We start from the raw sequence: 72,089 nt of genomic DNA, 5'->3' as shown, positions 1-72,089 counted from the left end.
CCAAGGGCCATAACTTAGTGAAAAATCAACGGACCGAGACGAAATTCAAACTTGATCTGTAACTTTTGCTATGGCAAAGCGATGTACCAAATATCAAATGAATAAAAAAAGGTCCGGAAAACTGATTTGCAGGACTGACGGACAGACAGACAGACGGACGGAGCGCAAACTTCGTCGGTAGCGGACTAACAAGCGAACCAGCTGAAATTATGGAATTTTGAAATGCTGTTGGAATTAGATTTAGAAAGAGAAATGGGAATAGAGAATATGCAAGATAATAGAGCGGAAAAATAACGAGAGACAGGGAGATTTAAGTATGAGCAAGAAAAATGAAATCAGAAAATAAAAGAGCAGAGAAAGAGAGGGAGAGAGAAAGAAAATTGCAGCGGGGATATGAACATTTACTTGTCAGGACTTAATTCGATGCCGCTGAAAATATCAGATTAGTTCCAAATTTAAAGAAAAATCAGTACATATAAACTGACCTTAACTTAAGAAAAATCGCGGAAATTTCTAAATGGCCACGACATGTTTGGTCAACTTTGCTAAACAGTGTATTGGTTGACAGAGCGGTCGGTGTATACCCGGCGCTGGCCATAGCTGAGAGTTCAGACTATGACAAGGTCAAGGCCGTGATATTAAAAGCTTACAGATAAAAGTACAGAAAGTTTGACAATCAAACGTATGTTGAATTCGCAATTTAAGAGAAAAATATTTATTTAATCATTGGTTGAGATCTAATATAATTAATGAAAATTTCGTCAACAAATCCTAGTAGAAGGGTTTAAGGAGTGTATTTATCAATATTTAGAAGATAAAAATGTGAGAACTATTGAGGAAGCCGCAGTTATTTCAGATACTTACACTCTTTCTTTCTCATAAGAAGAACTTTGTGGCAAAATCTCAAACTAGTAGTTTATCGAAGATTTCAGACTCGGATGAAAAGAGTGCTTCAATCTTCCCTCTCTACAAGTCCCCAGTCTCCAACTCAGTGGTTCTACGTCCGGTCCAAGGTCAGGACGTTCTCAAGATTCCTCTGGTGTATGATCGCTTCCTAATTGTACTTATTTCAAGAAAAAATGTCATCTGATTAGTGAATGTTTTAATAATGATAATAATAATGCTTTATTTAGAGAAGGTAGCCCGATTAGTACATGGTAGTATTCTCCCCCGGGGCCTTCTGAAATGCAAACAATATACTCATAATGATACGTACAATCAAAGATAAGAATAAAATGATAGGTTCCGTGATCATATACAATGTATAACAAAGTGATATTTAAAACAATTAGGAGGGGGGGGGGGTCAATATTCATGGTGTGGAAGAGGTACATGTAGTACAAGAGGGAAAAGGAGTAGGTATATATATTCACATACATACCAGTGGCGGATCCAGGAATTTCATAACGGGGGGGGGGGGGGGGCGCAGTAGAAGGCTGGGGTTGCCTTGAAGCTTTGCACTGATGGGGTGCAGGGGGCGAGAAGCTAACGAAATTGTGTCAATAACAGAGTGGGTTCTTTTTCATTTAGATAATGAACATATAACGTCTACATACGTATATTTTGCTCTTTTGTGGGCGTTTGTAATTTTTTTTGGTAATGAAAAAAATCCAAACGGGGGGGGGGGGGGGGGGGGCGCCCGGCGCTGGATCCGCCTTTGCATACACATGTATATATAAGAACAGGTATTTAAAATTAACGACGGTTAATTATGATTTTTTCGACATTTCTTCTAAAAACAGGTTGGGACGGTGATAAGTCTATGTTTAATAGTAGCTCATTCCATACATGTACGCCTGAGTATTGAAGGGCGTTTTCGAATAAGATTGTTCGATGATTTGGTAAACGAAGATTGTGATTTAATTCGGAACGCAGGGAATAAGAATCATGACTTTGAAAAACAAAAAGATCCCCTAGATATCCGGGGCTCATACCATAAAAAGTTTTGAACAATAAAATTCACTTATGTAATGTAATTATTCCAATACATTTAACCATCCTAATTTTTCAAACAAGGGTTTTGGTGGTTCATCAGTGCTGTGTCAAGAATAATTCTAGCAGCCCGTTTCTGGAGTTTAAGGATTCTTTCAGTGTTGGATTTAGATGCATTACCCCAAATCGTGAGACAATAGTTAATTGAGGGCAAAATGTATGCATTATAGAAGATTTTTCTTGTACTTAATGGAAGAAATTTCCTAATTTTACACAGCGTAGATAACTTATATGTTAAGGATTTCAAACATAATCTATATGACAACCATACTGAAGAAATTGATCTATTTGAACACATAAGAGTTTTTCCAACTTCAACATATTCTAATTTTTCGCCACAAATTTTTGTATTAAACACTGGGTTTTCTACCCTAGACCTCTTTTGTTGAGTACACATAAGCATGCACTTTGATTTGTCTGTGTTCAGAATCATTTTGTTCTGTAAACACCAGTTTTCTATTTCGCATAAATCGGAATTTAGAGTTCTTTCGATATTACATACATTATTGTCAGATACATGCAGAGTTGAATCGTCTGCAAACATATCAATATTTGAAAAAATTACACATAAGGGGAGGTCATTCATATACAATAAAAATAGGAGTGGTCCTAAAATAGATCCTTGTGGTACCCCTGTTGTGATGGGCAAGATATCAGAAGAACATGCGCCAATTTTTACACTTTGGGACCTGTCATTTAAATGAGACTGAAACCATTTTATTGTGTGTAAATCTAAGTTGTAGTACCTTAATTTTTTTTAGTAGGACATCATGACTAACTAAATCAAATGCCTTATTGAAATCTAGAAACGTTATGCCAATGAGATTTCCTTGGTCCATTGCATGTAACCAGCTGTCAGTAAGTTTGGTTAGTGCTGTTTAACAAGAATGGAATTCCCTAAACCCAGACTGTGAGCTCATCATAAGATCAAAGGTTCGAGTGAATTCACGTACTTGATTAGTTATGTACTTTTCAATGATTTTGGATAAAGTTGGTAAGATTGATATTGGCCGGTGGTTACTTGGATCGCTTTTATCGCCCTTTTTATATATAGGGGTGACTTCAGCTTGTTTCAGATGTGAAGGAAATATGCCATTAATGATGCTAGTATCGATAAGATGGGCAATGGGTTTAGAAATTACATTTGCGGAAAGTTTTAAGAGACGGGGACCAATGAAGTCTATACCTGCTGATTTATGTATGTCAAGTGCTAAGCTTAGGAGAAAAAAGACCTAAATTTGACAAACCACAGCCACATGCTTATACAGCAATAAGAAATGATAGGAAAGCCTTTGTTCTGACATTTTGATGTTCAGATTTAAGAGTCCAGTTTTGTTAATTCTATGGAGGATTATAAGCCCTTTTTGTCTCAGGGATTTGTTTCACTAAGTGGCTCTAGTGAAGTTAAACCTGTTCAGATTTTGAGAGATACTGGTGCTACCCAGACTTTGTTGTTAGAGAATGGTTTGCCCTTGTCTGAGTAGACTTCTACTGGTGGGTCAGTTTTATTACAGGGTGTTGAGCTAGGCGCCATTGATGTTCCCTTACATAGAATTTATCTGAAATTTATTTACTGGACCAGGTCTCGTTGCTCTTCGACCTACTCTTCAAGTTCAAGGCATTTCCTGGTTCAAAGGCAAAGTTGTACCAGATTTCATAATTTGTGAGAAAATCACTTCTGATGATGCAGACGATGATATACATGTATATCCAGCCTGTGGTGTTACCAGATTGATGACCAGAGGAAAAGAAATCGAGAAAGAACATGCTCAACCCCTCAACACGGCTGGTTCATCTCATGAAAGTGACCTCTGTGACACTTTCTTGTTTGACCTTGATGGCAGTTCACATGAAAACAGACAGCTATATAACAGTGAGTTTCCACTGAAAACCAGTGACAGTGATGGTCCTAATATACAGTTAGACCAGGAGAAGGACACCCTCAGTAGAGAGCAGCTACTGTTCGGGCAAAATAAGGACTGAAAACAGTGATGATGATTGTCTCAATCTGTAGTTGGACTAGGGCAAAGACTCCCTCAGTCAAGAGCAGTTACTGTCTGAGAAAAAGAAGGACCCTGATCTTGTCGAGTTTAGCAAGAGGGCACTTCCTCCGGAAGTCTCCGACTTTAGGCCTCTAAAGTCGGAGAGTACTTCTACATCAAAGACGGGATCGTTATGCGAAAACGGCGACCACCTGACGCACCCCAGCATGACGTATGACGTGTTGTTCACCAGATAGTGGTCCTAGTGATATATTGTAGGGATATCATGAGATTGGTACACCACACATCCATGGCAGGTAATTTAGGTGTCAATAAGGCTTGAAACAGAATTTTGAGCCATTTTTATTGGCCAAAGTTGAAAAAACATGTTTCTGAATTTTGCAAGTCGCATCATGTTTGCCAGATGATGGGTAAATCTAATTAGAAAATTCCATCTGCCCCTCTACAACCCATTCCAGCTTTTGAAGAACCTTTTAGTTGAGTATTGGTGGATTGTGTAGGCCAGGAAACCACTCTTTACTTACTATCATGTGTTTGTCCACTCCATTCCCTGGAGCTATACTTCTTAAGAATATTAAGGCAAAGACCATAGTCAAGGCCCTTGCCAAGTTTTTCAGTTTTGTGGGAGTGCTTAGAGCTATTCAGTAAGATCAAGATTCGAATTCAACAGGCCATGCATAAGTGAGGTGTTAGACAGCTTATCCCGAGTCTTTGGTGGGGTGGGGTGGGGGACTTGAACGTTTTCATCATCCTTTGAAGACATATTGCTATCAGTATGATGAAGACTGGGATGAAGGGCTTCAGGAGTCTCTTGCATTCAGTCCCTTTGAATTAGTATTTGGCCATACAGCCAGAGGTCCTATGAATTAATTACATGTAGTATTTGGCCATACAGCCAGAGGTACATTGAATTAATTACATGTAGTATTTGGCCATACAGCCAGAAGTCCTTTGAATTAATTACATGTAGTATTATCACCTGCATATGCTGTTTAAATATCTCAACTGATTCGATATGCAAGAGCTTGTTCTGGGTATAGTCAGTTTTTAAATCGAGGTAAGCTACTGACAAACAAGTTGATGGTACAGGGATTTCAACAGTCTCGATTGAAGTCAGCATTTCGCAAATTCTATGGTCGTTATAACGATCTAGTTCGTCAATACAACCTCGCATTGGGTCAAATGCTGTCTGACGTGTTTCATACCGATTGTTAAGCCGTTCTTGGCACACTGATTTTGACTGCGGATAACTCCGTTTACCTGATCAGGATATGGGGCTCACGGCGGGGGTCAACAGGGGATGCTTACTCCTCCTAGGCACCTGATCCCACCTCTGGTGTGTCCAGGGTTCCGTGTTTGCCCAACTATCTATTTTGTATTGCTTGTAGGAGTTATGAGATTGATCGCTGTTCGTTATCTTCACCTTGCATGTAGTGTTTGGCCATACAGCCAGAGGTCCTTTGAATTGATTACATGTAGTATTTGGCCATACAGCCAGAAGTCCTTTGAATTAATTACATGTAGTATTTGGCCATACAGCCAGTGGTCCTTTGAATTGATTACAGTGGAGCCTCGGTAATCCGGACGCCATTAATCCGGACGCTTCACCTTCCGGACGATTTTTCGAGGGAACGGAATTTTTATACGTTATTTTGCATCATTAATCCGGAAATTCGCGTTCCGGATCCGGACGGTCACTTTTTACTACAAAACGTTATAATGCATTGAAAATTGTACCGTTAATCCGGATGGTAATTTTGTTTAGGGAAGGTCTGTGTCGGACAATTTTAGCAAGGCGTAAATTATAAAGAAAACAAGCCAAACTGTCTAATTGAAGCGATCACCTGTACCCTGTCAACACCTCCCTCCAATTAGGTGGTGTGTGATGATAAGTCCGTTAGATAGCACGTGCCGATCGAGACATTGTATTGCCAATTTTCGCACATAAAATCTTTATTGCGTGTAGTGTTGAATTTTGTAAATAAATCTGTAGCATATTAATTTATAGTCTTGATCAATACCCTAATAGTATTAATAAATTAAACATCATGCCGTAATGATAATTTTTTAAACTGCTACACATATCAGTTGTACCGATTCGTAAATTGATATCGGCTTATTCAAATCTAAAGAGTGTAGATTATACTTCTAGATTCTGGATTTTATACTGTTAATTGGCGTGAAATATACATGTATGTTCATGCACAAGTAGTATAAATTTTTAACGTTTAGAATGTCACGCATGTAGAATGTACCTGTGTACGATTGATTCTTGTTACGATGTTATTGCTTTCGAATTTTTAAACTCTGGGTAGAAGTGAGAAAATTACCATTTTAAGGAAAATGACAATTAAATTCTGTATGTACCTATAATGTTAGTTTCAACCGAGTTTTGTTCCGTTATTATCGCATCATGAAAATAATAGGTGCGCGTGACTAGATCAAAGCAGTAGTAGGTCTTAATATTACGAGCTTAAATGATTTTGTTCTCCCGATATTGTCTTGGATAATTATAGAATAAGAAATATAAACTCTGGCAGATTGAATTTTGGTTAAAGAATGTTGTCAACTGACATGATAATCACGAAATTCTTATATCAACTTTGGACGATGAAGATTGTTTTAACAGACCGCCGAACCCGTGAATCGTGACAGATGGAAATTACCGGCCTCTTTAAGAAGTAAAAGTGTGATGAAATGTTTGAAGTGTGAATGATTATGTTAGTTACTAATGATTTATTTACTTATAGTTACATAAAGTGCTTCATTATTTGTTTTAGTGCATACGGTACACAGTTTTGTATATTTATTTGTAGGGATCATATGTATGTACAATGTAAGCACAGGCAAATACACTGAACATGCACATTAAATTTTAGTGCTTTGAAATACATGTAAGTGTTAATTTATTTATTTACTAATGCAAATCGTTAAATCCAATGATAGAATATGTTTATTTCAATATGCATCAATAAAGTAGGCACATATTGGTTACTTATGCAAAGCTAGAAAATATGCGATTCAATTATTCGGACGCTTCATTTATCCGGACGATTTTGCTGGGAACCAAAGTGTCCGGATTAACGAGGCTTCACTGTATAGCCAAAAACAGCGTGCCAAACAAGTGGAGCCAAATTCGTCCAAGGATAAGAGCTATGCATGAGGGAGATAATCCTTAATTTTGAAATGAATTTCTAAATTTTATAACAGCAATTAAATATACATCCGTATTTTCAAGCTAGTAACGAAGTACTTAGCTACTGGGCTGTAGAGACCCTCGGGGACTAACAGTCCACCAGCAGAGGCCTCAACCCAAGGTTCATAATGTAAAACTTATACGGTACCAATTTTGATGCACCAGATGCGCATTTCGACAAATAATGTCTCTTCAGTGATGCTCAACCGAAATGTTTGAAATCCGAAATAACTATGAAGTTTTAGATCTAAATATAGCCAAAAACAGCGTGCCAAACAAGTGGAGCCAAATTCGTCCAAGGATAAGAGCTATGCATGAGGGAGATAATCCTTAATTTTGAAATGAATTTCTAAATTTTATAACAGCAATTGCGGTCTGACGAGTGATTTATATACTTTCTCTTTGATGCTCCTTGATGAGATATGTATGTTTCGTCTGAGGAATCCTAGTGTTCTGTAGGCTGTATTACAGATGTCGTTGATGTGGGTTCCCCAATTAAGATCTGCAGTTAGCGTACAGCCTAGATACTTAGTCGATGTTTCGTGTGCGAGGACATGGTTATGTAAGCGGTATTTGTAGGATGTAGGTTGTTTCTTTTTCGAAATTGTAAGTACTGTGCATTTATCTGGGTGAAATTCCATTTTCCAGTTTTGTTCCCACAATGATAATTTATCAATATCATTTTGAAGAATTTTGCAGTCGTTTTCCGAATTTATAGTTAGATAGGCAATGGTATCATCAGCGAATAGTCGTACAGTAGAGTTGAGGGTTGATGCTATGTCGTTTATGTAGAAAAGGAAAAGACTAGGTCCAAGTACTGAGCCTTGTGGGACGCCAGATAAAACTTCGGCCTCATCTGATAGTTCCCCATCCACCACGACTACCTGCTTTCTGTTGTTGAGAAATCCCTCTATCCAGTGCAGAGTGTTGCCTCTGATGCCATAATGATGAAGTTTGTGGAGCAAAAGGCTATGGGAAACTTTATCAAAAGCTTTGGAGAAGTCAAGAATCAAAAGGTCCGTTTGTTTTCCGTTGTCCAGGTTTTTGGTGATGTCATCGATGCATTCTAGGAGCTGTGTTTCGCATGATCGTTCGCTTCTGAAGCCATGTTGTAATGGGTATAGGATGTTGTGCTCCTCTGCATATCGCATTATGTGACTGGTGACAATGTGCTCCATAAGTTTACAACATACACATGTTAATGATATTGGTCAATAGTTTGATGGTAGGTAACGTTGGCCTTTCTTGAATGCAGGTGTTATACGTGCATATCTCCAGTCTGTTGGTACATCTCCACTTTTTAGTGATTTTCTGAAGATAATTGTGAGTATTGGTGACAACTCTGTTGCAAGTTCTTTTAAGATCACAGGTTTAATATCATCAGGTCCTCCGGCTTTGTGAATATTGAGGTTCTGTAGAAGTTTAAGTATTCCTGTTGAAGTGATGTTGATTTCAGGTGCAGTTGGATAATTGTCAGGTGTATTTGACATGAGGTTTAATTTTCTGAATTCTTCCTTGGAAATCTTATCTGAATTTGAAAATACTGATTTGAACTGATTATTCAGGATGTTGGCCTTGATTTTCGAGTCTGTTTCGATTTTTCCGTTCCTTTTTAAAGGTGTTACTCCGCTTTTGTCATTTTTCTTATGTTTGATAAATGTCCAAAATCGTTTGCTGATTCCCGGCCCGAAGTTCTTCTCACACAGGTCTGGTGGCGAAAGGATACCTTCGATATATTGCCAGTATGCTCTGCGCGATAGTCGTTGCACTTGATGTTTTAGATCTTTGAAGTTCTTGATGTCATTTTTGTTGTTGGTTTTCTTTTTTCGTTTAAATGCTCTGTCGCGTCTCCGTATTTATTGTTTTGATGTCTCTAGTTATCCATGGTAGTTTTTTTTTTTTGGTTTTACATATCTTTGTTGGGACATGTTTGTTGACAATCTCTAACAAGCTGGTTTTTAGAGTTGTCCATAGTTGTTCAACAGTGGCTCCATTCTTCTCATCTTCCTCTATTTTGCTGCTAAGCTTGTTAGTTTCCTCTTTCATGCTATTCCAATTTGCTCTCTTATATAATGGGATTGTGCGTAGCTTTTGCTTTCGTTGGTCAACATTAATGTCCAGTTCCATGTATACAATATTATGGTCTGATATTCCTGGGGGTGGTGTTTACATTTAGTACCTTGGTTGGAATGTTTGTAATAAAAAGGTCTAAGATGGAATCGTTTCTAGTTGGTATTTCTACTAATTGTGTTAATCCAATTTCGTCTAATATATCTGATAGGTGGTAGTGATGTTTCGTATGGTGAGTTCCAGGTCTGAGAGACTTATTCTTCCAGTCCCATCCGGGTAGGTTGAAATCTCCTCCAATCAGGATCTGCGCGTTGCTTGTGCAAGCCCTTTGGACTGATGTTTGAAACTCTGTGATGTATTCTGTGGTCTTTGGATTGTAAAATGCACAAATGCGAATGTCCTTACTTCCTGTTTGTTGTATTTGGGCCCAGGCAATTTCCGCATTTACATCCAGTTCTGGTATTTCGGAGCTCAGGTATCTTTCATGTATTGCAATCAGGACCCCACCTCCTATTTTGTCTTTTCTGTCCTTCCTATACACATTAAAGTTTTGTGGTAAGACTTGGCTGTTGCTGATGGTAGGGTCTAGCCAGGTTTCTGTGGCGATGATTACACCAGGCTTTAAACTATCTATCATGTTTTCTATTTGATGTTGTTTGTTTCGTATAGATTGACAGTTCACATTTATCACTCTCAGCGAAACAAATTTTTTCTTGTTTGTCCTTGGGTTTTTTTCCGGTGTTGAAGCATGGATTGGCTTTGGTGGTTTTTGTATGGAGTCATTTGTCCCGTCAAGGTCAGTAAGACAGGAAAAACGGTTTGTTGTCTCAAATGATGTAGACCCGTAGCAAACCTCACTAATTGGCGTTTCCACAAACGATGCAGTCCCATCGTACATCCTCACCTTCCTCGATCAATAAGCTATATGTTACAGAGTGTATGTCTTGACATCCCATGTGGTACCATTGGTCACACGTATCACAAACAACAGCTCTATTGTCAAATGTAACTGGGTTTTCACATGTCCCGCACAAATAGACTGTACTCTGCTCTTTATTTGTTGGACCAGGATTTGGATTAATGTCGTTTGAAGTTAATAATAGTGTAAAAATACAAGGTATGACAGGTTCTTTGTTTTGGGCACTTTGATTTTTCTACCGTGCACTACATTTGCAGAATAGTTCATGACACTTGGTATTGGTGGTAGTTTCTTATGTAGCAAGCAATAATCAATGTAAACAGGATCGTTGTGAATTTCATATTTAGAGGAAATTCAGATTAATGTTCATTTTCATCCTCGATGTTAATCGAGACCGGTTTTCGATTGAAGGGGCAGTCACATTACCTTACCACCCTTTATTCACCCTCTTGGTTCTGTTTTTAATCCTCAGAACTGCTTGAAAATTGATCAACAGAACAAAAATTTTCCCTGCTCAAGGAACTGGCTGTTAAACCTCGCACATATACGTAATTATTTTGATTGCAAGTTATTTACTTTATTGTAATTTTGCTTTCAAAGTCGTAATGATTATAATAGTCTGTAATATCTTAATCTAAATTATTTACAGAACACATATATGTAATAGTGTTTATTAATTGATTTAAATTAATAAATCTACACAAATTTGTATATAGATTTCAAATTAAACATTATCTGAATAACCACTACATTGAGATGTGTTTTATGCTCATCCAAGTAGAACAGGCAGTACCTGTTCTGATTTATTGAATTTTGCCTTAGGTCATTATAATTAAACTTTTGTAAATAGGTTTGAAAGTGTTCGAAGTTCCTATTGGTTTTAGTGTTGTTAGCTGGTGTTTTATTGGTCAGTTCTTTTTCCCTCCAAAAGTTCTTGGTGGTGTTCAGTCATTCTTTGTCTAGTTGGTTTATAGAGAAGTTGGTGAAAATATATGACAGATATTTGACTGTTGACTGATCATTTCTTTAACAAGGTAAGCTTATTTTCTAACTTTAATATTATATCTAATTTGCAGTAAACGTAATAATTTGGTAGATTTAATTCCATAGCACTTGCACAGTGAGAAAGATATTTTGTGAGGCATAAATCAGTTAGCTTGAAATAAGTTAAATTTATGTGTTTCACAGATTTGGTATACTGTATTTTTAAATACATGCTTGATATTTTTATGATGCAAGTTTATTTATGTAAACTTCATAATTTACAGTCAATTTCCATGGACATTTTTGTTAAATGAGGGATTATTGCCACATCACTTATTCCCATAGAATGGTATGATGGTGTTCATGATATATTCTATGATTATAATGAATAATGTCTGTATAGTCATTATAGAAAATCATAAATATATAGTATCAGTGTTTTTAAGCTTTTATAATATCATATGGTAACATATATTTCAAAGAAGTAATTTGTGTAAATAAGTAATACTTTGATGTATATGATTGTAAATATAATTATTTGTTTGATATGTTTCAGAGTGTCATACACATACATATACATGTATATCTAAAGCTTAGATTCTGGCAATAAAATGGAGGTGATCGACATCTAAGAACCCATACAGGACTTTGTTGTTTAATTCGACAGAAACCCTGTTACAAAATGGCGCCCGCGTAGGTACTCCTCCACCTGTAAAATCCCTAGAGGACTTTTCTGGAAAAACAACAGTCTGCGGAGGTGACGAGTGTTCGAATAGTAAGACCGGTCCTTGGCTTTGGTGCAGTGTGCTACGTTCAGGAGACGACCTACATAACTGTCACGCGTGAATGGACACAACTGTACATTGTTTTGGAACATCGTCCTAGACTTACTTCGTCAATATTCATTTTGGATATTATATTTGTGACGCATGTTGTAAGCATTGTGTGTTATATGTGCTGTGTGATGTGTGTTTTCATTCTTTGTGTTTGTGCAATTTTGGTTTACGTCACGTGACATCTGAATCAGCTGATCGGTGAGTGTTTCAATTGTTACATTTTTCATTGTATCTTCTGTTTATACTAGTTTATTATTACAAAGTGTGTGCAAGCTAGTTTAGCTCTTATATAGACTTCGTATTTTTACTGCAGTATAGAACCATTTAATTGATCGATCAAATAAGCAAACTTATATAAGATTGTCAGGGTCAAGTTTGATAAGAATATATCTTTGTGGGTTTTTTTAAGGTAATATCGTAGAAAATTTAAGCAACTACAGGTACATTTTTTTAGTTTAAAAAGAAATAAGTATATAATTTTTTCTTCTGAATTCCGAGTGCCACAATCGAGAGAAAGATGGGTAAGTGAGGTATCATCATGGCACGTATTTGCACACTAATTATTACCTATATATCCTTATCAGTTACTAAACCGTAATATCATAGTGTAATATCTATATCTTTTGACCAAGACACCTTGACAATTTGACAGATTATATTGATTTGGTTGAAGTTGTTCAGAGCCGTAGTTTCGTTTGATTCACAGTACTTTATTTGTCTGGGTTGGAATGTAGTAGCAGTTGTTCAGTTATCTATATAACAAGTTAGATTTATTGGGAGTTGATCTGAGTGACAAATTGTTCATATAGTAATTGTCAGTTAGTATATTTATATTATTTTTCTCAACAGCTATTATTTAAGAATTTCGCGCTTCGCGTTTCGGATTCATAATTCCATCGAGATCGGTTTATTTTATACTGCGCAATTCCAGTCGAGCTCGATATTCGCTTTAATAGTTACACCGGAAAACGTAAGTTTGTATACGAGAAATCAAATTTGAGCTAAATATTGCTTAATAACGCTAGTGTTTGTTGTTTATTTTACATAAAAGTTAAGCCTCAGGTAAAAGGTCTATAGTTCAACACACTTGTAGTTCCTTTGTAGGAGAAACTCGGTACAATATCAGTTATTTACACTTCGAACTGTGTGTCAGCTGATGTGTTATTTTTCTGATCAACCATTTCCATTTCAGCAGTATGCATTGAATTATTATAAGTATTTGTATCTGCGTTTCAAAACCCGTATTCGTCGTTCAACTATGAACGCCCCACTGTAGATAACTTATACGTATTTGATATTATTGCTGTTACAAGTCTGTTTTCAATAGTTCAAAGTGAACTACCCTCCTATACATGCAATTTCCATTATTTTTTGTACATATTTGTTTCTTATTTCAATTGCACTGCATTACAATGTCAAATCCAAGTATAGACACGGAGGATACAACTAATACTACAACAGAAACTAAACCAGATGTCAAACTGCCAGTCACTGACAGTGAAATGTCAACGGAGGATATGAATCAATTTTGGAAAACATTGGAGAAAATGAAAATCAATCCACAGAAATTCATGCATTGGGCAGTTAATCATGATGAGCAAAAGCATTCTGTGAAAGAATCTATGACGACGTTTAAAGAACCAATGGCAGCAGCATCGCCGCTAGCATCTGGCTATTATAAAGCTCCTTTACGGATTTCCACTTTCTCAGGTGATGGGAAATCAGACTCTTCATATGACTTGTGGAAGTATGAGGTGACTTGTCTAATGAAGGAGTCTCAGTCAGAAGAAGCTCTACTTCAGGCAATTAGAAGGTCTGTGAAGGGGGAAGCAGCCAAAGTTATTATGCGACTAGGTGTTGGTGCTTCTGTTGAAGAAATTTTATTCAAATTAGACAGCATATATGGGAATGTTTTGGAAAAGGAGGATATATTAGCTGAATTTTATTGTGCTAAGCAAAGAGAGGATGAAACTTGTTCAGCTTGGAGCTGTCGTTTAGAAGAAATTCTTTGTACTGCTTTGAGGTTAGGCAAGGTTCAGAATTATTCTGTGAACGAGATGTTGCGCACAATGTTTTACAAAGGTTTGCGACAAGAATTGAAAGACGTTTGCGGACATCTGTATCACACAATTAGTGATTTCGATAGACTAAGAGTAGAAATCAGGAAAATAGAGTCTGAACGCACAGTGCAGATCAAGTCATCAAAGGGCAAACAAGGCACAGTAAAGGTAGCAATCTCTTCAAAGACAGACTCATCTGATGATGACAAGTTAAAGGATTTGCAGGCTCAGATTAATCAACTAAAGGCAATGCAGCAGCCATATTACATGCCTCCTGCACAGAAACCATATGGTAATAAGGGTAAACAATCTTTTCAAAAGGGAAAGAAAGGAAAGCATTCAAACAAAGGATATTCTTACCCAATGCCTGAAGCTAGATCTACTGCAGCATGTCCTGATGACCAGCAATCGAGTCATAGATCTGACCAAATCATATGTTATAGATGCGGTCAAGAAGGCCACATAGCTATTGGTTGCAGAGTCAGAGTTGACCACAAAAAGGATTTAAACTTCAGATTGCCAAATCCTGGGGACAAGGGTCTGGCAGAAGGAAGAACAGTCCCACCAACTTATCAGAGGAATTAGTTGGAACATCAAATGAGGTTCAAGTGGCTATTAATGGTGTTCCGTGCCTATCATTACTCGATACAGGAGCCACAGTCTCTACAATATCAGAATCCTTTTATATAACATATTTAAAGGATAAAACGGCGCTTAATTCAATAGATGAACAAATTGACATTGAATGTGCTGATGGTCAATTGATGCCATATTTAGGATATGTCGTGGTGAATTTAGCCACATATGGACTGTCATCAGTAGAAATTCTACAAGATTGCATCTTTTTAGTTGTTCCAAACAGTAATTACAACTCAAAAGTTCCTGTTTTGATTGGAACAAATATTTTACACAGACTGATTGACATTACAAGATCAGAGTATGGGTCAAGGTTTTTGCAGGATGCAGATTTACACGCTTCATGGCACTTGGCATTTAGATGTCTGACATTACGTGAAAGGCAGCTGGAAAGAAATGGGAATCGACTTGCTATATTGAAGTCCGCTGAGTCTTGCAGGATTTTAATTCCACCCAATGGGAAAGTTGTTATTAAAGCTTGCTCAGACAGGAAGATTCCTTATCAGAAAGTTTTAGCTATGCTGCATTCAACTCCAAAGTCTAGCATTCCACTTGACTTAGATATCACCCCAAGTTTACATTATTATGACTTTGAGGATTCTAACATAATACCAGTGGAAATAAGCAATGTCACGACGCGAACAGTATCAGTTTCACCAAGAGCAGTTATATGCGAGATGCAGCCTGTTACAATTGCAGATACATCTATTCCTTTGTCAACTTCAGAATTTGAACAAATTTTAGAGAAAGTTCATATATCTGACACATTAGCAGAGACGGAGAAAGAGCGATGTAGAGGACTTGTATCTGAATACCAGGATATATTTTCCACAAATTCTACAGATATTGGAACTACTGACAAGGTGTACCATCATATAGAACTGTCAGATACAACACCTTTTAAGCAGAAATACAGACGCATACCACCAGCGATGGTAGAAGAAGTAAGAAACCACATACAAGAGTTACTAGCCAGTGGAATCATCAGACCATCTCATTCACCATTTTGCTCTAATGTGGTATTAGTCAGGAAACATGATGGGTCCTTACGCATGTGTGTGGATTATAGACAGCTGAATTTACGGACTGTGAGGGATAACTACGCACTGCCAAGAATAGATGAAATATTAGATTCACTTGCTGGGAATTGTTACTTTTCTGTATTAGATATGAAATCTGGGTACCATCAAATCGAAATTTTAGAACAGCATAAGCAGCGAACAGCTTTTACAGTTGGGCCATTAGGATTCTTTGAATTCAATAAAATGCCATTTGGACTTGCGAATGCCCCGGCTACGTATCAAAGACTACAAGAACAATGTTTAGGAGATCTTCATTTAAAAGTGTGTTTTATTTATTTAGATGATGTAATTGTTTTCTCTAGGACATTTGACGAACATCTCGACCGCCTTAAGCAAGTTTTTGATAGGTTTAGGACATTTAGTCTGAAGCTCTCCCCTAAGAAGTGTTCTTTCTTCATGAAAAAGGTAAAGTATATAGGTCACATTGTTTCTGAAGATGGGGTACAGGCGGACCCAGACAAGGTAGACAAAGTCTTAAACTGGCCTACTCCTAAAACTCCTGAAGATGTACGACAGTTTTTAGGCTTCGCAGGATACTACAGGAAATTTATCCAGGATTTTTCAAAGATTGCACGACCATTGATAGATATCATGGCAACTGGAAAGAAACCCAGAGGAAAAAAGAAACTGCCTCCATTGACATGGCATTGGGGACCATCTCAAGACAAAGCATTCACTATATTGAAAGATAAATTAACCTCATCGCCAGTGCTTGCCTATCCTGATTTCAGCAGTCCATTTGAGTTACACACTGATGCATGTCAAAGTGGACTCGGAGCGATATTGTACCAAGAACAGGATGGGATTAAACGCGTTATTGCATATGCCAGCAGGGGACTTAGTAAATCTGAAAGAAATTATCCTACTCATAAACTGGAATTTTTAGCTTTAAAATGGGCAATTACGGAAAAGTTTTCAGATTACCTTACAGGACAGACATTTTCAGTGTTTACAGACAACAACCCCCTCACATATGTTTTAACTACAGCAAAATTAGATGCAACTGGCCACAGATGGATTGCCGCTCTGTCTTCATACAACTTCAGTATTACATATAAGCCAGGTAAATTGAACACCGATGCAGATATATTGTCTAGATTACCAGCGAAGACCGAGACCATGGATACTGAAGCTGTCAGAGCGATAGTCAATGCTGATGATAAGCCACCATATATCAAGACACTACCAGTTTTGCCTGCTGTGTGTCAGCAGTTACATCTACCTTCAAATATTGAGGACATTCGGCACATTGACATTCAGCAAATTCAGGCTGAGGATGCTACCATTTCGGCTATAATAGGTTATGTCAAAGCTGGAAAGAAACCTCCAAGGAACTCTGCAAGTTGCGAGGTTGAGGCAGTTCTTCATCAAAACTTTAAGAAGCTGAAGATGAAAGATGACATACTTATTAGAGAGACACAGAATGCAGATGGTACCTGTCATCAACAATATGTTGTGCCACATACATTTAGTCCTGTGATCCTACACTATTTGCACAACGATATGGGTCATCCAGGCAGAGACAAAACTATAGCTTTAGTCCGAAGTAGATTTTACTGGCCAAGGATGCACACAGATCTATTGAAGTGGGTTGACGAGTGTGAGAGATGCATCAAGTTCAAGACACCTAACAACCAGAAAGCATCATTAGTAAACATCACAACTACTCAACCTTTAGAGTTAGTTTGTATGGACTACATGACGTTAGAACCATCCAAAGGAAACATACAGAACATATTAGTCCTGACAGACCATTTTACCAAATATGCAGTAGCAGTACCAACGAAGAATCAAACAGCAAGGACTACAGCTGAGGCAATTTTTAACAACTTCATCGTCCATTATGGTCTGCCGCAGAAACTTCATTCAGATCAAGGAGCGAACTTCTGTAGTAATTTGATTAAAGAATTATGCCAAATTACTGGGATATCCAAATCCAGAACTACACCATATCATCCCATGGGCAACGGAATAACAGAACGCTTTAACAGAACCATTCTTTCTATGTTAGGCACTTTGGATCCAGAACAGAAACATAATTGGAAAAAACATGTCTCTCCATTAGTACATGCGTACAACTGTACTATACATTATTCGACAGGATTCTCTCCATATTATTTGATGTTTGGGCGAGAACCAAATCTTCCTGTAGATCTCATTTTTGGAATCGAGCGAAATTGCCAATTTAAATTGACTTCTTCATACATTGAAACCCTACAGGAAAATCTCAGAAATGCATATCATCAAGCTGAAACAGCAATTAAGAATTCTCAAACGAAACAGAAGTTGCATTATGACACCAAGATAAGAGGAGTAATCTTAAATGAAGGAGATCGAGTTTTAGTTAAGGTTGTCAGTTTTGATGGGAAACACAAAATTCAGGATAAATGGGAGGAAAATCCCTACATCATCATTAGTCAGCCAAATGTTTCGATTCCGGTTTATAAGGTGAGACGAGAAGATGGCCAAGGCAGAATCAGAATTCTACATAGGAATTTATTATTGCCCATTGGTTCCAAGTTATCTTCACCTGTTCCAGCACCTAGATTTAGAACCAAGAGAAGTGAAAAGTCTCAAGATAGAGAAAAGAGATCTGCCATCCAGGATCAGTTGGAAGGATCTGATGATGATGCAGACAGCATGTATGTTACAGTGGAATGCCCTGTACCATTTAGTGATGCACAGTCTGAGGATGTTGAAGATAGTACTCACACTATTACTGGTGACGATCGGAGTGGTGTTGAGTACCTGGAGGACGGATCAGGGGAGGACGCTCCCAATCAGAGTACTCAGGAACTACCTGATGATCTTGATTCCAGCAGTTCTCATATGGATGATTTACATGAACCTGTAGCTGAGGTTCCTGATGAACATGATGATGATGATGATGATGATGATAACCAAGATGATGATAATGAGACCGATTTGCCTAGAAGGTCGACAAGAATCAGAAAGAAGCCACAATGGATGGAACATTATGCCTGTAGTCTACAAATGTCTCAGCAACCCGAATGGAAGGATAAGGCAATGTGTTTTAAAGAAATGGCTTCTCAGTTGAGAATGATGGACAAAGAAATGTCAAAAGCTCTTTTAAAAATGTTTACTGAAAAATTCTGAGTTTTTATTTTTAATAAATTATCATGCATTTTTTTTCAGTATTTCAACACTACATGACAGAGGGTAAGTCTTCCTTTAAATGACGTGGAAGTCATTTTAAAAGGAGGGGAAGTGTGTAATAGTGTTTATTAATTGATTTAAATTAATAAATCTACACAAATTTGTATATAGATTTCAAATTAAACATTATCTGAATAACCACTACATTGAGATGTGTTTTATGCTCATCCAAGTAGAACAGGCAGTACCTGTTCTGATTTATTGAATTTTGCCTTAGGTCATTATAATTAAACTTTTGTAAATAGGTTTGAAAGTGTTCGAAGTTCCTATTGGTTTTAGTGTTGTTAGCTGGTGTTTTATTGGTCAGTTCTTTTTCCCTCCAAAAGTTCTTGGTGGTGTTCAGTCATTCTTTGTCTAGTTGGTTTATAGAGAAGTTGGTGAAAATATATGACAGATATTTGACTGTTGACTGATCATTTCTTTAACAAGGTAAGCTTATTTTCTAACTTTAATATTATTTCTAATTTGCAGTAAACGTAATAATTTGGTAGATTTAATTCCATAGCACTTGCACAGTGAGAAAGATATTTTGTGAGGCATAAATCAGTTAGCTTGAAATAAGTTAAATTTATGTGTTTCACAGATTTGGTATACTGTATTTTTAAATACATGCTTGATATTTTTATGATGCAAGTTTATTTATGTAAACTTCATAATTTACAGTCAATTTCCATGGACATTTTTGTTAAATGAGGGATTATTGCCACATCACTTATTCCCATAGAATGGTATGATGGTGTTCATGATATATTCTATGATTATAATGAATAATGTCTGTATAGTCATTATAGAAAATCATAAATATATAGTATCAGTGTTTTTAAGCTTTTATAATATCATATGGTAACATATATTTCAAAGAAGTAATTTGTGTAAATAAGTAATACTTTGATGTATATGATTGTAAATATAATTATTTGTTTGATATGTTTCAGAGTGTCATACACATACATATACATGTATATCTAAAGCTTAGATTCTGGCAATAAAATGGAGGTGATCGACATCTAAGAACCCATACAGGACTTTGTTGTTTAATTCGACAGAAACCCTGTTACATATACATATTTTTATGAAGTATAGTATGCTTCTAAAACGTTTACTGTGGGTACAATTTACAAATGTCATATTTCACTTATGTTTTTCTTTCTTGATTTGTAATATTATTTATCTGTTATTGTAGGTCAATGCCTTTATTTTCTACTGAATAAATTAATAAAACCAACATCTGCCTTCCTGCTCGGTTACATCTTGGCGCTGCGAGAAATTACACCATGAGGCATTGACTATGGAACTTATATTCCATGGATGCGAATGTGAGTTGAATTCTTTTCTCTGTCAATGAAGTCTACCAATTATCTGGACTGTAGGATGAATTCTACTCGATTTTCGCTGAAGTATACCATTTACCTGGGCTGTGCGCATTGAACTGCACTCAGCGTAACGGTACTTCTATTACCGTGTTTAGAGTCACTCATGTGAAAACTTAGTATCTGAACTCTTTCGAAATGAATAAGAGTACTTCAAAACCGTGTTTATGAACTAGAACAAGAGCTTTTAGAAAAGAAACATTCCAAGAGAAACATTATTGAAAAAGATACGTTTATTCCTGAAAGTCGCAAAATAAAAGTTTTTTCTGGTCGACCTAAAGCCGAAAATGATTTGTCGATTGATGACTGGATTGACGATCTGGAAGTGGCGTTTGCAGCTCGTGAAAGGACAGATGCACAAAAAGTAGATCTTATTTTCACTCATTTAGAAGGCCAGGCTAAGGACGAGGTGAAATACAGAGCAGATATTCGTCATCATCCGACCGCAATACTAGACTGTTTACGGGCAGCATATGGAAATCCGGAAAGTGTGATTACATTACAGCAACGTTTCTTTGAGCGTCACCAGAAACAAACTGAAAGTATTCGCGAATATTCTTATGTGCTGTTGGATCTATTTCAAAAAGTGATTAAGAAAGACAACGGTGTATTTCCAGACAAACAACGCACTCTGTGTGAACGATTTGCTAACGGTTTGTGGGATCCATTCATGCTCAAGGAAGCGAAACGATTAATTAGAGGTGGATATGGCCCAACCGAGTTCTATACGCTGAGGGATGAAATCATCTTATTCAGTGAAGAGGAAACAACGCAACACAATTCGAACACGCAGTCGAGACTTCCAGACAGTAAGCCGCCAGAGACGATCAGCGATCAGCGGAATTTAAATGTCCAGACACAGGATTCGTCTACTGCGGATCACCTTTTGAAATTATCCAAGCGCAACAAAAGCAGATCGACTCACTAACCAGTTTGATGAAAGATCACAGTGTAAGGGAACATTCTACGGAACGCCGTTATAGCAAGAGTCCGAAGTGCTTTAACTGTAGTAATTCTAGGCGACTTAACTTGGGTTAAGCTGTCTATACTATATTACCCGGATGTGTGATCAAGACCTTGCCGGAAGTGAATTACTGGAACCCCAGTTGATTGTGATTTCCCTACCAGAGCAGACGTGTTCCACGGACCAGTTTCCTAATACGCCGCTGCCCTTGGGATATATCGACTCAAGCTATTGACTCGCTGTCTTCTACATCGAGGAACTTACCTTGCTGTATTCACAGACCAAGTAGTGAGTTTAGCTAGATAGCCACGATTTACAATATTGGCGTTGTCGGTAAATTGGAATAACCACTTGTTTTGTGTGTTAGTTCATAAATCCCGCGTCAATAGTTGACAGTTGTTGTGCTCGCAGCACGTAAAATTTGCAGATAGAGTGCATGTCCAGATATTAAATGCATATTGGTTACAGGACTATTGGACAATTCCACTACAGTTCTGCAATCATTTTTGTGCATTTTTGAGAAAAATTCCTTTCACTTCCGCCGGCAATTTTTGCACGTGAATTTTTCCCGCCAAAATTTTTTTTCACGAGATTTAAAGGTAAACAATACCTATTGTCTACCTTAGTTCACTTGTTAACATTCTAAAATTTCAAATTTAATTTAATTCCTGTGCAAAATTGTTGGAAACTATGGCTGACAAAAATGTCAAGAGCGAAAGTGAGGATTTGCCAATTAATAGTGGACAAGGAAAGATTAGAATTAACTATGCTGAGGCCGAAGAGCTAAGGAAGTTACCATCAGTGGGAGAAGTGATAGCTGATAATATTATCAAATATAGACAAAAGTATGGTAACATAACACCAGACAAATTTGCAATGATACAGTTCATAAAAGTTAGTTCAGAATTTCTAGCACTTGTGGACTTTGAGCCAAATAAAGAATTAGAACCTAGAACCCAAGAGTCAGAGGGTCAACGGTCACGTAAATGGTCACTTCATGAAACTGAGGATGAACAAAATCCTACAAGTTATGAAAAAACAAGAGAATTAATAGAGAGGGTAGGTGAGTTAGTGAAGGAAAAATCAAATGCAAGGTTGTTAGCTCAGCAAACATATTATCCATACCATCCACAGGTAAGTCAAATACCTGGTAATCCATCACCTTGGCCACAACAGGTAGGTAACTGGCCGCCAGTATATGGTAACCAGGCACCACCTCAATTGATGGCTGGGCATCAAGGGCCACCAATTCAGACAAGACCAGATGATGAGGTAAGACCAAGGCAACCAGTAAGACCTAGGGGGGAAATACCTCCGGTACATCCGCACGCAGATGAAACAACGGACAATCTAATAAAACGTTGGCGTACGGATGAGGTAAGAATTAGAGAACCTCCCCAAGAACGCGACTTTGATGCGCATCGGCTACTTGGACGAGAACAACCGCAGCCATTCGAGCAGCCGCGCCGTATCATGCGTCACGTAAGAGATATGCGGGATAACCCAGGGCCAGTTCGGCGTGATGCTGAATTACCGAAAGGTTTAAGATTCGAGGGGAAAGAGAACTGGTTAGGGTTCAAGCATAAATTCATGCGTTATTACCAGGTGAGGCAGTGGACACCAAATGAAGCCAAAGACTTCCTGTGCTGGTGCCTCGAAGGTAAGGCTAGTGAATTTTATGCAACAGTAGTTGCACGGGATCAAGGAATTGATTTCGTGGAAATACTGAATAAGTTAGAGAAAATATTTGGGGGTGTTCCACTTCCGGACACCGCCCAGGTTCAACTGGCCAACTCTAAGCAGAGGCCAGATGAATCGATCGAGGATTGGGCAGACAGAGTTCTACAGTTGTCTGTTCGTGCATTCCCTGAATTACCAGAGGAGTATATGTACAGACAAAGCCATAAAGAGAATTTGTCTCATGGTTGTGTTGACAGGGAAGCAGGTCAGTTCGTGGTGAACATGAACTTAGAATCAGTCGAATTCACTATCGACAAAATTAAAAGCTATCAATTCAACCACCAGTCGATTTATGATAGAGGTCGGAAGGAGGTAAGAGAAATTAAAGTGTCTCAAGAAAGTGACCAAACCTCCAGTGATGAGGAAGCTTCCCATCACAAGGTACGAAAGGCCTCTCAAAAAACAAAACGGAAGTCAAAGCTGTCAGAATTAACCCAGAAAATGGGGGATATTCATGACACAATGAAGACATTAGTGGCACAATTGGAGAAATGGCAGGCACAAACTCCAAGGAGTCCTGTAAGGAGTAGGTCAGCCTCTCCAGGTAGTGGCCGTTGTTTTCATTGTGAGGGCATAGGGCACTTTGCTAGGGAATGTCCCAAGAAAACTTCCAAGGAAAATAGGTCGGCAGTGGCCAAACAAGTATCCTTCTCAGATTTAAACGAGAAGGGATCAGGCCATCAGGCCTAAGCCTGGTCCATAGACAAGACAGCGGCCTACATGGCACAGAGAAGCCCTTGATTATTCGACAGTTAAAATCTACGTCGACTATTAAGATTCCAGTATGTATTCAGGGTAGGAAGGTTGAAGGAATTGTAGATACAGCATCAGAGGTAACTATAATTTCTGATAACCTTTATAAATCATTCAAAACTAAACCAACAGTTCAAAAAGAAATTACCTTGAATGCAGCTGGTAGGAATATGTCTATGAAGGGATATTTCTGGAAAAAACTCAATAGAAATTTGTGGAATTGATTTCTATGAAAATGTGTATGTAGCTCCCTTAGAGGATGTCATGCTCATTGGATTAGATTTTATGTCAAAACATAAGGTTAAAGTAGATTTGAAACAAAATTTATTCTGTGTAGAAAACCGGCAAATGTCTTTTCTGGAAAACACTGGCTCCTCTGTGCAAGCTGTCAATGTGAACCAGGTGAGGGTCAGAAATAGAACAGCTATACCTCCTAGATCAGTGGTAAGAATCTCATGTTATACTGACGCCAAATTAGACCCGGGATGTTACCTTATTGAACCAGATATCAAAACTGTAATTGCTCCTCGGGTATGTTCTGTGGGTGTAGTTGATCCAGTAATGGTATTTGTCAATATATCAGATGCAAAGGTAACACTGTTCAAGAATCAGAAAGTGGGAAGTATACGTAATGTAGAAGAAGTTCTTCCTAATGAACAGATGGGTACTAATAATGTGTATCGGACCAAACTGGTAAGAGATTCGATAGAGAAAGAGGCAGTCCCAAAACATGTAGCAGAATTGTTTGATAGGTCCTGTGTAGAGTTAGATCAAAAACACCACTCTAGTCTTAAGCAATTGCTCATTGACTATGCTGATGTTTTTTCAGCACATGAGTTCGATTTAGGTAATTTCACAGCAATCGAACATGCTATAGACACAGGAGATAGAACACCTATTAAACAAAAATTCAGACACACACCTGCATCCTTTGAGGGTGAGGATGAGAAGCACATTCAGAAAATGTTGAAGGCAGATGTTATCGAGCCGTCCGTATCTGAATGGGCATCTCCGCCAGTACTAGTGCGAAAAAGAGATGGGTCTGTAAGATGGTGTGTAGATTATAGAGCTTTAAATAAGGTTTCTAAGAAAGATGTATTTCCGTTACCACTAGTGGAGGAGTGCATAGATTGTCTGGCAGGAAACATGTGGTTTTCAAAATTGGATGCCACATGGGGTTACTGGCAGATTAAGATCAAAGAGGAAGACAAAAGCAAAACCGCATTCACCACTCGTTATGGATTGTTCCAATTTAAGCGTATGGCATTTGGGCTAATTAACGCTCCAAGCACGTTTTCACGAGTGATGAATTTGGTTTTGAGGGGTCTGCATTGGAATATAGTGTTGGCTTTTCTCGATGATGTGTTGGTACTGGGACAAGATTTTCAGAGCCATGTGGAAAACTTAACAGAAGTATTCCAGAGGTTCAGGAAGTACGGTATCAAACTGAAAGCGAGAAAATGCGAACTCTTTAGTACAGAAGTCGAATACCTTGGTAGAACGGTAGGAAGAAATGGTATGAAGATCAGTAAACATTTCCAGAATACTATGGAAAGTTGGCAAGTGCCAAAGAGTACGAAAGATGTTGAGCGGCTCTGCGGTTTTGCCAACTACCATAGGAGTTTCATTAAAGATTTTGCCCGGATTTCGGCACCATTGTATGAAATCACGGGTAAAAAGAAATTTGTATGGGAAGAGAGACAACAGGATGCCTTCGAGAAGCTAAAAGCTGCTCTCTGTAGTGCTCCTGTGCTTGCCATACCTACCAAGGAAGATGAGTTCATATTAGACACTGACGCCTCAGAATTTGTGGTAGGTGCGGAATTACTACAGGTACAAGATGGTAAAGAACGGTGTATATCTTACTGTAGTTTTTCATTAACACCAGAACAACGCAGGTACTGTACTACGAGAAAGGAACTTCTTGCAGTAGTAAGATTTACTAGGCACTTTAGACACTATCTTCTAGGTCGCCAGTTTCACATCCGTACTGACCATAGCAGTCTACAATGGCTAATGAATTTTAAGAATCCTAGTGGTCAATTAGCTAGATGGTTAGAAGAATTGAGTCAGTACTGGATGGTGATACATTACAGAGCAGGTAGTAAGCATGTAAATGCTGATTTTATGTCCCGCTTGACCGAAGAACAAAAGTGTCAAGAGTTTTTACATGGAGTAAATTTAGATCAATTACCATGTGAAGGATGTAACTACTGCAGGAAAAAACATAACGAATGGAGTAAGTTTGTTGAGGATGTGGATTACACAGTGCATCTCGTCCATAAAGCTTACCGAGTATAGATGACAGCTCCCACCCTAGCTTCATGGGTAAGTGGTTACTCATGGAAGGAAATAAATGATCTCCAGAAAAAAGATCCAGATTTAAAAATCATATTTGAGTGGTTGGAGGGTCATAATGAACCCTCGGAAGAAGAACTGTTTCTTAGTAGTGCAGCCACCAAACATCACTGGATTAACAAAGAGTTATTTTCTGTCTGTGAAAATGAGGTTGTATGGAGAAGGGATATGGAGGGTTCTATGAAAAAGCTGTTAGTTGTTCCAATGGTTAGTCAATCTGGGATCCTGAGTCTCTCTCATGATCTACCATCCACAGGTCATCAAGGTCAAGATCGAACTTTACATAGATGTAAACAACGGATCTATTGGTACAACATGACCAGAGATGTTAGGCAATTTGTTGCATCTTGTTCTACTTGTAATAGGAACAAGAAGCCGAATCGCAAAGCAAAATGGCAGTTGACACCATAACATGCGGGTACACCAATGGAACGAGTACATCTTGATTTCTTAGGGCCCCTACCAGTAACAAATCAAAGTACTTAAAGTACTCGTGGGAGTTGAACATAGTGGAAATTCAGTTAGAAAAGATAGTACTGGAAGGGTAGGGGGATAAATGACTGAATATTATTATGATTTTAGATACAAATCAACTGTTGTTGTTTTTCAAAGCGTTACAACAGCAAACATGGATAATGGAAGGCCCATGGGCCACAACGCTCCTCGAGTAACTGAAGTCGTGTTGTTGTTTTCTAGAATTTCACCCCTTTATATTCTCATGAAAAATGTGACCACATATTATGGCCCAAACATTCAAATCAATATGGTTATCAATGCCTTGCAGTTATGAAGAAGTTTTTCCCCTGTATATATACATTCAAGTTTAATCCTAGTTATAGCTAATTCTAAGGATTCATTACTTGAAAAGGTAGTCCAATATGCTAAACTGTCACCTGAGTATACTACAGTCCTGTAGAGGATCAATGGAATGGTAAATAATTCTATAATAACTCAAAATAAATGAAATGCAAAAAAATTAAAAATTGTCGGGCATCGGAAATGCACAAGCCGAGTTGCGCAAGGAATGGGCATAGAGGGAACCGTCAGAAAAGTTTTCAAGAATTATCAAGCAGGGAGCAAAATTTTGCGTACATAAATTTCAGCCGACTTAAATCCTTTGTGACCTTGACCTTTAACCCTTGACCAAAATCAATAGGCTTCTTTGTCTCATGAAGGGCGATAATCCATCTAAGTTTAATTGAGATCCTATAATTTGTTAAAAAATTATAGTGCAGAAAACAAAATTTTCTCCAAATTTCAGTCTATTTATAGCCACTGTGACTTTGACCTTGTGACCCCGGAATCGATAGGCTTCTTGTCTTACTTAATCGATCTAAGTTTGATTGAGATCCTATAATTCGTTCAAGAGCTATGGTGCGGAAAACAAAATTTTCTCCAAATTTCAGTCTATTTATAGCCAGTGACCTTGACCTTTGACCTAGTGACCCCAGAATTGATAGGCTTCCTCATCTTACTGAGGGTGACAATCCATCTAAGTTTGAATGAGATCCTATAATTTGCTCAAGAGCTATGGTGCGGAAATGAAATGTTGATGCGTGCCCGCCTGCCCGCCCAATGGCACTTCATCAGATCATAAGCCGAGTTCGACTTATCGCAACTCCGCTAAAAATGAAACACTAGTCAAATAATGTTATTTATTGTCAAGGTATTTGGGATATTATACTGTGGCTCAAACAGGGGGTGAATGAACCTGACAGTATGGAAAGCATATAGTGGAATCAGACTTGTGATGCTGGAAATCTATAGTGATTAATAAACTATACATGTACAAGATCCATAACTATTTTTTTTCTTCAGTTTGTGAGGGAGAATCCTCATGTCTCTTTCATCTGTAGACAAATAAACAATGTGTTTTGACCAGAACAATTTCCAATCCTTTTTGCAGCATAAATTCAACATTGTGGCAACTGGGTTAAACTTTGATAGTGAAGTAATACATGGCAGCACCTTATCCCATGCTCTTAAAATTTCTGTTTGACACACACTCATGACATCCACTCAAACATTACAGAGTGCAGCAAAATCCCATTGTAATAGGGGATTCAAAATGGATAACTGGTACAAAATATGGTACATACTATTAAAAAAGGATAATGAATTTGACATATTGATGTCTTGGAAAAGGAAATTCTGACATCGGGGCTCTAAGCGTTTTCAAACATTGTCATTTGATAAAAGTGTTCTACATTTTTAAAAATAGAGATTAATATGTCTTTACATACATAGGTGAGAAAGTTTCCATTATTGCTAGCCGAGACATACGATGTATGCGCGAAAAATTCATAAACAAATATCACACTACTCACGTAGAAAATGTGGACCTTACCGTCATCAAGCGCAGCGAAACACGCCATTTCGAGATCATAGTCGACGAAAGCTCGGTAACAGTAATGAATAAGGTACACTCATTTTGTATCTATTTTGTGACTTTCTTTATTAAAAGGAACAGTTCTCTAATGTGTAACGTGCAATTACTACGTAATTCAATAACTTGAAGCATGAAGCAGTTTCACTTTGCCACCGGATATAAGAAATTTTATTTCGTATTCCGATCCCAATCGAAAGTTGTTGACTGGGAATGACGTGTTTTAATGCAATCTACATGTAACATCAAGCATTTTTTATATCACATTAAAAAAAAACCAAATATATACACATACACAATGTTGTAGAGTTATTTCTTGTAAATTTTCTGAGGTTTCGCACCATATTCGATATTTCGCGCCACGGTGTCAATAGGGCTTGTGTGCAGTTGTCGTTCGTTTCCCTATCAATGTTTATAGGTGACGCTGCGCTACAAAGGACAATTTTCAACCTTATCTTTTATTTTTCTATGTCTATCAGTATCAATTTGATCGAAATCTTGTATTCAAATTGATTTGAATACAATATCATTGCATTTATTTACATGTCAATTATCAAAATTAGATTAATTCAGAAAAGTTACATGGATTATTTAATGGCGGATGTTTATAAAAGTTTATGTTGATTTACCTAGGAGTAAATCAGCTGACATAGAACCCCCGCTGACGACCACTATACAAATCAATACAAATTACTGCGCAGAAAAGTGCGTGATGACCCAGGGAGATTGAACATAGTTCAACTCCCAAAAATGACAATGTTTATGTACTGGTAATGGTGGATCAGTTCACTAAATGGGTGGAATGTATACCACTTCCAAACCAGAGTGCAGAGAATACTGACCGAGCCGCAATATATCAGTTTTTCTCTCGGTTTGGTTTTCCGTTCCAAATATTTACCGATCGGGGCACCAATTTCGAGAGTAATCTGTTTAAGCAGCTCTGCGAGAGACTCAGAATTCATAAAGCACGAACCACATCATTTAGACCATCTGCAAACGGACAAGTTGAGCGTTTCAATAGAACACTCATGGATGCAGTAAGGTGTTTTGCAAGTCGAACGCCTACAGATTGGGACGAGTGCCTGCCACAGTTGGCAAGTGCTATTCGTTCATCAGTAAATAGAGCAACTGGTTATACGCCCAATATGTTGATGCTGGGTAGAGAAGTTAATACTCCTGTTGACTTAATTTTTCCCGGGCCTCAACAAGAAGACACAGACTATGATAGGTATGTGTCAGACGTAATAACTCAAATTCAAGAAACACACAAGTTAGCCAGGGAAAAGCTGAAAACCAATCAAGCTATAGCCAAACGTGACTATGACCTTAAGGTTTTCACTCACTCATATGAGGTAGGTGATTCTGTATACATCCTGGATACAGCCACGCCAAAGGGTAAGTGTGCTAAATTAAGACCAAAATGGAAGGGGCCAGGGTTGATTGTTCGTAAGATCACGGATTATCTGTATAAAGTAAAAAATTAGAAAAAAGTTAGAAACAATCAACCATGACAGAATGAAGCCTTGTAATGACAGAGAACTGCCAGCATGGGTGATCAGTGAAAAGAAAGCCTTGCAAGAAGGTAAGATTGTCGGATGCTTGTCAAAAACAGATAGTTTATTTTGTTTGTGCCGTAGCCCCGACAATGGTGAATTTATGATTCAGTGTGAGGAATGCAAGGAATGGTATCATGGCTCATGTGTCAGTGTAACCAAAGATCAGGCTGAGGCAATTGATGTTTATCTTTGCCCTGACTGTGTTTAACATGCTCTTCTATTTTAGATCATGTCTGAGAGCCCCCAGAAACGTTCCTGGAAGAATGCTGTGAGGAGGAGTAACAAGTTTGAAGACCTCAGGCATCAGGATGAGGGTGTGTTTAACTAAGCCAAAATCAAGTTTTGGTAGAGTACAAGAGCCTTTATCTCGCCCTCATGCAGTCACCTAACCAGGACTTCAAACGTGCTGCCATCCTCCAGTATGAATTGGCTCGGAAATTAGGCAACAACCGGTGGATTGGCAACTTCCGTAAAAGCTGTCAGTGTGATCTGCCGGATGATTGGATTGACCAAAATCTTCCTTCGTTGGATGGTAGGAAGCTCCATACGAAACAAAAATCGTCAAAGCTGTATGTGACCGAGTTATCGCGTGACATTCGGCTAAAGGAGGATCCTAGTATCCAAGTGGTCCGAGAGAACATGGGTCCGGAAACGGAACCATGTATGATAGCAGAACCTAGACCCTCTACCTCATCTGTAGATTCTCAGCCTCCTAGAAGATCAGAGGATAGGAATTCAAGACCAGAAACAAGGATCAGGACGGATGAGAGAAGATCACGAGGAAGGAGTTCAGGCGTGAAGAGAGGTCACGGACAGACGAAGGAAGATCACGGTGTCCAAGGGAACCAGAGGAGAGGAAGTCTCGTGGTAGGCAACACAGGCCAGAGCAATTTGACCGGAACCAGACTGGATATTTCCGGTGTCCACCAGACAGGAAAGTACAGAGTAATAAGAGAACCCTGTCCGTCACAGTACGTGGTGAGTCACCTGTGGAAAAGTCTAGACAGTCGGCAACATCGGTGGAATATTGCCCATTGGCTACGTGCAGCTCTTTAGATAGAAGAGTTCGGAGGCACGCTGTCCAACGACATATGCCGGAAATATCCCGAATAGTTTCTGCTGATGTTACCATTCTGGTTAAGTGCGTTTTAGCCCTGCGGTGGTTGATAACAACAGCCTTAGGAGAAGGAGCCACCTTGGAAGATGCAGTGCAGGTAGTAAACGCATCCGGAAAGATTACTCTGTCGGCCAAGTTGAATCCCCTCCATCATGATGTATTTACTCAGGTTTGTGGCCTGATGAAGATTCCAGCACCAACACAGTTTTCATTACACCCAGTAAACTCACCTGCGGTATTGATGTTCTGGAGATGTATCTTTTGGACAATTGCAGCCTATCCTCACAGGAGAGTTTTGCAAAGTTCACTAGTGAAGTACCACACTTGCAGCCTAGAGACCAGGAGACTACGCTTGACAGGCCAGTTGTGGTCGCAAGTACTGCTGTGTATCCAGAAACTCAGACCGTCATTGAGGAGTTGGTCATGGAAGAGGTCGTGATGGTGGACGAGACTAGCACGGACGAGAGAGAAGCGACCGGACATAGTTGTGTACCAGCTGTGTTTGACAGTCACTTCCACTTGGACCGTACGTGTCGGGTGATCTTGGGACACGATGAGGGACACACGGTAGAAGATCTTATTGAGTTTAGTGTGTCGGAGCAAGTCGCGTATAAACCAGCGTTTCCAGTAAAAGTAGTGGGAGGGATAATCGTCTACAGCGAACCCAGGACGTATCCAGACAATGCCTTCAATTTGCAAGGAACTTGGAGAGTCGCAGTAGGCGTGCATCCGAAACACTATCATACCCTTACATTGGAAAAAGCGATGAAGCTCCAGCAGTTACTGGATCACCCACAGGTTGTGGCGCTAGGAGAGTGTGAGTTGGACCGGACCATATCACCTACTGAATGGCTGCAGCAGGAGGAAGTTTTCATCAAGATGCTGAGACTTACTAAGCCCACCCAACCACTTGTTCTACATTTGCGAGGGCCAGCAGGGGATGTATATGGTTCAGACGTTCACTGTCGTTGCATGATGTTGATGGAGAAGCTTTGTAGCAGAGATCAGCGCATACATGTCCATTGCTTCATGGGAACGACAGATATAGTGGAGTTTTGGCTAAAGAAGTTTCCAAATGTATATTTTGGCATTACAGCTGCCATTAGATATTTCAACAACGATCAGCTTACCGGGCTAAAAGCCTTTCCAAGAAGTAAACTGTTGTTGGAAACAGATGTTCCGTATTTTCCCTTGGGAACCTCTTTAGTCAGCACACCAGCCTACCTCGGAGAGACTGCAGCTTTTGTGGCAGTCCATTTGGATATGAGACCGCCCGATTTGTTACAGCTCACCTTAAACAACAGCCGGAGATTGTACCTTATCTAAGTGCGCTGTGAGTGAGCAGAGACTGTGTATATAGGAAGATGTTACTCTGGCGTCTTCAAGAAATTGTGTAGAGCGAAAACAGACAACAGGGACATTTCGGGAAACAACTAACATCTATTGATACGAGTCCGTTAATAGATGACAGTCTTCAGGACTCTTCGTATTCATGTGCTATGGTAGGAAAGTGTCCAGTGATGAATATTAGTGTTTTGGATTTAACTTTTCAATGTTTAGTGGACACTGGATCGATGGTTTCTACTATAACTGAAACGTTTTACCGGAATTACATAGAACCGCTTAGGAAAACTTTGAACCCGACATGTCATTTGCAACTGAAAACTGCTAACGGACTAACCATTCCTTACGTTGGATACATTGAACTAGATGTTAATTTCAATGGAAATATTATACCCCAGCGTGGTTTCTTACTAGTGAAGGACTCCAGTGATGAAAATACACGTAAACGAAAGGAGGTCGTTCCGGGGATTATTGGAATGAATATAATCAGTGCATGCAGAGACATTCTAGGTTATGTTGGTAGTGACGGATTTTTAAGTGAAGTATCTGTGACAAAAGATGCGGGTGAGCAAAAGTCTGTTTGTGGTTTTGCGAGAGTTCTCGGAACTGTACCAGTGTATATTCCTGCAAATACCGCTGTAGTGATACCATGCACAGGACCACATATTGACGGCAATGTTGTAGTTAACCCACTGAACAATGGTGCACATCTACATAGGAATTTCCGCACAGTAAATACTTGTACTCAAATCACAAAAGGACAAATGTGGATTCGTGCAGCTAATGTTGGTAATGAGGACATTTACGTTAAACCACGTACTATGATCGGGACAGTGTCCAAATGTGAAATTGAAAATGAACGTTCTGACATTGGTTTCAATCGTATAGGAAATGTAGAGGAAATATTTATTCAGCATCACTTTGAAGTTTCAGAAATAACTGCCCTTGATTCTGAGTTCGAATTACCAGATGATATATTCAAACTTGACTGCAGTGTTGAGGATAAATCGCTAATAACAGCATTATTCCATGAACATAGGGAAGTATTCTCCGAGGATGATGACGACATAGGATGCACAGATATCGTTAAACATAAGATTCGTCTCACGGACAATACGCCTATCTCTCAGCAGTACAGACGCATTCCACCGTCCCAGTTTGATGAATTGAAACAACATATTCGAAAGCTACTGAACAATGATGTCATTCGCGAGAGCACTAGTCCATTCGCTTCACCTATTGTTCTAGTTCGCAAAAAGGATAACTCCCTACGGCTTTGCGTGGATTATCGTAAGCTCAATGAGAAAACGGTGAAAGACAAATATCCATTACCTAGAGTAGAAGAAACATTCGATGTTTTACATGGGCCATCTATGTTCTCAACTATGGACCTTATATCGGGATACAATCAGATAGCTGTAGCTGATGAAGATAAGGAGAAAACCGCTTTCACTACTTCTTTCTGACTATACGAATTCAACAGAATGCCATTTGGACTTACAAACGCACCTGCGACATTCCAGCGTCTCATGCAACATTGTTTCAGAGAGGAAGTGTTCAACATTTTATTAGTGTTTTTAGACGACATCATAGTGTATTCTAAAACATTGTGTGAACACATAGATCGCCTTGACAGAGTGTTTGATATTCTCCGCAAGCATGGATTAAAGTTGAAAATGCGCAAGTGCAAGTTTTTTCAATCTTCTGTGAGATAATTGGGTCATGTCGTGAGTAAAGACGGAATATCCACGGACGACGATAAGATCAAATGTATTGAAAACTGGAAAGTGTCCAATACAGTGACAGAATTGAAATCATTCCTTGGCTTTGCGGGATATTATCGTCGTTTTATTCGCAACTTTTCCCAGACAGCTGAACCGTTATTGGATCTCTCTAAGAACAACAGAAAACATCCGAAAACAAATTTTGGAGATATATGGTCCAAAGACTGTCAGAGTTCATTTGAGAAACTGAAAACCGTCTTATCTACGGCACCATTACTGGGTTATGCGGACTTCACGCTACCATTTATGATGGAAACAGACGCTAGTGTACATGGACTTGGGGGGGGGGGTGTTATCCCAGATTCAAAATGGACGTACAGTTGTGATTGCGTATGCCAGTAGAACACTGAGACCAAATGAACGATCGGCAAAGAACATGAGCAGTCTAAAGTTGGAATTACTAGCTCTTAAATGGTGTGTTACCGAGAAATTCCGAGACTATCTTCTGGGAAATAAGTTCGTTGTGTTAACGGATAACAATCCTCTGAAATACCTGTCAACCGCAAAACTTGGTGCGTATGAACAGAAGTGGGCAGCACAACTTGCTGATTTTGATTTCGAAATTAAATACAGACCGGGAAAGCAGAACGCCAACGCCGATGCATTATCGAGGATGTCTGTGTACAGTGTAAACATTCTTAGTGAGTGTATTCATGGATCCGTTATTCCGTCGGAAATTAAAGTCGCACAGTCCTCGGGGATTTTTATTGAATCTACAGATGTGTCAAAATCAGACTCTCCCTAGCTACTCTAACTCTGAGATGAGAGACATGCAATTGAAAGATACTGTGATTAACAAGTGCAAAGAGTTTATTGAAGGAAAGACTGTCCCGAAACCGAGTTTTTTCCGGAAACAAAGTAAAAAAGTTCAGGTGTTAATGAGACAGCTAAAACATATGGATATTATTGACGACGTTATTCACAGGAAGATCAAAGATCCGAAATTAGATGACTTAACACAGATTTTACTTCCAGAATATGTAAAGGATTTAGTGTTAGAGAGTCTTCATGACCAAAACGGACATCAAGGGATAGAGAGAACATTCAATATGATTAGACAACGATGTTATTGGCCACAAATGTTTATGGACATTAAAAACTACTGTAAAAAGTGTGAGCGCTGTGCAGTTTCGAAGATTCCACCACCTAAAGTGCATACTAGTATGGGACACCTTACAGCGTCAGAACCATTAGAGTGTATTGCTATAGACTTTTCCGTGTTAGAGAAATCTCAGGGATTAGAAAATGTGTTAGTGATCACAGACATATTTTCAAAGTGGACCATAGCCGTTCCTACACGAGACAAGACAGCAGAGACAGTAGCCAGAGTATTAGTGAACGAACTATTCTTCAAATTTGGAGTACGTAAGCGCATTCATTCTGACCAAGGAAAGTGTTTTGAGGTGGAGATTATTGTACAACTTTGTGCTCTATATCATATGAAGAAGACGAGAACAACGGCTTATCATCCACAGGACAATGGTCAGTGCGAAAGATTTAATAGGACACAACATGATTTACTCAGATCTCTACCCCCAGCAAGAAAGAAGAGATGGCCGGAATACATCAAGGAGGTCGTTTTTTCGTATAATGTGACACCCCGTGCATCAACTGGATACTCGCCGTATTTTCTTATGTTTGGACGTCAACCAAATCTACCAATAGATTTCTTATTGGACTTTTGCGAGAAGGGCTAACTTTTACAGTCAACGACTGACTTTTACAGGAGGATACTCTATGGAAAACTTTTCGTGACATATCTGTATACATGAATAAGTGATGAACCGATGCAATGTACAGAAATGTTAATTGTCCAGACAGTATTGAGTTGTTCCGGTTCATTTCCATACTTGTACAGTTTCTGGAACAGTAAAGTCTATGTGACCTAATATCTCCATAAATATTTAGGTCACATGACCTATTGCAAATGGTCAGTATCCATCGTCGTGTACCGTGCGTTAACAGTTGACCATTCTTAACTTCTTCCTAATAACTACTATTGAATTTTTGGTTCAAATTTGGTATAACGCATCTTTGAGACAAGGGGACATAAAGTATAAATTTACTCCAACACCCCAGGGGCATTAAGGATGGAGCAAAAAATCTTCCCTACAACCTCACATCTGTAAGACTAGAGGCCAATGGGACACATCGCTCACCTGAGTCACCTTGGCCCATATCTGACGACTTTCCATATATATTTGCATGTAAAACCTTATTCCCTATTATGGCCCTAACTACCCCTGGAAGCCACGATTTTTGCAAACTTGAATCTACACTATGTCAGAAAGCTTTCATGTAAATGTCAACATCTTTGGCCCAATGGTTCTTGAGAAGAAGATTTTTAAAGATTTTCCCTATATTTGTATGTAAAACTTTGACCCCCCCCCCCCACTTGTGGCCCCATCCTACCCCCCCCCCCCCCCCCCCCCATGATTTGAACAAACTTGAATCTGCACTATGTCAGAAAGTTTTCTTGTAAATATCAGCTTTTCTGACTCAGTGGTTATTGAGAAGATTTTAACTATATATTTGTATGTAAAACTTTGATCCCCCTTGTGGCCCCATCCTACTCCCGGGGGCCATGATTTGAACATACTTGAATCTGCACTATGTCAGAAAGTTTTCATGTAAAAATCAGCTTTTCTGGCTTAGTGGTTCTTGAGAAGAAGATTTTTCCTATATATTTGTATGTAAAACTTTGATCCCCTATTGTGGCCTCATGCAACCCCCGGGGCCCATGATTTGAACAAACTTGAATTTGCATTATGTCGGGAAGCTTTCATGTAAATCTCAGCTTTTCTGGCTTAGTGGTTCTTGAGAAGAAGATTTTTCCTATATATTTGTATGTAAAACTTTGATCCCCCTTTGTGGCCCCATCCTACCCCCGGGGGCCATGATTTGAACAAACTTGAATCTGCAATATGTCAGAAATCTTTCAGGTAAATGTCAGCTCTTCTGGCTCAGTGGTTCTTGAGAAGAAGATTTTTAAATGACCCCACCCTATTTTTGCATTTTTGTGATTATCTCCCCTTTGAAAGAGACATGGCCTTTCATTTGAACAAACTTGAAAGTCCTTCACCCAAGGATGCTTTTGGCCAAGTTTGGTTGAAATTGGCCCAGTAGTTCTGAAGAAGAAGATAAAATTGTGAAAAGTTTACAACGACAACAACGACGACAGACAACGGACAAATTTTGATCAGAAAAGCTCACTTGAACCTTCGGTTCAGGTGAGCTAAAAATCTAAATGCTTAGATCTAGTCATGTAGAAGTTGAATGCGTCTACCGAAATTGTTAATTTCATGATTTCCAGGGTAGACGTAATGACTCCAGGGCGAGGCCAAACTTGGTATATATAATGTTTATGTGTAAAATATTTTTAAATAATGTCTCAATGTTATTGATAGCATAGCTCTTCGATAATGCTCTGTCGTGGGCCTCTTGTAAGTTAAATATTTTAGAAGAAATAATTCCAGTACAATCCCCCTAAGTTCTGTTTTTTATGTCAACCGGGACCAGACTGATGGGTTTCATTACGTACTAGGATTACTTTTCAATATTTACGTCGAATATTCGTGTTTATTATAAATGAAGACCGAATACGTACTTCATATTGGATAGAATGAATAAATATAAAAATCAACGGGATTCGAATTCACTGCTACCTAACATGGATAGTTCTACAAATGAAACCATTTGAAATTGTGAGTTTTCGGTTTGCATGGGGCTTTAATAAATGTTTGGATAGAAATATACTGGGAAAATATGTTAGGAATTTTTTTGATATTATGATTCAAGAATACAACGACCTGCGCCGTAAACCAAAGGTTCTTATAAGGGGTGGATCTGTAGCTCTCTGGTATCCCCAACTATTTTCCTCAGAGAGCTACAGATCTGCATTAATACAGATGCACATTAATTCCGAATTGTCGTCACGCTTCGCACGCTCTGTGTTGCACCTGTGTGTATGTGATTGAATAGAGCTGTATAACAAATTCATACATTTTGATAAAAGAAACCGCAAAGCTCCTGCATTATAAACTTGCATGTACATTCGATTTATCATGTTGCGATGACCTTTTGTAAAGTTTAAACATGAATTAAGGTATCTGTGCGAGTTAAGATTTTACACCTACATGTAGGTATGCATGCAAAAATGAAATTACATGTAATTAATATAGCATTGTGGTTTTCTTTTTCTTTTTTGATAATTTTAAGATAAATGAAAGAAGTTCAGGTGATTTGAAACTTAACAGGCCTACTATGATAATATTGTAACGTGCAGTGATCTGAACACGCTCACCGTTGCTGAGAGAAGTACTACCATATCACTAGAAACGCTAGCTCTCTAGCGAAGCAGTAGGAATTCCCCACATACTGTCTGCTACACTTTTTTCGCTCCGGAAAGCTTCGTCCCGTAGCTTTGCGGTGGCCGAGACGTTAGAACGTTCGCCCCCCCCCCCCCCCCCCCCATGCGGAAGGCCGGGGTTCGAATCCCGGCCGCGACAGACCTAAGTCGTTAAAATAAGTAGTGACAGTTCCACCGCCAAACGCTCGGCATCAGGTGTGAATGTCACGGGGCCTCGGAGATGACCTTAAAAACGGATATCCCGTGTCACAGTTGGTGTGGCACGCTAAAGAACCCTCACTGCTCAATGGCTGTAAGCGCCGAGCATAGGACTAAATTTGAAGCCCTTCACCGGTCTTGTTGACGTCTCCATATGAGTGAAAACTTCTCGAGCGGGACGTTAAGCAAGATACAATCAAGCAGTAAGCAATCTTACTTCAACCAATGATATCAGTTTAGATCGGTGGATTGAAATGCACTCCGAGAAGTTGTCGTTTGCGTACAACAGAGCTAAGGCAGAGATACACCGCAATGAAGATGACAGAAAACAGAGACACGATGCAGGAAAACTCGAAAAAGATCTGCAAATCGGTGACCGCGTATTCATAAGAAACGGGACTCAAAGGACGAGACAAGATACAGGACAAGTGGAAATCAGAGGTGTACACTATTGTTGGTAAACCATGCAACTCTGTATATAGTGTTAAAGTGGAAAACAGTGACTGGTGGAATAAAGAATGTGAATAGGATGGAATTAAAACCGATTTTCAAGGACTTTTGATGTGTTTTTTTGTTGTTGTTTTTTTTTTTTTGTTTTTTTTTTTTTTTACAAATCATTGGTAATTATGATTTTGTAAACTCGAATTCTATTTTGCTTCATATAAACTTCTATTTGTATTTATTGTTTTTAGATGTGATGTTTCTGTAATCTGAGGACAGATTAACAATTTTCGAGGGGAGTATGTGATAGTATAAATATGAATTTCTATATGTATTTATTCGTTTTGATATTTTTCATTGATCGTTTTGCTAAATACAATCTTAAATTCAATTTACCGTAGGTTCAATTGCGCATCTGGATTGAGTTGGCTGAGTAAAGTTTTATTCTGTTATTTCATTGGTTCTTTGATTTCATTGGTCATTTCATATTTCTTTATCCAATAATAGTCTTCGCGCTTACCTATGTAGTTAGAGCAGTAATACGTTTTGAAGAGTTACAACCAGCTGATATCTTCCGCATCTTATGGTATGTTATTTCTATATTTAAGTATATGTTTCATTTCCATATAAAGAGCTGATATACGTAATCATTTTGATTGCAAGTTATTTACTTTATTGTAATTTTGCTTTCAAAGTCGTAATGATTATAAGAGTCTGTAAGAATTTACAGAACACATGTACATATTTTTATAAAGTATAGTATGCTTCTAAAACGTTTACTGTGGGTACAATTTACAAGTGTTATATTTCACTTATGTTTTTCTTTCTTGATTTGTAATATTATTTATCTGTTATTGTAGGTCAATGCCTTTATTTTCTACTGAATAAATTAATAAAACCAACATCTGCCTTCCTGCTCGGTTACATTTAGATTAGCTTGGATTGAAGCTTGTTCTTTAATTAGCTCTGCCTCTTTCTGTGCATACTTTGCTTTAACTTTAGCTGCTTCAAGTTTCATGTTTTGTTTCAAAAATAAAGAACATGGTCTCTGTGATCTTTGCCGTGTTTCTTTCTGAGAAATTGGAGGATCTTTAAATTCTTCTGGAAGTTCAACAGCGTCTGCTTTTGGTCCCTTGAATGATTCAAAGTTTGATAATTCCTGTTGAGAAATTTGTTGTTTCAGAGTCACTTTCTTATTCTTGGTGATCACATCATGATCTGATTGAATAATGTCTTCCAATTGTTTCAAAATTTTAAGTACTTTCTCTTCTGTGGCTATTGCAATAACTTTGTGTGATGATAACTCTTTGTCAGCTTCGCTTGTTCTTTGAGCACACAGATACTCATAAAATTGGAATGAAACATCCTTAAAGGCTACAAAATGCTTTTATATTTCGTTTATGTAATGACTTGCAAGGCTTCCCTCCAAAACTGTTTGATCACTGATGTCTTGTAATATGATGTCAATGTATCTTTGTTCAGTGCGAAATTTTCCGGTAAAACCTCTAACTTGTTTCAAATGCCTGCTTTCCTCCGTCTGTAAGTTGACGAATATTCCGTAAGGTTGAATGGCGATCATCCATGCTGAGTGAAGTTCGATTAGAGTACCAGGTTTTGTACTATAGTGGAATGCGAACAACCTTTAATAAACCTCCAGGAAGGTACAAAACCTGTGGCGGGCCAAACACCGTTGTTTTAAACAAGAGATTTGCCGGGCGGCATGTTCAAAATATCCATAACTGTATACTAAAAAACCAATGACGGAAACATTTCCGGAATGACACTACAGTGGCTTTCACAGGGTATATCCAATTCAGTCCCACTTTCTCAGGCTCCCCCACAGTTTCTCGTTTGTGATTCGTTTATACCATCGAATATTATAGATGCGCCTGAAACAGGTGTTCTGGAAGATCTGGATCTTCTGCAGGATTGTTTTAGTCATTCTCTATGTCTCCGCTCCGTATAGTAAAACGGATATAACATTAGAGTTGAGGATCCTCAGTTTAGTGGTCAACCGGATATCCTTTGAGACATATACATGTATGTTCTTGATCATGTTTAATACTGCTCGTACCTTGCCGATTCTTGAATTGATGTCCCGGTCTGTGCCACCATGTCTGTCCTCCACACGTCAGGAGTGTCCACTATATACCGTTCTTCCTGCCAGTGGTGGTGGTCCTCATGATCCAGTCTATGACCACGAGGAAGAGGAATGGCGGCAGCAAAGATCCTTGTCGAACTCCTGTCTTTATCTCGAAACTCTGGCCAGCGTGGTGAACCTGCATGTCATGCCTTGGTAGGTGCCGCGGATCAAAGAGATGGGCTCCTCGGGTACTCCGTAGTGCCTCCGTAGCTTCCAGTGTCCCTCGGCCCACGCCGTCGAACGCGTCGTGTAGTCGATGAAGTTGACATAGAGGGGGGACTTCCACTCCAGTGATTGTTCTATGATGATGCGCAGACTGGCTATCTGGTCAGCACATGACCTGTTGCGTCGAATACAAATCTGCTGGTCATGGAGCTTACGTTCCATTGCCTCTTTTATCCTCTTTAGAAGTATCCTGTTGATGACCTAGCCGGGCACTGAGAGGACCATGATTCCATGGTAGTTGCCGCAGTCCCTCACATGTCCAATCTTTGGCAGCTTGATGAGGATGCCCTCTTTCAGCTCCTCCGGGATTTCCTCTCTCTCCCAGATCTTCCGGAAGAGATTGTGTAAGATGTCAACAGCTGTCTTTGTGTCAGTTTTGATGGCTTCCAATAATATCTCTTCAGTTCCTGTTGGTTTTCTGTTCTTGAGTGTGGTGATTACTCTACCGATCTCTGTCTTTATTGGCTTGTCACAGTTGATCCGGAGGTCTGAAGTGGCTGGTTGTATGTCATACATGATAAGGCTATGGTAATCTTTTCATGTTATTATTCGATATTTACCGTATGTAATTTACAATTAATGTTCATTTGTGAAACATTTAGATAATGCATTGCTGAATGCGCCTGTGCCAAAACTTGTAACTATGTTTTTTGTCATTGAAATATTTCTATTATGATAATACTGTATTGCCTCATATGATTTAACTACAACACGATGCTTCTAATAAATATTTATGTATTTTCACGCTGTTTTTGGCTATATTTAGATCTAAAACTTCATACTTATTTCGGATTTCAAACATTTCGGTTGAGCATCACTGAAGAGACATTATTTGTCGAAATGCGCATCTGGTGCATCAAAATTGGTACCGTATAAGTTTTACATTATGACCCCTGGGTCGAGGCCTCTGCTGGTGGACTGTTAGTCCCCGAGGGTCTCTACAGCCCAGTAGCTAAGTACTTCGTTACTAGCTTGAAAATACGGATGTATGTTTAATTGCTGTTATAAAATTTAGAAATTCATTTCAAAATTAAGGATTATCTCCCTCATGCATAGCTCTTATCCTTGGACGAATTTGGCTCCACTTGTTTGGCACGCTATTTTTGGCTATATTTAGATCTAAAACTTCATACTTATTTCGGATTTCAAACATTTCGGTTGAGCATCACTGAAGAGACATTATTTGTCGAAATGCGCATCTGGTGCATCAAAATTGGTACCGTATAAGTTTTACATTGAACAACATAAACTTATGTTAATGAAACAAAACAACGACTGACAGTATTCAGAAGACGTCTCTATTCATTGTTGGAAAGTGAAACATTGTATATTGTATTTTTTGTCAAAACAATGAAGGCGTTGTTGCCAAAGTCCTTCATACGTTGACGAATTCGTATTGTTTATTCAGACAGATTGCTGATCTCGATGGAGTGAAAGCGAATGAAGCAAATATGTTTACGTTATATCAACAAATAATTTTACTGTGGTTTTGTGCGGAAGTCTTATCTCAAGGTAAGTGTAACAATCAAAAATACCAAATTTACATCCGATAATTGAGCAACAAAAAACTATCAAATCACATCCAAAACGACACAGAAATTGAGAAATATTTCTGGAAATTTGAGAAGCTACAGTACCACATTTCAATTAGTTCTCTCAGAATAATGTGAAAAATATAAGATGCGGTGTATGTACGAGGCACGATGAATTAGAATATACAATGTTTCTTCTGATATCACGTCGTGTGTTCTATGATACATGAAGCGTGCATTTAATGTAGCGGAAACATCCACGTCAAATAAAATCTTGTTATGATTAGTATACTCTCTGTATACACTTAGCCCTCTTCTTTATCATGCCCTCCCCCACCCCTCTTCAAGGAGAAGACATATTGTTTTTTGTACTTTCTGTCCATCTGTCCGTGCGTTACTCTGTCACAAAACCCTGTGAACGCTTTTCCTACTTGTGGCTTATCCTAGAGACCTGAGACCTTCATTGCCATTTGTAGATAAGCATATTGTTGGGACACGAGATTCCAATTACTTTTAACAAAAACGAATTATATTTTTTCATTGTAGGCTTGCCGAAGTATTCACAAAGAATGGACCTCATCTTCCTAATGGATTCTTCAGGAAGCGTTGGCGGAAATAACTTTAAGAAAATGAAACAGTTTGTTAAGAGATTGTTAAATCCAGTCGACATCGATTTTGGAGACGTACAAGTAGGCCTGCTTTCTTTCAGCACACGTCCTACAATAAAGTTTCAACTGAACACATATAAAACAAAACAGGACATTTTCTCAGCCATTGATGGCGTACCGTGGCGGTTTGGCTACACCAATACCGCAGATGCTCTGCAAGAGATGCATGAAACAATGTTTTCAAGAGAAAACGGCGACAGAAGGGATGCTGGAAATGTTTGCATCATTTTAACTGATGGCGTTTCCAATATAAACTATCGGAGAACAATACCAGAGGCTAATACAGCAAAAGAAAAGGGAATCCGCATTATTTCGATAGGAATTGGACTACCAGACTTGAAGGAAATAAGGGGAATTGCCAGCGAACCGTACGAATTATATGTATTCCATGCAGAAACATTTGCTGAACTGTTATATCTACGAATAGAACTTCCTATGGGTAGGTCTGCTTTACATTTTCATCCCTATGATATACCTAAAATGAATTCTCAAATATTTTTAACAACTGGTATTCTATCCTATCTTTGCAAGGAGACATTTATCTGCATCCAAAATTATATTTCTCTATAAGCTTCTATTACCCAAACGTTCTGCTCACCGTAGCTTTTTTATTTATTTATTTTTTATTTTGCTATCATCTGGTACTGTATCTGAACAAAAACATAGGAGTGAGTGAGATCGAAAATCGTAATTTATTACTTACCAAATGTCGAAAGAAATCTTCAACAGAAGATTCTGGGGGAGATCAGCTAATACAATTCTACATTAAAGTACCTGTAAAGCTAAATGACTCAAAATCTGACACACACCCCCCCCCCCCCCCCCCGAGGACAAAATAACGAAAATAGTGCAATGCCATAAGATGACAAATCAAAAAATATCAAAACAAACCCAGAGCAAAAAGATAGCGAACCACAGAAAGGAACTTGCATAGTTTCTTTAGTTTGGCTTAATTAGCCTCAAATAAACACGAAATTCGATTAAAATACTTTCGTTTATTTATTTTTCTTCACTTTAATTTTTAAAGCATGTTACAATACCGTCTCTCAATTCAATAAACCTGCGTACGTACTTTATGTGATTTACAACGAAATTTATTTGCAAAGATTTAAGTATAGAAAATCGATTCATCTATCTACATTGTAAACAAACAGATGAGAATGTTTTCCTAAACTTATCTAAATTATTTTGCAATTCCTTCTGCAAATATTGATGAATAATTTCATTTCCAATGTGTTTGCCTTTGATATTTCCTCATGAATGAGTTGCAGTTGTAATCAACGTGCGTATGAATTCAATCTGTCTGTCTATCGGCCTGTTTGTCCGTCTGGTTGTCGTTTAGTCCTACTTTGTTTTCCACCAGTTTTTCGTTATGCTTTGAGATATCGATACAAAATTTTCGCATGTACTGATAAGATGACATGTAATGATGAGATGACATGTAATGATGAGATGACATATAATGGTGAGATGATATGTAATGATAAGATGACATGTTATGTAATGATGAAATGATGTGAAATGATAAGATGACATGTAATGATGAGATGACATGTAATGATAAGATGACATGTAATGGTGAGATGACATGTAATGGTGAGATGACATGTAATGGTGAGATGACATGTAATGGTGAGATGATATGTAATGATAAGATGACATGTAATGATGAGATGACATGTAATGATGAGATGACATGTAATGATAAGATGACATGTAATGATGAGATGACATGTAATGATAAGATGACATGTAATGGTGAGATGACATGTAATGATAAGATGACATGTAATGGTGAGATGACATGTAATGATAAGATGACATGTAATGGTGAGATGACATGTAATGGTGAGATGACATATAATGATGAGATGATGTGTAATGATAAGATGACATGTAATGGTGAGATGACATGTAATGATAAGATGACATGTAATGGTGAGATGACATGTAATGATAAGATGACATGTAATGGTGAGATGACATGTAATGATGAGATGACATGTAATGATAAGATGACATGTAATGGCGAGATGACATGTAATGGTGAGATGACATGTAATGGTGAGATGACATGTAATGATGAGATGATGTGTAATGATAAGATGACATGTAATGGTGAGATGACATGTAATGATAAGATGACATGTAATGGTGAGATGACATGTAATGATGAGATGATGTGTAATGATGAGATGACATGTAATGGTGAGATGACATGTAATGATAAGATGACATGTAATGGCGAGATGACATGTAATGGTGAGATGACATGTAATGGTGAGATGACATGTAATGATGATGATGTGTAATGATAAGATGACATGTAATGGCGAGATGACATGGAATGGTGAGATGACATGTAATGGTGAGATGACATGCAAAATGTTCAGGATTACATGTACATGTGTCCACACACGAATAGGAGCGGAATCTGTCCAATGAAACAATATATTAACCTATATATCAACCTAGAAAGCACACTGATACTCGCCACGATGAAAATTTATATGCATACAAAATCTTAATGGTAACATGTTGTGCCACCTGTGTAAAGCATTTCGATGTGTCCAATAAATTAGGGACCTTTGTGCTGGAGGACAAGTAAAATTGTCTGTTTGCTAAGAGATTAATAAACATTACACAACCTTCAGATTACAGAGATTAATAACGTTTTACAACCTTCAGATTACAGAGATTACTAAACATTATACAACCTTCAGATTACGGAGATTAATAAACATTATACAACCTTCAGATTACAGAGAATAATAAACATTATACAACCCTCAGATTACAGAGATTAATAAACATTATACAACCCTCACATTACAGAGGTTAATAAACATCATACAACCTTCAGATTACAGAGATTAATAACGTTTTACAACCTTCAGATTACAGAGATTAATAACATTTTACAACCTTCAGATTACAGAGATTAATAAACATTATACAACCCTCACATTACAGAGGTTAATAAACATCATACAACCTTCAGATTACAGAGATTAATAACGTTTTACAACCTTCAGATTACAGAGATTAATAAACATTATACAACTTCAGATTACAGAGATTAATAACGTTTTACAACCCTCAGATTACAAAGATTAATAAAAATTATACAACCCTCAGATTACAAAGATTAATAAACATTATACAACCTTCAGATTACAGAGATTAATAACGTTTTACAACCTTCAGATTACAGAGATTAATAAACATTATACAACTTCAGATTACAGAGATTAATAACGTTTTACAACCCTCAGATTACAAAGATTAATAAAAATTATACAACCCTCAGATTACAAAGATTAATAAACACTATACAACCTTCAGATTACAGAGATTAATAAACATTATACAACCTTCAGATTACAGAGATTAATAAACATTATACAACCTTCAGATTACAGGGTCCCTGGCATTTTATACAACGGTTTCGTAGACAAGACGGAGACAGGCAAACTATGTCAGCGTTGGGATTCTCAAACGCCACATCATCACCCATATGGGAGTCATCCACTGGGAGAAGAAAACTACTGTCGGAATTTTGACAATGACAAACCTTGGTGCTTCACAGATGACAGAAATACCACGTGGGAATATTGCACTGTGAATATGTTTAATGTCTGTAAGCAGTTATATGTGTACTAAGCTAGGAATATACATAGTGACATTATAAGTTAGGCCTTGTAAAATGACGTTCAATGTTTCAATGCAAAGATAACATTTTTGTTCAAAGGTTATGAACAGCCCTTAGGTACAATGTATATATCCTTGATATGGCATCATAAATGAAAAGGTGAAGATAACGAACAGTGATCATTACCAGCATATGGTGTTTATGTCTCTAAACTGATTCGATATGCATGAGCATGTTCTGTTCTGCGTATGATCAGTTTATAATACGAAGCAGGCTACTGACATACAATTTGATGTTACTGGAGTTTCATCAGTCTCGTTTAAAGTCAGCATTTCGCAAATCCTATGGTCGTTATAACGATCTAGTTTGCCAATACAACCTATCATTGGGCCAAATGCTGTCTGACGTGTTTCATACCGATTGTTAGGCCGTTCTTGGCACACTGATTCTGACTACGGATTACATTGTACTCCGTCTACCTGATCAAGATATTGAGCCCCAGCGGATGTGACCGGTCAACAGGGGATGCTTACTCCTCCTAGGCACCTGATCCCACCTCTAGTATATCCAGGGCTCCATTATTGCCCAACTATCTATTTTGTATTGCTTATAGGAGTTATGAGGTTGATCACTGTTTGTTATCTTCACCTTTCATATATACATGTATCGTGAATTACGTACGTAGATTTCATTGAGAAAGGTCTTTCAGTTTTTTAATGTTTATGAGATTATATAACTTGAGCCCCTTTACACCGGCATTCATTTTGATAAGCCTGGTGAAAAGGTGAAGATAACGAACAGTGATCAATCTTATAACTCCTATAAGGAATACAAAATTAAGATTTGGGAAACTCGCACCCCTGGACACACCAGAGGTTGACCAGGTGCCTAGGACGAGTAAGCATCCCCTGTCAACCGGTTACACCCGCTGTGAGCCCTATTACTTGATCAGGTAAACGGAGTTATCCGTAGTCAAAATCAGTGTGCCAAGAACGTTCTAACAATCGGTATGAAACACGTCAGACAGCATTTGATCCAAGGACTGTTTGTATTGGCAAGTTAGATCATTATATCATCTCATATTACTCCAAAAATCTTATATTTACCTTCCAATAATAAAACACATAAGCCATGATCCATTTTTAGCGATGTGAAAATTCCCTGATTGCAAGTTCAGCAGGTCAAATGTAGATTAGGTAAGGTATTAATAGGCAGTGATTCGCCTATTTCAAAAGTTAAAACTATTATATTGTAACAGGAAGGGAGAAAATGCAACGGACCAGACCGGGATTCGAACCCGGGCCCCCTGAATCTCTAGTCAGCTGGTGCTCTACCAACTGAGCTATCTGGCCACCGGCGATCGAACCCGGCTGACCGCTACATTCCTTAAATGTCTTCACACTTGAAGACATCAACCCAGGATCTTTATCCCCTGGCAGGCATTTTCACCTGTCAGTTCCAGGGGCTGGTCTACGGCACCAAATGTAACAGGAAGGGAGAAAATGCAACGGACCAGACCGGGATTCGAACCCGGGCCCCCTGAATCTCTAGTCAGCTGGTGCTCTACCAACTGAGCTATCTGGCCACTGGCGATCTAACCCGGCTGACCGCTACAATATATTAACCTTCATTTTCAGTCAGTAAAACATTAAGTAAAAAACGGAGTGACTGTAAAAATATATCGAAATGCCTACTATCATACCACAGATTGCAGAACTCTAGGTGTACCCTACCGAGGGTTTCGAAACAGGACAGTAAGTGGGAAGGCCTGCCAGAGATGGGACTCCCAGAGTCCCCACCAACACGAGTATGGGGTGTACAGCCTGGCAGATGAAAATTATTGTAGGAACTTTGACGGCGACAGACCTTGGTGTCTGACAAACGATGATAACACCACCTGGGAATATTGTGATGTTCTCAGCTGTTGTAAGTATGATACGATCTAGGAACACAAATCTAACACGGGTTCAATCATTACAACCCTGCACAGTAAAGCCCACAATTTGAGAGGTGAAAATTCCCAGAAGAGAGATTTATTAGGGGCTCGCCTATAAGCGTGTAACCTAATAGTGATCAGCCTTCACGTGTGTCCCTCCGTCTCTCCCTGCGAACACTTTTCCCGACTTTTTGGTCTACCCCTGCCTCTGTGTATTTGATAATTTATTCATGAACTTGTATCACTGGGTTACAGATTTTGAGTTTGGGCTTTGCTGACCTATTTTTGAAAGAGTGATTCATGGTCCTTGGACATAGCAAATAACACACAAAGCAGGGCCATTTTGATATTTAGTTACAACATGTTATGCGATTAATATATATCAAATCCTACCTCGAGTTTTTATAAAGTAACTGAAGATGGATAAAAGAAAATACAATACATGTATCTTTAGCATGATCTAAAGACAAAGATTTTGCTTCTCATAAAGTATGTACGAACGTTCAGAAGGCTCATTCGAGATTGAAAATACGAGACTCAAATTTTGAGATTTGGTGGAATTCGAATTTCGAAATTCAAAACCCAAATTGTCCAATCAAAATATAAGGTAGGTCACAATAAATATAAAAACGACAATATATTTTAATCATACTCATCAAATGTAAACTATCCCCATCTTTATTCTAAGATTAGAGGTTTGAGGTTACACTAACTTGGTATGTGACAAATAGCAATTGAATACTTTTTAGTTTCATAGATATCAGAAGACATAGTCTGATTATTATTTTTAGCCAGTGAACTTTATGACCTCGGGCGTCTGAGAAGCAAATTTCCTTACACTATCTCACCGCAAGGAAACTGTATGTATGGACTGTCCCACAAGTGTCGGTAAGGGAATTTATACTGCAGCTGGTCTGAATTACGACAGGTTTTTTCCATCTTGTAAAAACGCTATTAAGGTAACTCCATACTCGCAGTTTTATCTGATAAAGGTTTAAAATGTGTATTTATTTCCATTCATTAGAGTTAAATCTAACAAATTATCAAATAAAATAAATAGGTCATCACACTTTTTAAGATGTAAGACGTACATAAACAGAATCGTATATCACCGTCAGAAAATTGCAATTTTCCTTGAACAGTGTTATTAAAATTCCATACAAACTGGTTATGACAATATAGTAGCATTCATAACAATTACATGAAACTGTATCTTCGCAAAAATATACAAAATGTCTGTAAAAAATAAAGGAAATCATCGCATAATAGACTTGATAAAGAAATTAATAGAAACAGAGTTATTGCCCTTGGATTCAATATTTTGAAACGTATCATTGATTATTCATCTATAACTTAGACTTTTGAAATATTTTATTTTTAACAAGATTTTTTACAATAACCATAGGAAAAGACTCCAACAAAATTTATGTTCCTATCATGCATAAATCTGAACAAATCATTGATTTTGCAAAATCTGATGACATCACAGGAGGGTGGAATTACTTTAAATCATCACACGTATGTAGTTATGAGGCTGTATGACATGTCATACATTATTTCACTTGTTTTAACCAAAATTATTTGATTTTAAATCGGTGTTTACAAACAACCGCTTCACTCTGCCATTTCAAGTGACAGTCACGTGGCCAGTTCAAACTTTCAGATCATCGGTGGTCTTATCTCTGTAAAGCTGTGTGTTTTGTTACAACAGTACCGTGCCATAAGTTTAATAGAAATAAAAAATATCAAATACCTCTTAATTAGTAATTCGTTGTTTTACGCTCTTTCAGTCCTAAAATTAGACAGTTGCGTCTGAGTTAATACATCATGTTGGGATTCCCCTGACGTGCATGGGGCTATTTATAAACGCCTAACAATGTGTAATTTATGCGTCATCCGGAACATCTCGGACCTTTCACCAAAAACACTGTGTTTTCATTGAAAGACCCGAGGTGTTCCGAATGATTTATGCGTACCACACTATATTTACTTTCTAAATAATCTCACTGTTTTCTTTTAAATGTAAAACTTATACGGTACCAATTTTGATGCACCAGATGCACATTTCAACAAATAATGTCTCTTCAGTGATGCTCAACCGAAATGTTTGAAATCCGAAATAACGATCAACCTGCTAGAGCTATTTTAGGGGGAAACAGAGTGCCAAAAAGTGGAGTCAAATTCGTCCATGGATAAGCATGCAAATGTTTTCAAGCATGTAATTAAGAGAAAGTTGATAACTTTAAACACTAATTAATCTGCTTCAAAGTCCTTATGTACAAAAATAATACATGAACATCGGATCATACAGCTTTAATCATAATGCGTACACCACACTATTTCGGAAGTACGTCGCTTTTGATATATCAATGTTAAAAACCGTAGACTTGATTTGGAATGCTAAAGGCATAATGTTTATTTCTATATTTATTATGTTTATTAGGTATTGTAGTATATCATTTTCATGTGAATGTACTGTTTATTATGCATTTGTTTGAAGATATTTGAAAGGACTTGTTTCGGCAATGATGTCAGCACCAGATTTGTTCAATAAAAATTCCCCGGATGAAGATACCTTGGAAAGGGCCATTTCTTTGCAGTTAGATGCAAATATATATGCCGAATGTAACTTAATTTTACAATTTACGTCACCATATGATTTTGTTTATAAAATCGTACATTTCAGAGCTTTTTTTTAAAAGTGTTATCCTTCAGAGAAATATTAAATACATATTGATTGGTTTTTATCAACCAACAAATGATAACTACATTTTTATCGTATTCCTATGATAACCGGATTTGTATGAAGGAGTTGTTCACTATGACAGATATTTTTTGAAGGCGTATCCCCTGTGACGTATTTAGAGCAGAGAAATAAAGACCAGGAATGCTATGCTATGTTTATAACGGATATTGTAAAGTCAAACAACGAAAGCCAATTTTGCAGGTACTCCATTCTTACTCTGTAGGGGGGGGGGGGGGGGGGTTCGGGGTCTTCTCCGTGGCTGAGTGGTTAGAGCATCGCGCTCAAAATCACACGGCCTCTCACCTCTGGTCGGCGCAGGTTCGAATCCCGCTTGCGCCGGTAAATGAGAAAGTTTCCCAGTTTACTTGCGGAAGGTCGGTAGTCGCTTCCCAGGTACATTGTATCTGGGTTCTCTCTTCCACCAATAAAAACTGGGCGCCACCAGATAACTGAAAAAAATTTGAGTGTGGCGGAAAACAACAATCAATCAATCAATCTTACTCTGTACGTATGAATGCAATGCAATCTGAGAAGTCTTAAACATCATAAATAATACAACATGCAGTGTAAATTTGTTTTAAGCAAAAATGGAGATATCGATCATTTTCATAACCATTAATCCTGAGTTACATTTTTCTGTTCTGTTTTACATTCACGTAAATTGGAATTGATTATTTTGCAGTGAAATGAATTATATAATTATGAAAATTTTATAGATATGAGAAGTACAAAATTCACCGAATCCTCCATTTTTTATCATATGATTGAATAAAAAACATCAAAACCAGTTACTAGATCCTACGAAATAAGACCTGGTCGCCATTTTTATTTACAAGTAGAGTGCAAGATCATTTTCTACCCAGAGTTCCGTGCGCTACTCGTAAGAGAAGCTTGCGTAACGCGCCCTCTGGTGAGAGAATGGTGCAAGACCTAGTCGAAAGTGCTCGGAGACGCGATATTTTGTTTATCATATAACTGAATAATTGAAAACATCGAATTTGGTAACTATAGAGCTCACCAAACAATATACATGTACCTGATAGGTCATTTATAGTGTAAGACCTAGTCGAAAGTGAGTAGAGACACGAGTTTTCATTGGACGACCAATAATAACCAATTGTATCAATTTGGGAGTTCCCTATTTGTTTTTGGCCTGATGTTGTATTATCCCCCACCATTTTTTTTTTTTTTAATTATTTTTTTATAATTTTTTTTTTTTTTTTTTTTTTTTTTTTGATTTCAGCCAATCTGAATCAGAAGCTCGGAATTATTCAATCATGCAAGCTATTTCGTATATTGAAATGTGGGCCTTTTTAACGTTATTGTTGACACATTGGACATTCATTATGTATTTTCGATCCGACATTAAAGTATCAACGTTACTATATGAACATTTTAAAGGTTGTTGTATACAATGTATATAGATAAATACATTTATTTTCTCAGATCTGTAACCAGGTTTATTAACTGCAAAATGTCGTTCGTAATGACGACCCAGAACGTGACTTTTCTGGTAAAAGACAAAATTCACGTGATCGCCAGACTTCTAGGAGAACTGGAGTACATAGCAGTAAAAACGTACCCCTGTGTGTAATGTATTCAATCACATTTTATTATTTATTTATTTGTCAGTGAGTTAATCTGATCAGTCATTTATCAAACTTTCAAACAATCTTCCTTATAATTTCGAAAATTTATCCCAATATGGATTTCTTAGATAACAAACGTACGATGATCATTTTTTTTATTTGTGTGTGTTTGTATTTTTTAAGACATATTTGTCAAAGAAAAGTAAAATATTGCAAGTTACAATGAATAATTGTTTTTTTTTTTATAAAGTAAGAACTTTCTTTAAAAATTATGAAAACAAAAATCAAATGTATGTTTTTATAAATAAAATGAATACAATTTACCGTTTGGAATGTGTTTATTCCCATGATTACTCAATAAAGTTCAAAACTGTGAGGAAAATTTATATAAAAATATATTGGGAGGGTTAATATATTTTAACGTTTGAACATCATAGAAAATTTACAAGTCCCTTATTTTTTTTATAAGGAATTTTATATTTGTACTTATTACAACCAAACTAAGTCAATATATACACATATATATATATATATATATATATATATATATATATATATATATATATATATATATATCAACCCATGCATCCATTTTTTTTTGTATCAAGTCTCCTTAAAACAAATTTGTGGCACCTACTCATTTATACTTTACCTTTTCCAGGTGATGTTGAAGATATGATTTTAACAACAAGTAAGTTTTAAATCTCACCATGCATCGTAATCTTGACTCTCGGGAAGGTTGATGCGGTAATTAATGAGAAGCAATGGTAAAAAGAGAACGAGATGAACTGCGTAAAGATGTAGCTCAACAACTTTGATCAACCGAATTTGATACCACATAACAATGCCATCGGGTTTTTTTTTTATGTCAATTAATCATTCTGAGTCCTAAAGGTCATGAATCTGTGTTTTTGAAATTTCACCACCACCACCACCACTCCCAAACCTTCAGAACACGTGTAATGTATTTTTCTATAAACTAATATACTGCAGAACTCCATATATCATTTCCGTTGATTATTAATCTAAAGTTTTTATTCAATTGGATTCAAACATTTTTTATATTAAATTTAGATGAGCAGTGGGACGGGGGAGCAGGCCCGGAGAGTTACCATGTAACAGCGGAACACGTGACCGAGGCTTATTTACTAGGTAACGCTAATTAACGTGAATTGCAATATTGCGAGCTGACAGACTCAATGTTACTACATGATAATTTGATGCAAAGCATCTAATCGGCTGCTGACATTCTAAACACACGGGAATTGTAGTATACGACAATTTTTATTTAAAATAAAAATAGAAAAGTGTTCCAAATACTCACTCTATAAAAAACATTTCATTTATGCAAGAATGTGTGGTTTTCAAAAATTATGAATGTATAAAATGTCATTCAAACATGTATATACACTACTACAATATACACTTGTAGGTTTTAAGTTCTTTATGATTATACAAACACATTACAGGTATTTGAAGAAAACATATTAATATGACATTTATAAATGCACGAGTCGCTTCGAAATTCAAGTGCGATAAACAGATCTGAATATATTGAATGAAAGCGAAAGAGAGTATTTATTTTAAACACATAAAACATCTAAATCAGAATATTTTATATGTGTTTTGGGGGTTTTAGTCGACTTCCAGGCGTGGGGTGCCTATATGGCAATTTGCAGACGCTGAATTGATTTATAAAATTCTGAAGTCCGACGTTTTATCATTTATAATTTTCATTCATATGTCGATTCGATATGTCTCTGTGGCCTGGAAATAAAAGACACCACAGAATCGTCCACTTCTGCTTCATACATAGATATTTTATTGCAAATAGATATTCACGGCAAACGATCAACTCAAAATGATAAACGGGATGATTTCAGCTTCCCATATTTATGTAGCAATATTCCATTATCACCTGCATATGGTGTTTATATCTCTCAGCTGATTCGATACGCAAGAGCTTGTTCTGCGTATGATCAGTTTTTAAATCGAGGCAGGCTACTGACAAACAAGTTGATGGTGCAGGGGTTTCAACAGTCTCATTTAAAAGTCGGCATTTTGCAAATTCTATAGTCATTATAACAATGCAAAGTGAAGATAACGAACAGTGATCAATCTCATAACTCCTACAAGCAAAACAAAATAGATAGTTGGGCAAACACGGACCCCTGGACACACCAGTGGTGGGATCAGGTGCCTAGGAGGAGTAAGCATCCCCTGTTAAGTCATTATAACAATCTAGTTTGCCAATACCTATCATAGGGTCAAATGCTGTCTGACGTGTTTCATACCGATTGTTAGGCCGTCCTTGGCACACTGATTTTGACTACGGATAACTCCGTTTACCTGATCAAGATATAGGGCTCACGGCGGGTGTGACCGGTCGACATGGGATGCTTACTCCTCCTAGGCACCTGATCCCACCTCTGGTGTGTCCAGGGGTCCGTGTTTTCTCAACTCTCTATTTTGTACTGCTTATCTATAGGAGTTATGATATTGATCACTGTTCATTATCTTCACCTTTCATTGTTGGGATGCTTACTCCTCCTAGGCACCTGATCCCACCTCTGGTATTCCCAGGGTCCGTGTTTGCCCAACTTTCTATTATGTATTGCTTATAGGAGTTATGAGATTGATCACTGTTCGTTATCTTCACCTTTATAGGAGTTATGAGATTGATCACTGTTCGTTATCTTCACCTTTATAGGAGTTATGAGATTGATCACTGTTCGTTATCTTCACCTTTATAGGAGTTATGAGATTGATCACTGTTCGTTATCTTCACCTTTATAGGAGTTATGAGATTGATCACTGTTCGTTATCTTCACCTTTATAGGAGTTATGAGATTGATCACTGTTCGTTATCTTCACCTTTATAGGAGTTATGAGATTGATCACTGTTTGTTATCTTCACCTTTATAGGAGTTATGAGATTGATCACTGTTCGTTATCTTCACCTTTATAGGAGTTATGAGATTGATCACTGTTCGTTATCTTCACCTTTCTTTCTTATGGTTGTTATAATGTTATGATATCAGAAGCATTTAATTCCGTGTTACGCAGACTGTCATGTTGCTGGAATGGCTTACATAGGGACTCAGAACGTGACGGTGTCCGGGTACCCTTGTCAGCGGTGGAGAGACCAGTATCCCCATCGACATCTCTATGGGACTCTGTACACGGCTGACCACAACTACTGTAGGACTTTTGACAACGGCAGGCCCTGGTGTTTCACGGTCAATCGAAACGTTCCCTGGGAATACTGCAACGTTTTGATGTGTGGTATGAGTTTTCATCATTCCTAAGGCTGCTTGAATAAAGTTTGAGATAAAATTAACTCATGGTTGCCATGGCAACACCAGTTAATCAAGTGCAGAAAAAGTTGTAATATATGAATAGTGCATGATGGTAACATTGAAAATTTTCACCCCGAAAAAAAAACACTGTCAACCGAGGCACATCCGAGGTTGACAATGATTTTCGAAGGGTGGTTGTATATTGTAGATATCACGTTTCATTCATATGGAGACGTCACCATTGCCGGTGAAGGGTTGTAAAATTTAGGCTTATGCTCGGCGCTTACGGCATTTGAGCAGGGAGGGATCTTTATCGTGCCACACCTGCTATGACACGGGGCCTCGGTTTTTGCGGTCTCATCCGAAGGACCGCCCCATTTAGTCGCCTCTTTCGACAAGCAAGGGGTACTGAGGACCTATTCTAACCCGGATCCCCATGGGATGTTTTCGAGGGGGTAAAATTTTCAAATCCATGCACTATTTGCTTTCTATACTGAATGTCATACATTTATTAAATATATAAGTTAAACAAAGCAAAGCACTTAAGTCTGAGGCCGTTAAACGAGAATTAAAACGACGGAAAGTTTTCGATCGTGACATTATCATAGCACAATAACACAAAAACATAATGTCAAGCGTAAACATTTCGTAACTTAATATTTCATAAAACTCGAGGAAATTGGGATGTAAACATCAAAGAAAATGCTAAATGTATAAGAATGGAAATATCTGTTTATCCTCTCATTTGTTGTTTGCTACTGTTAATGTTGATTTCACAGTCGCAAACAACCATTTTGCCATCTATAACATCTAGCAATCTACTGTGAACCGTCGGCGCACAATCTGTGCGCATGTAATAGATTTTATAATATCACACTTTGTCAAATATTCCTTCCCATTGCTAGATATTAACATCCCGCAGGGTATGGTTTCTGTTCTTAGGGGATAACAATATGTTTTCCCAAATCCTTAATGGACCAATCAGTTTCGACTAAATTACATGAAAGTAAATTAAAATCATTTTATTGGCTGGACAGTGAACCTGTATTAAAAAATAAAGAAAATATGGACTTCTCGCCTACTGCGTGATCCTTTGGGAAACTGTACTTAGTTTCTGATCTCAGCAAATAGTAATGACCTTCAAAGTGAGATACATGTATTTGTTTTGGTTTTTCCATACTCCTCCTTGGTGTTTTGTTTGTGACTAGTATGACAAAGAGCTACAATTATGGATATCTGCGTAGTATTTTTTTTTTCAATCAGATCATAACATTATGTCCGTAGAGTAACGTGTTTTGAGATATAGCCTAAGAAATTATCTGCTATGAAGTCATTTTTGTTGTTGTTGTTGTAGACAACGTTTGTTTCAATGAAACAAAACTTCTAGCTGTCAGCCAAGAAAACAATGAAACATGTCGTATTGAAGAAGAACCCGTATGTAGGTACAGTCTATATATCTTCTCTTTCGCAGACGTTGGGTAGCAAGAGCAGAATTTTCTTTCGTTTCGATATTTCAATTTTTGTTTAAAAATTATCTACTTCTTCTTCAAAATGAATGTTACCACATGTGTACATTTGTTAAAATATTCAATGTCAGCTAAAATTGGTTATAACAAAACAATCGTTAAATATTTTCAGATCACTGCAGACATATCTACATTGTTTGAAAGATAACATCGAGATGCTTTACGATGTAACTTGTCCCGACTCCCCGGTGTTGCATAGAAATATGCTAGCGGTCTTACTGGATTCTAAAAATATATCCATGGAAACTTTCCTTGGTTGTAAGTGTACTGTGTCTTTGATGTCTAAGCTATAGAACATTTTGGTACGGCAAAGTCAGCTTTCAATGTTTTATCTGTTGAGAGAGAGAGAGAGAGAGAGAGAGAGAGAAAGAGAGAGAGAGAGAGAGAGAGAGAGAGAGAGTGTGTGTGTGTGTGTGTGTGTGTGTGTGTGTGTGTGTGTGACCAGACCAGTTCATTCAGTTACTTATTTTTGATTTCATTTCACGCTGGTAGATGCTGTACAGGTGTAAATAAAACACTGTTGATATGTAAAAAATCGCCCCTTGTGTATGCTAACACTGAGACCATAATTGGAATCCAGACACCTCCAGGAATTTCACTCCAAGGCTTTCTATTGTATCCTGTAAAGACCGAAAGGATGCTCCAAGATCCCATTCCATTGTTATACACATTAATTGTAGGTTAGACGTGCTCCAGTTATATACATTAATTTTAAGCCAGACGTGCTGCAGTTATATACATTAATTTTAAGCCAGACGTGCTCGAGTTATTATATACATTAATTTTAAGCCAGACGTGCTCCAGATAAGAGTTTTCCCTCATTTGAAAAACAGTGAAAACATTCAAATTCGTAAGGACAAATTTTGGAGAATTCTGTTACGTTTATATAATTTCTTTGAGGTGTGGTTGTACTGTAGATACCATATCTACATTGTAATCTCATAGAAACCGAGTCATTGGTTAGTGTTCTGGAAGTTTCCACGAACCCCCAGGTGCTTGATGAAAGGTGAAGATAACGAACAGTGATCAATCTCATAAATCCCATAAACAATTATACAAAATAGACAGTTGGGCAAACACGGACCCCTGGACACACCAGAGGTGGGATCAGGTGTCTAATGTTTTGAATAAAAAAATGTCTTTCTGTAAACAAACTGTGAATAGATAGTTTACAGAATATATCTATTTATCATCTTGAATGTGGAAAAACTGCATGTAATTACATCATCGTCAACTGAAAAAAATAATTGTTTACTGCCAACACGAAAGAATACATTATAAAGCTTTAAGTTCCTTTTCCTAGTCGATACATCCACGGTTAATAATTAGCCCACTGAGTTGAAGCTGCACTGGATTATAATAAACCCGTTATTCTGTGTGCTGGGTCTAGCAGCCTCTTCCTGTTTTCATCTCTGTTCAGAGATCTAAATAATTGGTATCTATCCTCTCTACAATAGTTACGAAGTGATGGTGTTATCTTTATAACAGAAGCACATTTTCTTAGAATAGTTATATACTTGTTTATTCATTCATTAGATAAAAGAGTGCAACTAGCTACACATGTAAAACAGTCATTTCTATCAACCCAGGTTTTCCATCGCCATATTCTAATATCAAGAGTTTAACAACAAAAAGTAAAGGAGTGACACGATTCAGTGACCAGTCAGCTTATTGCAAGTAAGACAAAAAATTTCACAGGTGAGTGAACATATAGGTAACAGAACCAAGTCTCCTACCACATAAACCCAAAAGAAGTTAACATAGCATAAACCCCATAGAAGCTAACGTGCTGATTCTACGGTTGTTAGACTGTGTTTTAGTACATATGTACTGTTGGTGTGGGGTTGCTAAAATAAAAATAAATCTCTTTTCGATTGCTAGGCGTATAACAGTAAATTCAATTATTATCTTATAGATGGGTAATCAACAACATTAACAAAGAGATTTCAGAGCTCTCCAAGATCCACAAGACAGTTTGGGACTGGCGAGAGAAGATCGTTATAGCGAGGAATCTACAGAAGGAATTGGAGGCGAACGACGGGGATTTAACAATAGAACACTGTATGTTTGTGGATACGTATAGTATGGCTTTGTTTCCTGAGCTTATTGAAACCAATATTTATCTGAGGATGTAACATGTTCATGTTTCTCAAGTTAACCAATGGCTAGAAATCTTTAATAAGGCGTGCCTGATTTGTTTTCATTGTTATTTTACATACAGGTGTGCTGTCTATATTCGACACAAAGAGCAAAGGTTTGTTTACAATCGTAATTATCCCATACCATACATCGTGTTTGCCCAACTATCTATTTTGTATTGCTTATGGGATTTATGAGATTGATCACTTATCTTCGCCTTTCATCCATAACGAAAGAATTTATTGGCGGGTTTTCCGATTATTTGTTTTACTCCTTTCGCGAATGTTTCAATTACATTCTCAGACGTCACCGATTTTAGGTGGAATATCGCAAAAATCCCTATGCATGGCGCTCGGGGCCGTAGCAGGGAAGGTTCTTTATCGAACCAACTTCTGAATGCCGATCGTTTAGCGAATGAACAATGGCTACCCTTTTATGTTTTTTAAGTCGTATATATCTTACATACCTTGATGATCTTACTGTATACATACATACATCTCCTTTAGATGTGTTCCCTATCTTATTTATTTCTTTTCTCTTTGGTAATAATTCATTTGACCAACATGTACAAAGTTTTAAAGTTTGTTTTTAAGAAATAAGTACTGGGCGCGGTATTTCTGTGGTTGGAGCAGTTGCTTCGTACACGGAAGATACATTGTTCGACTCTTGATGCTGATGGCTGCGTTAAACTATGATATTTTCATGGGTAGAGATCGACTATTCCCTTACCAAGCACCCGATATTAGCAACGAAAATAACGGGTTTGTCGGACATTACCTTTCAAATGATATTTCAGAAATGAAAAATATCATAGCACTGTCGTGATATCATGATATCATTTTTCTGAACACCTGTAAACAATTTTCGTTTTGCTTTGGACTAGAATGACGCTCTGCTATTGGATAAAATGCGTCACGTGATTGCCGGCTAACTTTTTTTGACGGCGAGTAGCATTTGGACGGCAAGAGCTTGGGGTGTGTTCAGGATCATAGTGGCTAGGTATGGTGGCTGATTTGGACATTTTATAATGCGTTGTCATTTCGTTATTTTGAGGCGAAAAGTAGGTAATATTTTCATTTTGTCTTTTCATTTTTTGCCGTCTTTTCATGATATATTTCGGGACGAAAAGTCGCTTAATATCGTTTTGTTGTATTTTCACCTCCTCCCCCCCCCCCCAAACCCCAGACAATGAAGTGTAAAATGGCACAAATCAGCCACCATACCTAGCCCCTAGGCTAGCCGCTACTACGATCCAGGGCTTAATACTTGAAAACTTCATGCATACTATGATTAAGATTCAAAACTTTGCCGGTGGATTCAAGGTGAGTTGGTAGTTGAATTTACCGCCATGATAGTGTTTCACAATAACACTTTGCTTTATGGGTGAATGAGTGGCAGAATCCCTACAAATGAAATTCATTCATTTCTTTACTATTACTTTTTTTTTCAATTCTCTTAGTAAAATTTCATAATTTTCATTTGAAGCGAAACTGTACAACAGACACCAGAAAGTAAGCAGTGAGGACTGGTATATCCTTCTTATCGGTAGGTTTGTTATGTAATATCATCTCAATGAGACAGAGATTAATATATATGATCTGTACATGTAAAATATAGTCCAAATCCAACGCCATCTGTCAAGGGGCTTACGATAATCATGATAGGAAGGATAACTCGTGTTCATGAATTTGTCTGTAAACTGAACTTTTCTAATAAAAAAAAATATAATTGCATGCAGAGAGGAATTGTACCAGAAGACAATAAAGTAATTGTAATTAATCGTTGCTTCACTCAATTTCATTCTACAATGAAGAAATTTAGTTTGTGTTTGCTACCTCTCTACACCGTCAACATAAATTCTATTGTTGTATTTTGTTGTCTGTGTTATAGCTTACTCATATTGTATAGTACTATATTACTGTACTGGGAGGGGGCTATCTACGTTTTTGAGGATTTGTGCCTAATCCGGATCCCTTTGATGTTTTGTCAACAAAATATGTTCAATTCAATTTCATACAGAAATTCTTCTACATGCAAATGAATTATTTTTCTGTACAAATATTCTCATCACTTCAGAGTGTAGAGATGTTTATGGATAGAACGTTACTTTTCATGCATATAACAGTTCTATATAGACTTAATTTAAAACATTGTTTGGTCTGAATGTGACCAACGATTTTGACCAATGTGACGGTATATGGGAATCATATATTGTGTGGGTGCAAAACATGTTAAATTGTAAGAAGCAAATCATTTTATCGTGTTTTAATTTGATTGTTCACTAAAATTCCGAGTTAATAAGCACTAAAAAAAAATTGTAAAAAGTTTCGTACTTTGAAATTTCAAACAAATATTTTCTTTTAAAAAAAACAACAACAAAAAACAAAACAAAAAAGCAACAAAAAAAAATTGAGTTGGGGCAATTTTTTACAGGTCAGTCGAAAAGGTCAATGAAACAAAATTTTCGTTTGAGCCGTATGTTAAAAATATGACATAATTTCTCAGTAATATAAGTGTATAAATCCTGTTGCTTGAAAATATTTTAAAATGATTTTGTAGGTTTCATATCTGCAACCAATGTTCTACTGGGTTTTACAATTATCTACAATGTTGTAGATGTCATCAAAACGTACGTATGTTTGATATATTGGGATGGTTTGGTTTGATATATTGGGATGGTTTGGTTTGATATATTGGGTTGGTTGGGTTTGATATACTGGGTTGGTTTGGTTTGATATATTGGGTTGGTTGGGTTTGATATATTGGGATGGTTTGGTTTGATATATTGGGCTGGTTTGGTTTGATATACTGGGCTGGTTTGGTTTGATATATTGGGTTGGTTTGGTGTACTGAATTTGTTTGGTTTGATGTACTGGGTTGGTTTGGTTTGATATACTGGGCTGGTTTGGTTTGATATATTGGGTTAGTTTGGTTTGATATATTGGGTTGGTTTGGTTTGGTGTACTGAATTTGTTTGGTTTGATGTACTGGGTTGGTTTGGTTTGATATACTGGGCTGGTTTGGTTTGATATACTGGGCTGGTTTGGTTTGATATATTGGGTTAGTTTGGTTTGATATATTGGGTTGGGTTGGTTTGGTTTGATGTACTGAATTTGTTTGGTTTGATGTACTGGGTTGGTTTGGTTTGATATATTGGGTTGGTTTGGTTTGATATATTGGGTTGGTTTGGTTTGATGTACTGAATTTGTTTGGTTTGATGTACTGGCTTGGTTTGGTTTGATATATTGGGTTGGTTTGGTTTGATATACTGGGTTGGTTTGGTTTGATATACTGGGTTGGTTTGATATATTGGGTTGGTCTGGTTTGATATATACTCTTCTTTGGGACCATATGTCATCAACCTTTGCCATATATATCTTCCTCGTTTAATTCTAATGCCATATACTGACGGGTAGCATCGTTTCTGAAGGGAGAGAAGTTGATTTCACAATTATCTGAAAATTCTTCACAATGCAGAAGGAAACAAAATGTGTGGTTCTTTCTAAACATCCAAATCCTACTTGATAGGACGGGAAAGGGTTGATCCCTCTGCACACGGGTTCAATTCAATTCAAGCGTACAATTCCACTACAATTCCTTACTACTGTAAGAACAAAGGGGGTAAGCTAATGAATTGAACATTTCATGTAAAAATAGTGAACTTTGCAAGCAGAAAAGGTACGGGAAAAGATGGGGTGGGAGGCGCAGCTGTTGATATAAGTAGCAAAGTACTACCGTATTTAGCTTACGTTAATTCTTTTCTTTTATTAGATTGATTTATTGGGTGATGTTCCTTTTGATATAGAAAAAACAAATGGGAACGCCGACTACAGATAATGGCCCAATGGATAAGCCTAAAGAAACGGAAGCAGTCGGAGTTCTATTGCGAAATCGAAGAAGTAATCGATTCGTCAGATGACATGGATGATGCACCATACGAACACCCGCTTCAGCAAGAAACAGTGACGTCAGATTACTCCGTGCTTCGTCACACGATTTCTGTTGATGTAATGAGCGAGATGTCGCTTGGTTTGAGATCTTTGTTTGGGGAGAAGAATGGAGAAGGGAGTGATGAACAAATAAACATGGAAAAACTCTGAAGAACTGATGGCACAATTGCGGATCCAGAAATTTCTGAACGAAGGGCGGGGGAGAGGAGGGGCAGTAAAAAGGTTGGATGTCTTAAGGACCCTTAGTGGGTCCAAAGCAAAGCCATGATGGGTATTGCGAAGTTCTGCCAAAATATATAGTATACTTTCAGTGTTTTTCTAAAAAAAAAAAAAAATTAACATATTTGTTGAGGAGGTGCTCCAACGCTGGATCCGCCTCTTATTGCTACAATACTGCAATCGGGTTAAGATAATTACCAAAAGATTTTCAATTTGCCATTCCTAGGTAATACATTACTGTTTGTGTAAACACCAAAAGCAGTAAAAACATACAGTCTGACTGTTTTGTTTCGGGTTTTTTATTGTAATTTTTTTTGACATTTCTTAGTATTTATGTGCATGTTTTTCTAAACGAAATACGGTTGCTTCTCCCACTCTTCATTAAAGGACTTCTAGCATAATTTTTGTTATGAATATATTCCTCAACATTGATGCTCATAAAATATACTTCAAATACTGTTATGAATTCATTTTATCTATGACTCTTTATATCAACTTATTCAATCTATGTTTGTATTTTTTTAATATACTGAGACTGTAAACTATTTTTCATAATAAAATCATTCAATTAAAAGTAGACTGTATTCTCATCCTTCGACATCCATAGTATGCAGATTCCAAACGCAGATATGCACATTTGTGGCATTTCTTTGTTATGTAAACTTTGCAAAACAAACTAGATTTAATTTTCAATAGTTTTTTTTTTCACTTGGGAGAAGGAGGGGGTCGAAAGATTATACACGCCGGTTCAAAGCAGGCTCATCGATAATAAAAACATACGGCACAGTGCAACATGAATACGGAAGTTCCGAGTTCCCCAAGAGTTATTTCCCTTTGTCGAACTCTTCCGTAAATTATGACGTAAAATATGATGACAGTGGGTACATTTGCTAATTACTATCGTTGTATTCTTTCTTAAAAGATGATATCCAGAGTTTCTGAGACCATCCTATTTCAGGGAAAAGGCAACTTTAGTGAGTTTATGGGTATTGGATAACAAAATGGCTCAAACAAATATTGTTCATTGCCATCTTTCTTTCCTTTCTTTCTACTCATGTAGAAGAGGAAACGAATAATGATTCAATAGGCAATTTGATGATCTTATTCAAACAAATTATGCTTGATATGGCCAAAATATGCATACCATTGATTGATATAAACAAAAGTTACGCTTTTATTATAAGCGTCACTCATGTAGAAGAGGAAACGAATAATGATTCAATAGGCAATTTGATGATCTTATTCAAACAAATTATGCTTGATATGGCCAAAATATGCATACCATTGATTGATATAAACAAAAGTTACGCTTTTATTATAATCGTACGTAATCGTTATGTACAATGCCAGTCTACGATATAATGTATACAGTGTGTACCCACCATACGTCATAAAATGCGAAAGAGTTGGACAAAGGGAAATAACTTTTGGGTAACTCGGAACGTGCGTATTAAAGGAAGGCTAGCTCAGAATTTTTCAGTGACGTAAAGCATTACAATTAGCCAGACCTTGTGCACCACGTGTTTCTGAAAGAATTATCGTACTTTTAACATACTATGCATAAAAAATTCTCCTTTGCAACCTTGTATAAAATCTCCAGACGAGGAGGAGGAAACCCATTGCTATCATAACTAAAAAAAAATAACTTTCCTCTTTTTAATATCAAATTACGAAATTTCCTTTTCAGAATTGGTTATCGAAAGGAATTTATATCTTATGAAAGAGTAATAAAAAATCATATATATATATATATAAAGCACAAACAAACAATTATAACACCCAACCTTACGTTTACCCCTAGGATCTAAACGATACATGTGATAATCAATTAATTAATATATAAAGCACTAAATAATCACAACCAGATACTGAAAATTTTCGCCCCAGCCCGGGGTCGAACCAGCGACGTACGGCACCCACCGCCTAGCAAGATTGTCAAACCAGTGCGTAAGTCCACTCGGCCACAACGACTTCCCTAGATTATTTAGTGCTTTATATATATATATATATATATATATATATATATATATATACACACACACACACACACATGTATATACATGTATAGAAGCACAAAAACCTAACAACACCCTACTTTCTTAAAGTGTCGGATCTGAGAAGATACAAGGCCAGTAAAGAAATTTATAAAAGCACTGAAAAGGCCACGACACTGTTGGTTATTTAAAACTCGAATTTTCGACGCAACCCGCGTCTTTATCGAGAGACATATATTACATAAACAAATAACACGCAAAAACGACAAGTATCGATAAACTACATTGACGACAAGAGTGATACACTATTGTACTGAGTGATAAAAATGGTGGTGGTTTCGTTGTAAAGCGTGTTTACTGACTATGGTTTAGAGAGTTTGTACCATGGTCGGGTCGGGATGAAAATAGAATTATTCTTGGTGACTAGAGGTACCACTTACCACCCTACATTGAAGGACCTAAACAAAATCCTAAAGGATAACTTCCCAAAACTCTTGGATAATCCTAGATTGGCAAGAGAATTTGGTGAGCCACCAATGGTGTCCTTCAGACGACCCAGGAATATCAGGGATTTGGTGGTAAGGGCCAGATTAGACAACCCCCTACCCAATGGAGGCTTTTCAACTTGCTCTGACAAGCGCTGTTTGCTTTGCAAATTTAGCCATAACTCAGAAACGTTCCAAAGCTTCACTACAGGCAAAACGTATAAAATATTGGGTCAACTCTCCTGTAAAACCAACAACTGCATATACCTCATCAATTGTAAACAATGTGGACAACAATATGTTGGGGAAACTACAAACATCAGACTTAGGACCAACAACCACAGATCAACCATCAAAACCAAACGCGTGACCGAACCCGTAGGGGAACATTTCAACAAAGAAGCTCACATTTGGCAAGACATGCAAGTGGTTGTTATTGATCACAACCCAATATGGACCGATGCAGAGAGAAAGAGCACAGAAAAATCCTGGATGCACCGTTTGAAATCATTCCGTCCAGGTGGAATGAATAATTTGAATGATTTCACGCGCATGAATCCAGGATAAATCCCTATAGTTAAAATCAGTTTCCATAGCCTAATCGCCAAAATTCACCCGATAAGATATCTTATTTTGTTTGATTAATATAAATACAATTCGTTTCCCCGGTTTCAAGGCTCTGACCTTGAGTTCCTTTATTTAACCTTGAGTTCCTTTATTTAGCCATAACGAGGATTCCCAAAATTGCGATTATTGTTTGACCTTCAATACTTCCCAATTATGTTAGAACATCATAAGAAATCATTACAACATGAATTTATATAGCTCTTTCTCTCTCTCTCCCTTTCATATTCTAGTCTCGACATTGCGGCTTTTTAAAATATAGGAAAAAATGATTTGACCTTGAAGACGAGTATTTTATTAATATATCATCTTAAGACCTCTAAACTATGGTAAAACATTATTCTAAATCCACATAGGTTCGGATTCGCATGACTCTTTGTGTTGCGATGTCGGGGTTTCTAGAATGCGGCTTTAATTTGTCTGACCTTGAAAGGTGTATTACCTTGAAAAATTATACTGTATCTTTTTCTTTAGACTTCTCTCCCATTCACCTATTTGATTGTTGATTTTGATTTTAATGCTAGATCTGTGTCTTGAGATTGACCTTGTTTGTTGTTTGATCGTGTTCTTCTGGCAATCATTATTTTTCGCTGTTCACTATATCCGAATCACCAATGGTACGGCCTACCTAATATTGTTTTGAACTTAGGTGGCAGGGGACAGTTTCTTTGGTTTTGAAACATGTGGATAGGGGGTATACACCAAAGTCAGATTATGACAGACTAATGAAAAATCATATTTCCATTTTACGTCAATACTTGTATTTCATATTAGTGTAGTTAATAAATTATGACCCTAAATTACATGTAATCTATAAATACTGGTGCTGGTGCACAAAGCAAGCTCTGAGCAGGTTCCCCTTTTTTGCTTTGATTTTCCCTCATTTGGGCTAATCCGCACCACCCCCACACCATCACAGTACCAAACACGGGGATTTAGACACTGTGCACAATCAAGAACCCTATCTGCCCTTCTCAAAAATCTACCTCTCATATGGGGCCATCCACCTTCCCTCACAGCTACAGACCTTTTGCTAGACCCTGCATGTTTTCACCGGAATTTCTTCAGCAACTGACCACGTGTCTTAGTTTCGTATTTGCACCCATCTATATGCTAGGAATCATGGTGACACCTACATGTTGTATATCAACATTTTTACTAAGCACTCAGCTACATTTGACATGCATCCTAAAATTATTGTATACATTTTTACACATGTAATATCACTTCAAATACGGGGTAATTCCATTTTTTGAAAAAGTTGACCGGGCCTATAGTGCGAAACTGTCCCCTGCTACCTTAATCAGTCCATATCATTATCTTCCCACCATTTTACTCCATAATCACATTGTTTTGTAAGTTTTCCCTCTAAATTTATCTGATTTCTGTAATTTTCAAGAATAATTCTATTTTCATCCCGACCCGACAGTGGTACAAACTCTCTAAACCATAGTCAGTAAACACGCTTTACAACGAAACCACCACCATTTTTATCACTCAGTACAACAGTGTATCACTCTTGTCATCAATGTAGTTTATCGATACTTGTCGTTTTTGCGTGTTATTTGTTTATGTAATATATGTCTCTTGATAAAGACGCGGGTTGCGTCGAAAATTCGAGTTTTAAATAACCAACAGTGTCGTGGCCTTTTCAGTGCTTTTATATATATACATGTGTGTATATGTATATATAGATATATATTAGAATGAAATAAGCCCTTGGTAAAGGTAAACAATAGAAAAAAATTCAGATGAAGATTTCACATTTATTTTTTTGGAGTAAATGAGAAATCTTTATCTGAATTTTGTGTGTGTATATATATATATATATATATATATATATATATATATATATATAATTGTTAAATGTCAATTCAGAAATTTCTAGTTACCAATCCAAAGGATCGCAAAGAGAAAACAAACAATGTTTTAATATCGGACTTTCGACCAATTTCCATGAATAAAAGTAAACTAAGAGTCACATATACTTTTTAAACAAATGAAATTTCCAAAGGTTTTCATGAACATCATATTATATATTCCGTACAGTTCTTAGGTTTTATCGTAAACTCAAGCAAATATAGTATTATGATATGAATGATTATGAACACATATTTGGAACGAACTCATTCCTGTGTGAATTACTGTTCCCATGAATCATTAGATTGACAAAGTCTGGAGATGAAATGAGTCGGTGGGAATGGAATGAAGAAATATCATTTAAAGTTTCAAAGGTTTCAGTTTTTACTTCATCTATGTACATTTTCACTTCTTTCGTGTCTTGGCTGCGGATTTTTGATTTCTGGACGCATTTGGTTTCATTTTTGTACCATGTTCTTTTTGTCCAATTTGACTAGTCTTCTGGTTGTGAGATTTATTGCTCGAACTCTTCACATCTCTGACTGGGTTCTGTGTCGTACTGATAGGAGCTTGTGTCGTACTGACCGGAACTTGTGTCGAACTGACAGGAACTTGTGTCGTACTAACCGGAACTTGTGTCGAACTGACCGGAACTTGTGTCGAACTGACCGGAACTTGTGTCGTAATGACCGAGACCTTTGTAACACTGACTGATGCTTCGATTGCACAGTGCTGTTCTTCCTCTTTGAACTCCTGTTCAAGCTTGGCATGCTCCTTTGTTACAAGGTATCTTAATTCATCCTATATAAATTACAATATGCCATAGAAAACCAAACGTTCTGCAACTGTGATAGTGAGAATACTGATAGCATAGGGCCGCTTAAAACAATATTGACAAGCTATATCAAATAGTAGTAACTGAATAAAACATTAAACATCAGTCAATCACATTTTAATAATCCAAATGATCTTTCTATTACTTTTAAATATACATCATCCCCCATGTCAACATAATGAAATGAGGACCTGAGACCTGTAGCACGAGGTGACCAGGGCTGCGTTCAAGATCGTAACGGCTACGTAGGGCTCGGTAGCGCTGCGATCTTGAACGATGTGCTAGGCTAGCCTTACGTAGGGATAACAAGTGTTAATTCATACAGTGCGTTCAATAGACTTAGATATCTAGCCTAGCAACTAGGCTAGCCGCTACGATCTTGAACGCAGCCCTGACATGACCATCGATGGAGATGAGTCACTAGGGGGTTCATTTCACCATATTAATCTCACAAAGTGTCTGAGAAATGAAGGGCATACTCACTCCCCATCCCAGAAGATCTGCTAGTTTGGAACAACCTTCGTCGCACGGGGATTGCAAGAAGACATCTCTGAAACCGACAAAACAAACCCAAAAAACTTAAGACATTTCGGTTTATATTCGTAGTCCACGGACTCCATTGCAACAAACAAAAGGCAGTATAGAAATAATGACTATTGATATCTAGTACAGATCTAGAAATAACGACTATTGATATCTAGTATAGATCTAGAAATAATGACTTGATATCTAGTATAGATCTAGAATTAATGACTTGATATCTAGTATAGATCTAGAATTAACGACTATTGATATCTAGTATAGATCTAGAAATAATGACTATTGATATCTAGTATAGATCTAGAAATAATGACTTGATATCTAGTATAGATCTAGAAATAATGACTTGATATCTAGTATAGATCTAGAATTAACGACTATTGATATCTAGTATAGATCTAGAAATAATGACTTGATATCTAGTATAGATCTAGAATTAATGACTATTGATATCTAGTATAGATCTAGAAATAATGACTTGATATCTAGTATAGATCTAGAATTAATGACTTGATATCTAGTATAGATCTAGAATTAACGACTATTGATATCTAGTATAGATCTAGAATTAATGACTATTGATATCTAATATAGATCTAGAAATAATGACTTGATATCTAGTATAGATCTAGAATTAATGACTTGATATCTAGTATAGATCTAGAATTAACGACTATTGATATCTAGTATAGATCTAGAATTAATGACTATTGATATCTAGTATAGATCTAGAATTAATGACTATTGATATCTAATATAGATCTAGAAATAATGACTTGATATCTAGTATAG

General features: G+C 37.5%; 4 protein-coding genes across 7 annotated transcripts in view; 3 read left to right on the top strand and 1 right to left on the bottom strand.

The window, feature by feature from the left end:
- Window positions 1-29,299: 29,299 nt before the first annotated feature.
- On the top strand, window positions 29,300-30,410 carry LOC130055032 (uncharacterized). The gene is made up of 2 exons (XM_056166192.1): window positions 29,300-29,878; window positions 30,309-30,410. The coding sequence occupies exons 1-2, from the start codon at window positions 29,300-29,302 to the stop codon at window positions 30,408-30,410; spliced, it is 681 nt and encodes a 226-aa protein (XP_056022167.1).
- A 985-nt stretch (window positions 30,411-31,395) lies between these two features.
- On the top strand, window positions 31,396-32,550 carry LOC125651633 (3'-5' ssDNA/RNA exonuclease TatD-like). The gene has a single exon (XM_048880320.2). It carries the CDS (start codon window positions 31,452-31,454, stop codon window positions 32,523-32,525), a length of 1,074 nt encoding a protein of 357 aa, XP_048736277.2. The 5' UTR covers window positions 31,396-31,451; the 3' UTR covers window positions 32,526-32,550.
- A 6,557-nt stretch (window positions 32,551-39,107) lies between these two features.
- Window positions 39,108-65,534, top strand: LOC125651877 (uncharacterized). 2 transcript variants are annotated; one of them, XM_048880706.2, is made up of 20 exons: window positions 39,108-39,921; window positions 43,112-43,215; window positions 43,782-44,342; window positions 47,319-47,543; window positions 49,263-49,481; window positions 50,283-50,379; window positions 51,992-52,116; window positions 52,333-52,438; window positions 53,684-53,823; window positions 54,488-54,517; window positions 54,901-54,978; window positions 56,893-57,111; window positions 58,480-58,567; window positions 58,764-58,909; window positions 60,241-60,328; window positions 60,567-60,712; window positions 60,873-60,905; window positions 62,276-62,335; window positions 63,350-63,419; window positions 64,596-65,534. In XM_048880706.2, exons 2-20 carry the CDS (start codon window positions 43,155-43,157, stop codon window positions 64,888-64,890), a joined length of 2,787 nt encoding a protein of 928 aa, XP_048736663.2. In that variant the 5' UTR covers window positions 39,108-39,921; window positions 43,112-43,154; the 3' UTR covers window positions 64,891-65,534. The 2 variants fall into 2 exon arrangements, with proteins under 2 accessions (XP_048736663.2, XP_048736664.2); XM_048880707.2 differs by lacking the exon at window positions 39,108-39,921 and adding an exon at window positions 42,134-42,231.
- A 4,437-nt stretch (window positions 65,535-69,971) lies between these two features.
- LOC125651989 (NAD-dependent protein deacetylase sirtuin-2-like) overlaps window positions 69,972-72,089 on the bottom strand; it is an 18,798-nt gene continuing 16,680 nt past the window's right edge. For all 3 annotated transcript variants that reach the window (XM_048880856.2, XM_048880855.2, XM_048880857.2), the window contains 2 exons: window positions 71,241-71,307; window positions 69,972-70,723 (listed from right to left, as the gene is read on the bottom strand). In XM_048880856.2, coding sequence (XP_048736813.2) covers window positions 70,328-70,723; window positions 71,241-71,307 — 463 coding nt within the window. In that variant the 3' untranslated portion in view covers window positions 69,972-70,327. The remainder of the gene's footprint in view (window positions 70,724-71,240; window positions 71,308-72,089) is intronic.

Source organism: Ostrea edulis, chromosome 5 (genome assembly GCF_947568905.1).
Source record: "Ostrea edulis chromosome 5, xbOstEdul1.1, whole genome shotgun sequence".
In the NCBI taxonomy this organism is placed as follows: Eukaryota; Metazoa; Mollusca; class Bivalvia; order Ostreida; family Ostreidae; genus Ostrea; species Ostrea edulis.
This window is presented reverse-complemented; position numbering and strand designations above follow the sequence as displayed.

Coding starts and splice junctions, on each gene's coding strand:
- LOC125651877 (XM_048880706.2), top strand. CDS start 43,155: ATGTTTACGTTATATCAACAAATAATTTTACTGTGGTTTTGTGCGGAA. Junction 52,117..52,332: donor TGCAAATATATATGCCGAAT/GTAACTTAATTT, acceptor TATTTTTTGAAG/GCGTATCCCCTGTGACGTAT. Junction 54,518..54,900: donor AGATATGATTTTAACAACAA/GTAAGTTTTAAA, acceptor TATTAAATTTAG/ATGAGCAGTGGGACGGGGGA.
- LOC130055032 (XM_056166192.1), top strand. CDS start 29,300: ATGGTGGATCAGTTCACTAAATGGGTGGAATGTATACCACTTCCAAAC. Junction 29,879..30,308: donor TTTTCACTCACTCATATGAG/GTAGGTGATTCT, acceptor CTTCTATTTTAG/ATCATGTCTGAGAGCCCCCA.
- LOC125651633 (XM_048880320.2), top strand. CDS start 31,452: ATGTATCTTTTGGACAATTGCAGCCTATCCTCACAGGAGAGTTTTGCA.